Source organism: Euphorbia lathyris, chromosome 7, assembly GCF_963576675.1.
Source record: "Euphorbia lathyris chromosome 7, ddEupLath1.1, whole genome shotgun sequence".
Lineage (NCBI taxonomy): Eukaryota > Viridiplantae > Streptophyta > Magnoliopsida > Malpighiales > Euphorbiaceae > Euphorbia > Euphorbia lathyris.
Window position 1 is genome coordinate 3,895,658 of NC_088916.1, and position 72,089 is coordinate 3,967,746.

General features: G+C 37.2%; 4 protein-coding genes and 2 long non-coding RNA genes across 8 annotated transcripts; 3 read left to right on the top strand and 3 right to left on the bottom strand.

Moving 5' to 3' along the window:
* Positions 1-952: 952 nt before the first annotated feature.
* On the top strand, positions 953-5,229 carry LOC136235289 (disease resistance protein RPV1-like). Of its 2 annotated transcripts, XM_066024892.1 has the most exons (4): positions 954-1,616; positions 1,736-2,786; positions 2,991-3,317; positions 3,780-5,229. In XM_066024892.1, exons 1-4 carry the CDS (start codon positions 1,129-1,131, stop codon positions 5,079-5,081), a joined length of 3,168 nt encoding a protein of 1,055 aa, XP_065880964.1. In that variant the 5' UTR covers positions 954-1,128; the 3' UTR covers positions 5,082-5,229. The 2 variants fall into 2 exon arrangements, with proteins under 2 accessions (XP_065880965.1, XP_065880964.1); XM_066024893.1 differs by lacking the exon at positions 2,991-3,317 and having other exon boundaries at positions 953-1,616.
* A 307-nt stretch (positions 5,230-5,536) lies between these two features.
* Positions 5,537-13,428, top strand: LOC136235290 (uncharacterized). Its single transcript, XR_010691746.1, has 3 exons — positions 5,537-6,065; positions 12,801-12,926; positions 13,034-13,428. It is a non-coding gene; the product is annotated as an uncharacterized lncRNA (long non-coding RNA).
* An 8,010-nt stretch (positions 13,429-21,438) lies between these two features.
* On the bottom strand, positions 21,439-26,724 carry LOC136201055 (disease resistance protein RPV1-like). The gene is made up of 4 exons (XM_065991605.1): positions 25,965-26,724; positions 24,799-25,849; positions 24,268-24,594; positions 21,439-23,843 (listed from the first exon to the last, which is right to left on the bottom strand). Exons 1-4 carry the CDS (start codon positions 26,462-26,464, stop codon positions 21,525-21,527), a joined length of 4,197 nt encoding a protein of 1,398 aa, XP_065847677.1. The 5' UTR covers positions 26,465-26,724; the 3' UTR covers positions 21,439-21,524.
* A 2,390-nt stretch (positions 26,725-29,114) lies between these two features.
* On the bottom strand, positions 29,115-32,394 carry LOC136201057 (disease resistance protein RUN1-like). Its single transcript, XM_065991607.1, has 2 exons — positions 29,766-32,394; positions 29,115-29,696 (listed from the first exon to the last, which is right to left on the bottom strand). The coding sequence occupies exon 1, from the start codon at positions 32,392-32,394 to the stop codon at positions 31,333-31,335; it is 1,062 nt and encodes a 353-aa protein (XP_065847679.1). The 3' UTR covers positions 29,115-29,696; positions 29,766-31,332.
* A 74-nt stretch (positions 32,395-32,468) lies between these two features.
* LOC136201056 (disease resistance protein RPV1-like) lies at positions 32,469-36,516 on the bottom strand. Its single transcript, XM_065991606.1, has 4 exons — positions 35,777-36,516; positions 34,611-35,661; positions 34,077-34,403; positions 32,469-33,659 (listed from the first exon to the last, which is right to left on the bottom strand). The coding sequence occupies exons 1-4, from the start codon at positions 36,268-36,270 to the stop codon at positions 32,469-32,471; spliced, it is 3,063 nt and encodes a 1,020-aa protein (XP_065847678.1). The 5' UTR covers positions 36,271-36,516.
* A 22,646-nt stretch (positions 36,517-59,162) lies between these two features.
* LOC136200703 (uncharacterized) lies at positions 59,163-61,141 on the top strand. 2 transcript variants are annotated; one of them, XR_010673455.1, is made up of 3 exons: positions 59,163-59,422; positions 59,564-59,630; positions 60,502-61,141. It is a non-coding gene; the product is annotated as an uncharacterized lncRNA (long non-coding RNA). The 2 variants fall into 2 exon arrangements; XR_010673454.1 differs by having other exon boundaries at positions 59,164-59,422; positions 59,584-59,630.
* Positions 61,142-72,089: the final 10,948 nt, after the last annotated feature.

Sequence of the window (72,089 nt, forward strand, 5' to 3'; positions counted from 1 at the left end):
TTTATCCAACTTTTTCCATCACTTGTTCCCTTTCGCCTAATCGACTGGGTGCCCGCATCATTTTAGTTTTAAAGTTTTTGTTTGATGAGATAAGTCTAACTAATAAAGGCAGTAGAAATAAAGTATATATAAATATAAAATGTAATCACATTAACAATAAGAAACTGACTGAACCTAGCGGAAATTATACGAAAGTAATTGAAATGAATGGAAACTAATTGAAATGACAATAAACCTTTCACTTAAATATACAGCAGAAAGAGAATTCCGAGATACAATAAAATCGCCACTAAATTATTGATCTAAACATCATGCGGATTTTTAAAACACCTGTTTTAAGAGAATTTATATAACACATTATTTTAAATTTTTTTAATAAATTTTATTTTATTAAACTATTAAATCTAATGGAAGCATAAATTCTAGAGCAGATTAGGGGTACGCATCGGTACAAAACCGAACCGAAATGATCAAAATAATTCACATCGATACCGAACCGAATAATAGGTAAAATCGAATTAAAACCGAACTGAAATATGCGGTTCGATTCGGTTTAAACCGAACAAACCGAATTAAGTTAAAAATAACAAATAATAAATAAAAATCACTATATTTTCTCATTAAATTTATCTTAACAACAATAAAAAAAAATTGAAATATTTCTATATATATATATATATATTGGGTTATTATCTTAACAATAATAAAAAAAATTAAACTTGTATAATCAAATATATGTGTGTATATGTATATATAAATGTAAAATATGTGTAATTCGGTGCGGTTCGTTTTTTTTACATTTTCTATCAAACCGAAAAAAATCAAACCGAAAAACCAAATTCATCCAGTTCGGTATGCAGTTTAAACCGAACCAATGCAAACCCGAATACCTAACCTTTAAATATTATGCATCCACGGCTACAAAGCTAGTTATACTAAAGTCCAAATTTAGTCGTCATTTTGACCAATCCTCCACCCTCAATTCGAAGAAGCAGATATTTCATGGAAGCTGCAAATATTATCGCTCATTTCCTTTTTCTATTCCAAGCTTCTTCCTGCAAATCCCCCAAAGTATTTTTTCCCCAATAGCTTTGCAGCTAACAAACAGAACAACTCAGACTTCTGCTAATGGCTTCATCTTCATCTTCAATCACTGCCTCCAAAACTAGTTATGATGCTTTTCTAAGTTTTAGAGGTACTGATACCCGCCTTAATTTTACTAGCCATCTATATTCTGCTTTGTGTCGAAAACATGTTAAGACATTCATCGATGAACATGATCTTGAAAGAGGCGAATATATTTCCCCAAATCTCTTGAAAGCAATCGAGGAATCAAAGTATTCCGTCATCATTTTCTCAGAAAATTATGCATCATCGCGATGGTGCCTTGATGAATTGGTGAAGATTATGGAGTGTATGAAGACAATGGATCGAAAGGTTTTACCAATTTTCTATCAGGTTGAACCCACTCATGTCAGGAAGCAGGAAGGGAATTTTGGAGAAGCATTTAAGCAACTGAAGCAGCGGTTCGCGGACAGCGTATACAAGGTGGAGAAATGGAGATCTGCTTTGACAGAAGCAGCCGATCTATCTGGGGAAATTTCCAGCAGTAACAGGTACTCCACTCCACTCCACAGTCCACTCATATATAACTGTAGAAATTAAAATACAAGTATGCTTGCTATCTTTTCTTTGTTTGTGTCGACTATTTATGCTGTTTGTGCATCATATCTAGGCATGAATCCGAATTAATTGAGGAAGTTGCAGAGCATATTATGAAGAAATTGTATCCTATCTCCTTCATCGCTTCTAATCAGTTAGTTGGGATAGATTTACACATTCAGCGGATTCTATCATATTTAGAAATGGGTTCAATTGGTGTTCGATTTGTAGGATTATGGGGAATGAGTGGTATTGGTAAAACAACAATTGCAGAGATTGTTTATGGTCAGATATCTTATCAATTTGAGCATTGTTGCTTTTTTCGCAATATTAGGGAAGAATCAGAGAAGATTGGATTAGTTGCTTTGCGAAACAAATTCTTTTATAAGCTGTTAGGAATTGAAACTCCAGATGTGGACTTGCTTTGTGTGCTACCTGCTTTTCTCGTGGATAAGCTAAGTAGATCGAAGGTTCTTGCTATTCTTGATGATATAACTGATCCAAACCAATTAGAAGCTTTTGGTATAGGTGAAGGTTGGTTTGGTCCAGGAAGTAGGATCATCATAACAAGCAGAGATAAACAAGTCCTCAATGTTGTTGATGAAATATATGAGGTTGAGGGATTAAATCGTAGTGATGCTCTTCGATTGTTGAGTATGAAAGCCTTCAAACAAATGCATCCTCAAAAAGGTTATGAAGAGTTGTCAGAAAAAGTAGTTAATTATGCAGGAGGTATTCCATTAGCTCTTATTGTGTTGGGTTCTCATTTACATAAAAGGTTACTTGACGAATGGGAACTTCAATTGAATAAACTAAAACAATCTCCAGAACCCTCAATCCAAAGAATCTTGAAAATTAGTTATGACGGATTAGAAGAGGATATGTTGAAGGATGTGTTTCTTGATATTGCATGTTTTTTCAAAGGATGTGCTGTGAATTCTGTAACAGATATTCTACATGGCTGGGGAATAATTCGCCTAAGTGAGAAGTGTCTCATAACGATTAGGAACAGTACAATAGAGATGCATGATTTAATACAGGAGATGGGTCGAGATATTGCTCGGAGGAGGGGTAATTTGTTGTGGAATCATGAAGATGTTTTTCATTTATTGACGAAAAATATGGTAATGATATTCCTTTTCTCATAAGTTATCATACGTTATCTCTACAATACATCTATGAAAAGAAACCATTAATTTTTAACTAACAATATCTAGATGGCTAGTTGAAATTTAAGTACATCATTTCTTTTATCCATATGAAATATATCATTTTAATTGTGGAAATAGAGTACTTCTAATCTTGTGTTCTTTCCTGCTGAATGTTAGAGGAATGAAGCAGTTGAAGGCATACTCTTGGATATGTCTAAAGTTGAAAACGTCCCCTTAAGTTCTACAGCCTTGGATATGTCTCATTCAATGCCCAACTTAAGACTTCTAAAATTTTATCGGCATCTATTTTGGCAAAAGAAGCAAGACCCAGTCTTCACTGTTGAATCTTCTCAATCAAATAATCTCTTGCAGCTTCCACACAAGTTAAGGTTGTTGCATTGGGAAGAATTTCCATTCGAGTCTTTGCCATCGAATTTTTTCTTGCAGAACCTTGTTGAACTTGCCTTGTTGAATAGCAATATCATACAACTTTGGGATGGCAAGGTTTGCTCTTGACATATATATCTTAATTATTTACTGTCCCTCATAACTACACACACTCATTGAGAAAACTTGTCCAACTTGTCGACTACAAGTCTGTTGCTCTTCTAATACTCCTAGTCACACTTATTATATGATTGAAAATCTCAATTCTAGTTCTTAAATTATTCAATTCTAGTTCTGAAATTCTTCAATTCTAACTATGTGCGACTTGATAACTAAATTAATACATTATTACTTGTCAACTTAATTTATATAATTTTTAAAATTTGATCCCAACTCTTAACTTAGTTGTCTATAGCCATCAATATGAACCATTTGCAACAGTCTATACGGTTTAAATGTTTCTTTTTAGTGTCAGTTTGTTGTTTATTGCTGAATTGAAAGGAGAGAGCTTTTGATTTGAACATTCCATCTTTGGCATGACAAATAAATTGATAAACTTGTAAATTTTATTACTTGCAGGGTCCTGAAAACCTTAAACGGCTTGATCTTTCTCATTCTGTTCAGCTGAGGAGGCTGCCAGATCTCTCTTCAGCAACAAAAATGGAGAAAATATGTCTTACAGATTGCCAAAGTTTAGTTGAGATTCCCCATTCTATTGAATGCCTCCACAATCTTACTGATCTGTTTCTGCATTGGTGTACGAATTTAATGAGTATTCCAAACATGGCCACATTGATATCTCTTAGGCGACTTAATCTGAGTTATTGCCCAAATTTGAAGATGCTTCCAGAGATTCCAAGGGACATAGAATGGATAGAACTAGAGCATTCAGGGTTTGAAGGGTGGTCATCTGTTCCATTTTGGGACAATGTTACTACTTTAAATATGAAAAACTGCAAAAATCTTGCAAGTCTTCCTAGTCTAGTTCATTTGAAATCCCTCGGTATCCTTAATGTTTCCGGTTGCTCAAATTTGACAATGCTACCTGAGATTCCAAATTGCATAAAAAGGTTGGAGTTACAGAAGTCTTGTATAGTAGAATGGTCACCATGTATTGGGAATCTAGAGAATCTTAGATTTTTAGATATGAGGTTTTGCAAAAACATGAGAAGCTTCCCAAGCCTCATTCATTCAAAATCTCTCCACACCATTTATCTCCAAGGGTGCACAAATTTAAAGGTCCTTCCAGAGATTCCGAGCAGCATAAAGATTTTGGAACTTGAAAACTCTGGATTGGAAGATCTTAGGTGTTGCTGGAATCTAAGCAAATTTCCAGACTTCACAGGAAATTTGGAGAAGTTAATACTGGATGAGCTTGCTATACGAGAACTGCCTTCATCAATCAAATGCTTTTCTTTATCACTTCACGAGTTGAGTATGCGCAGATGTAAAAAACTTGAGATTCTTCCGGACAGCATATGTGAGTTGAAACGCCTTCAAACTCTTGATCTCAGTGATTGCTCAAAACTTGCCAAACTACCTCCTTTGAATGGGTTGAACTCTTTAAAACGGCTAGTTCTAAATGGTTCTGCAATTGTTGAAATCCCTACTGAATTGCCTTGCTCACTTGTTGAGTGGAGCATGGAGAATTGCAAAGATCTTAAGATTCTTCCAGACAGAATTTCTGAGTTGAAATGTCTTCAAACTTTTGTTCTTAATGGTTGCTCAAAACTAACCAAATTGCCTACTTGGAATGGTTTGGAGTCCTTCAAAAGACTAATGTTAAATGGTAATGCAGTGAGATTTTGTTCAACAGCCTTCATTATCTGTTGTATGGAAGGTGGAGAATTTAGAAAATCTCGAGAATCTTCCGGTGCTTGATTCCAAATGCCTTCAATTTCTTGAGATTAAGGATTGCTTCAAACTGATCAAACTGCCTCCTTTAAATGGTTTGAGCTCTTTAAATAAGTTACATCTAACTAGTTGTGGCATTACAGAACTCCCCACCGAACTGCCGTTGTCACTTGTTGGTTTGACACTCGATCGTTGCAGCGATTTCAAGATTCTTCCAGACAACATTTGTGAATTGAAATGCCTTCAAACTCTTTGTCTCGATGGTTGCTTAATCCTGGAAAATCTACCGCCTTTGAATGCTTTAACCTGTTTAACAACACTAGATTTAAGCTCTACTGCAATTGTAGAAATTCCCGTTGAACTGCCTTCATCACTCACGCTTTTGAAAGTACAGAATTGCCAATATTTGAGGGTTCTTCCTCCCAGTTTTTTTGGGTTGAAAATTTCCCAAATTGATCTGAGTGGTTGCTCAAATCTGTTCAAATAACTTCCTTTAGATGATTTACGACGTTTGGCTTTTCTATCCCCCAGCTGTATTGGACATGTACGCAATGAGTTAAACATAAGAGAACCACGGTACAGTGTCGGTGCTGCAATTAGGAAAAGAATTAAGAAGCTACTGAAGCAATAGTTTTTATACCTGTAACTTTGTATATTTTCTGCTTGAAGTTTTGTAATTTTATCAATCTAAAAATGCATGGAGAATTCATTTATATGATTCCTTCCTAACTTAGTCATTGTAGCCATAATACAATATCTCAAGGGCTTCTTGTATTGAAATCTAGTCTTTGCAGCATCGAAACAATGCATATTTGGCCAGTATGCTGTTGATCTGAGCATTCTTTCTTACATTTCTGGAACATTCCTATCTCAATCTTTTGGGTTGGAGCATTTGATGGAGTTGGAGTTCATGAAAAGGGAGAACTGATTAAATGGAGTGGAATGCCTACTGCTCATCCTGTGTTTCCTACTATCTATACTTCCATGAAGAAGAAGCATCAATTATCCATTGTAAGTTACTCTTTGTTTTCAGTATATTGCATCGATGATCACTGAAAAGTTTGGAGTCCGTTTTATAAAGGTTATTGAATTTGATTTTGTCGGAGATTAATATAAGATATATAATTGGGCCTTAACTATCAGCTCGAGCTTTTAGTTCAATCGGTTCCATGACATGGTATCATAGCCGTTAGGACCAAACGGTCGAGGGTTCGAGTCTCGGCAACCTCATTAATTTGCGTGTGGGGGTGTGTCGGAGATTAATATAAGATCTATGATTGGACCTTAATTATCAGTTCGAGCTTTTAGTTCAATCGGATATTAGCATCATGCACCAAATGAATTGGGCGTGCCTTTATTTATATGGTATGAGAGCCTCTAGGACCATTAATTTGTGGAATTAAAAACACATGGCAGGATGGGTTGCGTGTGAGGGTGTGTCGAAGATTAATATAAGATATATAATTGGACCTTAACTATCAGCTCGAGCTTTTAGTTTTTCGGTTCCATGACAGATTTGGTTCCGACGGTCACTGATGTTTGGAATTGGTTTCAAAATGTCACAATTGAAAACGATTAACTTTGAAAATGATTAAAATAATAGTGATATGATGGCAACGTTGAAATTGATTGCCTTTTATGTATGACCAGAGTGTCGGGTGACAGCAAAAAAATAAAATAAAAATTATAGTATTTAAAAATAAAAAACATCACAGGTCCTTAATGATTTTGATTTTGCTGGATTAAGCATTTGATTTTTTTTATTTCAGAACATTCAGCCTCTCATTATTTATTTTTTTAACATATTAAGTTCTTGCTTGCTGAATTAGCTCGGAAAATTTAACTGAGTTAAAAAAAAACGTTATTCATTTCATTTGTGTTTGAACTCGTACTTTTTTACAGTTAGAAATATACACAACTCTCATAAGTCCCATAGCCAAATATGCATTGATGGTTGTTGAACTACGCTTCGAACGATCAATCAACCACACAGAGAAACAAAGTACACAAAGATCACAGATTGGATCTTGAAACAACAATCAAAAGAATACACACAGAATTTACCCTGGTTCGGCTTAACTGTCTACATCCAGCAACTTCACTAATCAATGGAGATTACAACAAGATTGAAACAGTTTCTCCTTTTCCAGAAACTCTCGTGTTTTCCCAATCCCCAATTCAGATTATCACAGTGTACACTTATGACTTAGTCTAAGAATCTCTCGTATGAAACTACTTCCCAACCCAGACCTTTTATAGCCTTTACAAAGTTGTGAAAATATCCAAAATATCCTTACTCAAAAATGTACAAACTCAGCAAGACCTACTGACCAGTGGTAACACAGCAAGACCATGTTGACCTGTATTATCACCTCAGTACCATGCTGACCACAGCCATGCTGACTTGATAACTCAGCATTCCGACTTCTTGATTTTACTCTTGCTGACGGGTTGACTTACAATTATGCTGACTTGATTACCCAGCATCATTCTTGTAATAGAAAACAACAACGACTTACAATCTCCACCTTGTCTTTCTAATCACTCCATCAACTAGTGAAGAAAATACACTCAAGGACCACTGACCATCCTAACCAGTTTCAAGCAATGTTCAAATTTATTACTTGAAACAGATTTGGTCAGCATGTCGGCTGGGTTATCCTCAGTTCCCACTTTCACCACCTGAACAGTACCAGTGCTAATCACATCCCTGACGAAATCCATTCTCACATCTATGTGTTTGGATTGCTCGTGAAAAACTTGATGTTTTGACAGATGTATAGCTCCTTGGCTATCACAGTGAATCTTCAAACCATCAATCTGTGTCACTCCAAGTTCCGTTAAGACTCCTCTCAGCCACATAGCTTCTTTTACTGCCTCTGTAACAGCAATAAACTCAGCTTCGGTTGTTGACAAAGTCACAACTGACTGTAGACTTGCCCTCCAACTTATTGCAGTTCCAAACACAGTGAATACGTACCCAGTTTGGGATTTTCTGGTGTCAATGCTACCAGCATAATCAGAATCAACAAAACCTGCTACATCATCCACTAGGGCTTCAGCTCCACCATAACTCAAACCTTTACTCAGTGAGCCTTTGACATACCTCAGCACCCACTTCACCGCTGACCAATGAGCTCTTCCTGGATTTGCCATGAACCTGCTGATGAGACTCACAGCATGAGCCAAATCTGGACGTGTACAGACCATCGCATACATTAGACAGCCTACAACACTCGAATATGGCATCCTCTCCATGTCTTCCTTTTCCTCATCAGTTTGAGGACTCTGCTTACTGCTCAGCTTGAAGTGACTTGCAAGTGGAGTGAGAACGGCCTTTGAATTCGTCATACCAAAACGTTCTAACACCTTGCTCAGATAAGCTGACTGACTTAGGAACAGCTTCTTTCTTCCTCTGTCTCGAGAAATTTGCATCCCTAAAATTTTCCGTGCTGACCCGAGATCCTTCATCTCAAACCGTGTGTTTAGTTGTGCCTTTAACTGATTTATGGCTGCTTTGTTTTGACAAGCTATAAGCATGTCATCAACATATACAAGAGATAAATCTTAGAGCCATCACTAAGGTCTCTACTATACACACACCAGTCATAACTAGACCTATGAAAGTCCTGACTTATCATAAACTCATCGAACTTCATGTACCACTGTCTAGGGGACTGTTTCAGACCATATAGAGACTTCTTAAGCAAACATACCCGCTGGTCTTTATCTCCTATTTCAAAACCCTCTGGTTGTTGCATATATATGACCTCATCCAGGTTTCCATGAAGAAAAGCTGTTTTGACATCTAACTGTTCTAATTCTAGATCAAAACGAGCTACAAGAGAGAGAATAATCCTGATAGACCTATGTTTAACAACCGGTGAATAGATTTCATTAAAGTCTATACCTTCCTGCTGAGTAAACCCTTTGGCCACCAACCTAGCTTTAAACCTAGGTTCCTCTACACCAGGTATCCCTTCCTTTCTTTTGAACACCCACCTTGAACCGACCAACTTCTTATCAAAAGGTTTATCTACCAAAATCTAAGTTTCATTTTTATCAAGGGATTTTATCTCATCCTTCATAGCGTTAAGCCACTGTTCCTTGTCAACCGAATTCACAGCTTCCCTATAGGTTACAGGTTCAGACTCTTGTACTTCCTTAGCAACACTAAATGCATAAGCTACAAGGTCCTCAAAACCATATCTAACCGGGGCCCTAGGGACTCTTCTTTCACGGTCTCTAACAAGTCTATAGCTTTGACTGGACTCAGTATCATTACCATCACTGACTTCTTGCTCGGTTTTACGGGTGTTTTCACTATTTTCTTCAAGCTCCACCTCATTCTTAACACTCTCAAGGTTTTGAATGGACTTAGGACTACTCGGTTCTAACTGAGTTTTTTCTTGGTTTTTTCGATAAGGAAAATCTATCTCATTGAACACAACATTTCTGCTGACTATGGATTTCTTATAACCAGATTCTAGGCACCACAACTTATAGCCCTTGACTCCTATAGGGTAGCCTATAAAAACACATCTTAGAGCCCGATGTTCTAATTTTCCCTGTCTAACGTGTGCAAAAGCTGAACAACCAAACACTCTAAGTTTTTCATAATCCTCTGGGTAATCAGACCACATTTGCATAGGTGTTTTAAAACCTATAGCAGATGATGGGCACCTATTGATTAGGTAACACGCAGTTTGCACTGCTTCAGCCCAGAAAGACTTAGGGAGACTGGATTGGATTAACATGCACCTAACTCTTTCTAGGATAGTCCTATTATACCTCTCTGCTAGGCCATTCTGCTGTGGAGTTCCAGGAACGGTATGATGTTTAGTTATACCTGACTTCTTGCACAAAGTGATGAAATCTTTGTCAAGAAACTCCAAACCATTGTCGGTTCTCAACCTTTTGATTTTCTTTCCTGTTTGGTTTTCCGCTAACACTTTTCAATCCTTGAACGTTTGCAAAGCCTCATTCTTATGAGCTAGAATATAAACCCATACTCTTCTAGAGTAATCATCAATAAGAGTCATAAAATAGGTCCTCCCACCATGAGACTTAGTTCTTGTTGGCCCCCATAGGTCAGAGTGAATGTACTCAAGAATGTCCTGGGTTCTATGTATTGCTGACTTAGGAAACTTGACTTTACTGGACTTCCCTAAGACACAGTTCTCACAGAAATATATCTTTCCTATGTGATCTTTACCAAGACAACCCTGCTTCCTAAGTTCTTGTAAACCAACTTCACTCACGTGACCTAGTCTAAGGTGCCAAAGATTGGTTCTATCAGTTTTAGACTCGGTGAGATTTGCGGTAGAGACTAACACAGTACTACCTAGGAGTGTGTATAGGCCATTACTCATGGTACCTTTCATAACAACTAAAGGTCCTCTAGATATCCTTATGATACCCCCTTCGGCTCTATAATTGTATCCTTGTTTATCAAGCGTATCACACCGGTCATAATCCTTTCTTGACCATCGAACATCTTCAGCCTAATGGAGCCTTGACCCAGTACCTTGCACAACTTGTTGTTGCCTAGAAGAACCCTCCCACCTTCCTCTTGAAAATCTTCGAACCACGTCCTGTTGGGAGTCATATGGAACGTACATCCGCTGTCCAAGATCCAGTCAGTGTTTGGATCTTTATCAGTGACAGCAAGGACCTCAGCGCTCTCATAACCTTCTTCTACCACAGCGGCTTCGCCTTGATCTTTAGGCTGACCTAGACTCTTGTTCCTCTCAGGACAGTTTTTCCTGAAATGTCCTTCCTTATGGCAGTGAAAACACTTGTAGACCTTGCCTTCTTTATTGCTTGAGGATGTAGTTTTGGACTTTTTCCCGTTCTTGTTCTTTGGCTTGTGAGAGTCCTTTTTCTCAGACCTTCCACGAACAAACAATCCTTCTGCAGCTTCAGTGTTGGTGTTGGCCTCAATCTGTTTTGACTTTAGCGCCATCAGAACTTCTTCCAGACTTAGTGTTTCTCTAGCGTACTTCATGGTTTCAACAAAATGACTGAAAGACTGGGGTAAAGAATTCAAGATCATTATGGCCTGATCTTCATCTTCAATCTTTACCTCTATGTTCTCTAGGTCAATTATGATCTTTGAGAAATCATCAAGATATTCTTCTACTGGCTTGTCCTCGTTCATCTTGAAGCCGAAAAGTTTTCCCTTAAGATAAACCCGATTGGTGAGTGTCTTCGTCATGTACAACTGTTCAAGCTTGAGCCAAACCCCAGCAGCTGAGGTTTCCTTCGAAACTTCTCTTAGCACTTTATCGCCAAGATACAGGACGATCGTACTGTAAGCCAGTTCAAGAAGATCTTCTTTCTCCTCCTTCGTCATTGTCGCCGGAAATTCCTTCTCGCCCTTCAGAGCCTTCGCAACCTTCATTTGAACCAAGATTGCCTTCATCCTCTGTCTCCATAGAGCAAAATCTCCCTTACCATTGAAACGCTCGATCTCGATCTTTGTAAAACCCATTGCTCTGTTCTTGATTAGCTCTGATACCAATTGTTGAACTACGCTTCGAACGATCAATCAACCACACAGAGAAACAAAGTACACAAAGATCACAGATTGGATCTTGAAACAACAATCAAAAGAATACACACAGAATTTACCCTGGTTCGGCTTAACTGCCTACATCCAGCAACTTCACTAATCAATGGAGATTACAACAAGATTGAAACAGTTTCTCCTTTTCCAGAAACTCTCGTGTTTTCCCAATCCCCAATTCAGATTATCACAGTGTACACTTATGACTTAGTCTAAGAATCTCTCGTATGAAACTACTTCCCAACCCAGACCTTTTATAGCCTTTACAAAGTTGTGAAAATACCCAAAATATCCTTACTCAAAAATGTACAAACTCAGCAAGACCTACTGACCAGTGGTAACACAGCAAGACCATGTTGACCTGTATTATCACCTCGGTACCATGCTGACCACAGCCATGCTGACTTGATAACTCAGCATTCCGACTTCTTGATTTTACTCTTGCTGACGGGTTGACTTACAATTATGCTGACTTGATTACCCAGCATCATTCTTGTAATAGAAAACAACAACGACTTACAATGCTGACTTGTTGACTCAGCATCATCATCAGCAAGTGATAGAAAACAACGACTTACAATGGTTAAACCAATTTTGGATACTGCAAAGACTAAGGCTCTGTTTGACAGTTAGCTGTTAGCTGATTACATTAGCTGTTAGCTAATTACCTTTTTGGTTAGCTGATTTGACTAGCGGATTGTGTGAATTTGTTTGGTAAAACTTAGCTTATTGTTAATAGTTGTTTATGTAAAATGATTTTATTTATTTGAGATTAAAGAGTATTAATTAGAGGTAAAGATGTCCATAAAAAGAGATGGAGCAATAAACTAATTGAAAAAGCTCGTAAAATGAGTTTTTTAAAAATTAGCTTTTTGGACCCAATAAGCTCTTTTAAACCTATCTCACCAAACACCACTATTAGAGGTTTGATTAGTCAAAACCTGTAATATGACTCAAACCTATCTTCTCCAAAAAGCTTTTTACCAAATAGGGTCTAAGTTTCAATACAAGAAGCCTTTAAGCATGATAGTTAGTACTACATTGTTAATTGTTCAGTGACTGTACCTCTTTCTCTTCTTTTCTTTGGTGATCTAATATTCTTGGTTCGAGCATTCTTACGTCTCACAGGTTCAATTATAATTCCATGTTTGTGAATTGAAATGCCTTGAAACTCTCAGGTGCGGGATGAAATCGCAGACAACCACAAGAGCAGGAAACAAAATCGCAGGAGAATCACAAAATAATCCAGGAGAATCGTAGGAGAAAAAAGGAACCCTAAAAGTTTAGAATCGCAATAACATCAGGTGAGAATTAGATGTATTTTAGGTTTTTTTTTTTTTTATCAAATTTTGCAATTGAACCATATGTTTAAAAAAAAAAAACCTAAACTTTTACATTTTTTCACCGTTAGCCATGTCACTGCCGAGTCCCGCATGCCCCCGGCGACTCCGACACTGCCACGGCAACCCCGGAGAAGAGTCCGTGCTTCATACCTTCATCACTTATTTCCTCGAGCATAAATCTCAAGATTCTTCCGGCAAACATTTTTTAATTGAAAAGCCTTGAAGCTCTTCATCTCTATGGTTGCTTAATCCTGGAAATACAAAGAGAGATAACCATAAAAAATCGACTGTACTTGGTGCAATTAGGAAAAGAATTAAGAGGCTACAGAAACACTAGTTTTTATACCTGTAACTGTGTACATTTTCTGCTTCAAGTTTTGTAATTTTATCAATCTAAAAATGCATGGAGAATTCATTTATATGCTTCCTAACTTAGACCCTGTTTGGTAAAGAGCTTTTTGAAGTAAAATTAGAGGTTTGAAACACTTTAGAGAAACCTCTAATAAGAGTTTATTGGATCCAAAAAGCTCATTTTACGAGTTTTTTCAATTAGCTTATTGCTCCATCTCTTTTTATGGACATTTTTACGCTAATTAATACTCTTTAATTTCAAATAAATGTTTTATCATGTCGTTATTTGTCATTTTACATAAACAGCTATTAGTAACCAACTAAGTTTTATCAAACAAGTTCATACAATCCGTTAGTCAAATTAGCTAACCAAAAAGATAAGTAATCACTTATAGCTAATTGCGAAACAGGGCCTTAGTCATTGCAGCCATAATAAAATATCTGATTCTCAATTTATGACGACTTGAAGTGGTCTCTGTACAAATAACGAAATAGAATATCCAATTGCACACACCAGATTGCATTGCAATCAATATCTCAACAGTTCACGTAGATTTAGAAATGCTCTAGGATTTGCAAAAATGGAAGTGTAAGTACCAAGTATTACAACCATAACAACTATGACTATAATTTTACCAACTAGTACCAATTCAAATGTAAATCTCTTGTAAGTTCCTGGGATTCTAATTGAGGTCCTAGTGATATGCTGTCTAGGTCATCCATAGGACTGCGTAGACGTAGTCTTCTTGGTACGTAGTTTTAAAGGTCCTTTCAGACTATTGAACAGATATTCTATTACTTTTTAGGTTAATTTCAAATAAAACTCGTGCGGTTTCACGTTCGGTATCTATGGTTTTTTTTGTTACAAAACAAACCATGTGATTGATATCATTAGCTATTTCGGGTTGATTTTGCGAAATTTGACCGATAACGACCTCAAAATGAAAATTTTCAAGAATTAAAATTGTTTAGTATCATATTTACTATGTAATCACATTTTTTTTTATTTTTCAAAAGCTATCATTTTAGAGTTTTCCGTCTTTAAACATTAACTTTATTTCATAAAAAAAACACCACCTAAATAACTTGAAGAATTAAAGTTGTTTAAAATTATTATTTAATTCTTGAAATTTTCATTTTGAAATCGTTATCAGTCAAATTTGGCAAAATCAACTCAAAATGGCTAACAATGTCGCTACATATCACTCTGTAAAAACCTGAAACCATATGGATTTTATTTAAAATAACCCTACTTTTTATACACAATTTTACCTTTTCATACATTAGAAGTATATTTGGACTTCTCCAAACATATTCCGAGCAATTTTGAACCTTATCCTATCAACTTATAAATTAATTTATAACAAAAAAAAAAAAAAATAAATTAAAGATTGATACTTTATTTGTACAATGAACAAATTAGACTTGCACACACCGTATTCCAATTTATATCTCAACAATTAATCAGATAAGATTTAGAAAGACAAAAAGTATAATTAAGTCCCTGAACTACCTGTTTTAAGGATCAAGCGCCTGGTCAATTATTTTTCCACATTGAGTCCCTGATTATATGATGGTTCATTTTAGCCGACCCTGAACCATTTCGGGACTAAGGCTTTGTTGTTGTTGTTGTTGAATCCATGATCATTTATTCTGTTCTAATGATGTGTGACGGTCCAAACTCAATGGAAAAGTTAAATAAGGGTCAATCCATAACAGAATCAACGATCAGAGACTTGATCCTTAAAACAAATAAAATTCAAGGGCTTAATTATGTTTTTTTATTTAGAAATGCCTATAACTATTACAACCATAATAAATATAATTATAATCCCTCCCTCCGACTTCTGCAAATTCAAATGTAAATCTTTTATAAGTTCATGAGATTTTAAGGTAACATAAACATAAACATGGAATTATAATTGAACATGCAAGACTGAAGAATGCTCCAACCAACGACATTAAAACACCAAAGAAAGGAAGACACACAGCTACAGTCATTGAACTGATTAACAATGTAGTACTTGTTAACATGCTCAAAGGCTTCTTGTATTGAAATTTAATCTTTGCAGTATTCAAAATTGGTTTAACCATCAATGCATATTTAGCTATGGGATTTATGAGAGTTGTGTATGCTGCTATTTTTTATCACCCTCCGACGCAACCTCTTTCCTCTCCCTCTGCCTCACTCTACTTGTATCAATGAGGGTTGAATCCTTGAGTTCATCGCCTAACAGTCCTACTTTCTTCCCACTTGCTTCATCATACATACTCAGCGGACAGTCAAACCCCATCCACCGGAAAGTAGGCGTAAAATCCCAAATTTTAAGAGAAAAGAAAAGGAGAAGGGACTAATCTCACTCTCCTAGCGATCATATGCATGATTCTCACCTTTCTTTTCCTCTCAGCTTTCTTTTCCACAAGATTCAAGATATGATTGAAGAAGATTGCCACGATAACTTAGATCTCCCGAGGAAGTGATCTCGGCTTCCCTGAAAGACCGAAATCCTCTTCTTATTCCCTCTAGTGCTAAATAAAAAGATCTTTGAGCAAGGGCTAACTTTTCAACAGACGAAGATAGGCCTCACCAAACACTTCATGCCCAAAGGAAGAAGCAAATGCAACTAAGGACGATGACGACACTCTGAGCAACGATGCTGCAATGATATGGGCTCTACTTGCTACTTTTGGGGTTTTTTTTGCTCTCAGGAAAGTTCAAAACAAGCGGCAAATTCAACCCCTCTTATAGACAAAAGGGCGAGAAAATAAAGAGTTATGCTATTTATTGCCAATAATACCGTCCTCGACCCACGTGTCACTCTAAGACAACACTTATTATGTCCCTTAATGATGCATGTTCTTTTACAAGCATGACTCATTTCTAGGTCACCAAGGACTACCGCCTCCGAATGACACGTGGCGCTCACATAAACAAGCACTATTTGGGCACCACACTAAGCCCCCGCTAACAACATCAGCCAATATACTCTGCATTCCTTGTCGGGATCCTATATCAAATGGTTAGGTCACAACCAAAGGGACGGACTAATTGATAAAGAATATGAGTCCATAGGCCTAGCCCACCTAATCAGCCTCCTTTGCCTATCTAAGACCGGATCCAATAGAGAACAGGCCCACTTGGCCAACTAGCCCAAAGCCCAAGGGCACAGGAGACATTTGACCAAATGCTTTATGGTAAAGTGACTTAAAATCCCCTCTCACTGAATATTACTCTATTGTGATCTCTGTGTGAAACTAACTTAACCATCAGAATGCATTCAGGGAACCGATCCCAGCACACATGAGGAGACTAGACTGCTGAACAGTGAGCAGAAATCTCATATCTCCGTTAGTTCTTATACATAATTTTACCATTTCATATATTTGAACTTCTCCAAACATATTCCAAGCAAATTTGAACCTCATCCTATCAACTTATAAATTGATATATAACCAAAAAAGTTAAAAAATCAAAACTTTATTTGTGCAATTAATAAATTAGACTTCCACACACCATATCCCAATCAAAATCTCAACAATTAATTACATAAGATTTAGAAATGCCCTAGGATTTTAGAAACAGCAGTGTAAGTACGAAGTATTACAACTATAAGTATAATCCCTCCAACTACTACAAATTCAAATGTAAATCTCTTACAAGTTCCTGAGATTTTAAAGTAACATAAACATGGAATTATAATGGAAGAATGCTCCAACCAAGGACATTAACGTGGAATTATAATTGAACCTGTAAGACTGAAGAATTTCAACAAAAACATTAACATGGAATTATAATTAAACCTGTAAGACTGAAGAATGCTCCACTTAGTAACCATGTGGCAACAAAAAAAAATTACATTTTCTGTTATACGAAATTGCTTTGAGCAATTGGATTTAATAAAAAAAAAATAGTTTTTTTATTATTATACCATAAGTAAAAATTAGTTTTTTTTTCAAGTGGCTGCCACGTCATTATTCTGATGACATTTTTCTATTGGCCATAAATAGTTTACTAAAATAAAAAGGAAATATCAATGATTTATTGAAAAGGTAAATTACACCAATGATCACTGAAGTTTAGAGTCAATTTCAAAAAAGCCATCCGAACTTCATTTTGTTTCAATAAAGTCATTCAAATTTGCTTTTTATTTCAATAAAGTCATTCTTACCAATTCAGATAGAAGAAATCACTAGAATAGTGACCTAACAACCACATCGGAAAGAATTCTTCTACGTATAACATAACAGTCACTGAGCTAGGTGGCAACCACATGTCGTTTCGGTCAGCGGTGAAAGTTGACTATTGCTAACGTGGAAGCCACGTCATATTTTCTCTGTCTTTTTACTTTTAAAGTCGCCGGGGTGACTTCATTTAGACAATTTAACATTTAATGATTGTATTGAGACAAATTGAAGTTCAGTGACCATTTTGAGACAATCATAAAGTTTACTGACCAATGGTGCATTTAACCCACCATCAGTGCAATTAACTTTGTAAAACAGACTCTAAACTTCAGTAATCATCCATGTAACATACTGAAACAGAGATATTTATAAGAGCAACTTACAATGGAGAATTGATGCTTCTTCTTCATGGAAGTATAGATAGTAGGAAACACAGGATGAGCACAGATTGATCCAAGAATTGATGTTCTCCCTTTTCATGAAATCCAACTCCATCAAATGCTCCAACCAAAAAAATTGATCCAAGAATCACAAAAGAAGCTAAAACATCAGTTACAGATATGTAAGAAAGTAGTTGCAGATATGTAAGAAAGTATGCTCAGATCATCTAACCAAACAGTTAGGGCTGTAAATGAGCCGAGCCGCTCATGAGCGGCTCGGTGATCGGCTCGATAAAAGCTCGGCTCGATTTGTAAACGAGTCGCTCGTAAACATGATTTACTGGCTCGGTTCGTAAACGAGCCGAGGTTGAGCAGGCCAAAGCTCGGCTCGAAAGCTCGCGAGCAGACTCGATTAGAACATTTATGAACAAATTTTAGTTTTGTAGAAAACTATATAGTTTTGTGTTAGTTCACAAATATCTAAACTTAATATTATTTCATTTGCTATTAGATGAGTTCGTTCACAAACATAATAAATGAATAATAGACGAACTATTTGTAAGCATCTTGTTTATTTATAAACGAACTTTGCTTGTTAGCTTGTTTATGTACACATTTAAAGAGTTATTTGCGAGCAAATTTCACAAATATAATTAACAATTTACTCACAAACAATTCATGGTTAGATAATTTTCTTAATGAACCAAGTCCAAAAGAGGATTTTAGGCTCGATACAAGCTCGAAGCTCGGCTCAAGCTCGTTGAGCAAGCCAAAGCTCGGCTCGGGCTCGGCTCGTTAATTTTATAGCAAGCTTGGCTCGTTACCTGTAAAAGAAGTAACTATAAATAGAAATTATTGCTTAAACATGATCTATATTTAAATAGGATTTTGGAAGGTACCAAAATGGGGGTTAAATGCATCGCTGGTCACTCGAGTTTTAGGCTCATCACCCTCTTTGATGCGTACCAGATGAATTTTACAATCCTTTTGCCTGATTTTATTATTCAAATAATAGGTTAAATGGGTTTCATGTGTTATTTTGTTTCACTTATTTTTTTATTCATTTAGTTAAATGGGTTAAATGAGTCAACTCGTGTCAACGCGTTTAATAAATAGGTCGTGTCAGAGTTGACCCTTAACAAGTCAACAGAGTAGATCGACATGACCTGTCAACCCATTTAGCTTATATAGCTTATGGAATTGGATTTAGAGATTATTGTCTAAATAGGATTTTGTGATAAGGAACCAAAATCCAATTCCATAAGCTATATAAGCTAACAACAGTAGGCATTCCACTCCATTTAATCAGCTCTCCTTTTTCATGAAATCCAATTCCATCGAAAGCTCCAACCCAAAAGATTGAGATAGGAATGATAAAAGAAGCTAAAACAGCGGTTCCAGAAATGTAAGGAAGAATACTTAGATCATCTAACCAAATAGTAGGTAAGCTTATAAGTGCTGAAATAAGAACAAAGCTTTTTGTTCCACTTATACTTAAACCAGCAAGTTTGATGTTCACATTTGAGAATAAGTTGTGTATTTTATCTCCTTCAACTATTGAGAAACCTATTGCTACTAAATATAGTTACACATGATTATGTTGATCCAAATTCTTCCTCTATTACCTGTAAACGAAGTAATGATAAATAGAAATTATTATCTAAATACGATTGGCTAAACCGTAATTAAGCTCCGGAACTTTCATGATCTTGATGATCGAGTCTCTGATTATTTATATTTCAAGATTAAGCTCATGAACTTTAGTTTTCACACCCATTGAGTCCCTTGTTAACGGTTCCCTTGGGTAACCGTTAGTAAACGGCTCAATGCGTGTAAAAATTAAAGGTCAGGAGCTTAATCAATAAAAGTTATAAAGATTAGGGATCCAATCTGTCATGGAACCATTTGAACTAAAAGCTCAAACTTATTGTTAAGGGTCTACTAATAGGTGAAACACCTCCACACGCGAATGTCCACTGGGCTTGAAGCGTGCACAAACACAGGCCCATATTACCATGTCCTGCAAATAACTCAAAAAATGGAGCTGCCAGGAATCGAACCCTCCACTTGGTCACACTGGCTCTGATACCATGTCATGAAACCGTTTTAACCAAAAAGTAGTTAAGGGTCCATTTCATATTAATAGTTTTTAGTTAAGCGTCCACTTCATATTAATAGCTGACACACTCCCACACGCGAATGCCCACTGGACTTGAAGTGTGCACAACAAACACAGGCCCAAATTACCATGCCCTACAAATAACTCAACAAATGGGGCTGCCATTGCTAGGAATCGAATCCTGGATCACTTGGTCACACTGGCTTTGATACCATGTGATGGAACCATTTGAACTAAAAGCTCGAGCTTTTAGTTTAATTGGTTCCATCACACAATCAATAAAAGTTATAATACATAAAATAGAGTCGTAAAGGGACTCAATCAATAAAAGTTATAAAAAGAATCTTTTGTTACAGTACCAATCAATATCTCAACAATTAATTGCATAAGATTTAGAAATGCCCTAGGATTTTAGAAATAGCAGTGTAGGTACAAAGTGTTACAACCGTAAGAGCATCTCCAACAGCCTCTTAGTGCACTCTCTAAAAATAATATAAATAATTGACTCTTAGTCATTTAAGAGTGACTAAGATATTTCATCTCCAACAACACTCTTTATATTCACTCCTTATTTATTATTTTATTATTAAAAGTATTAATTGTTGTTATATTTACCAATAGTGTAAGGAGAGAGACTCCTCAATTATAAATTATTAATAAAAAATGACTTAAGAGGCACTAAGAGGTGGAGAGAGACTCTCTATTAATAGAGAGGATGGAGAGGCTCTTGGTAATTTAAGGAGCCACTAAGAGGCTGTTGGAGATGATTTTTCATTCTCCCTCCTCAAATTTTAACTTAAGAGCCAATTTAAGAGGCTGTTGGAGATGCTCTAACAACTATAACTATATTGCCTCCAACTATTACAAATTCAAATGTAACTCTCTTATAAGTTCCTAATATAAGATCCTAAGATATTAAGGTAACCTAAACATGGAATGCTCCAACCAAGGACATTAGATCACCAAAAAATGTCCCATCTCTTGACCGCATTACGCATTCTAGTGGACGTGTATCCTCGCGCGTTTAAGACCGCATATATGCGGTCCTGATTGTGTACGTGACTGCATATATGGGGTCCTATACATGTCCACATTCAGACGGAATCTGGACCGTGTATATGCGGTCTGGGTCATCCATAGGACTGCATAGACGTAGTCCCCTGGACGAATCCTCTTGGGCCAATCCGGACCTCTAACACACAATTCGAGGTCCTAGTGATAGGTTCATAGTGATATCCTTCTTCACATATGCATCAACAGCTATACTAGGCTACTGGCTATTTAATGTTTGTTTCAGATGCTGAATCTCAGATAACCTTAGACCTTCCAACATCAAAGTTAAGTTCAAAAATAGCAATATACAAAACAAGAAGCCAAATATTCAATACAAGAAGCCCTTGAGATATTGTATTATGGCTGCAATGACTAAGTTAGGAAGAATATAAATGAATTCTCCATGCATTTTTAGATTGATAAAATTACAAAACTTGAAACAGAAAATGTACATAGTTACAGGTATAAAAACTAGTGCTTCTGTAGCCTCTTAATTCTTTTCCTAATTGCAGCATTGACACGGTACACAAGTCGGTTTTTTATGGTTATCTCCTTTTGTATTTCTGTAATACAGTTGGGGCATAGAATAAGCAAACGTCGTAAAACATCTAAAGGAAGCGATTTGAACAGCTTTGAGCAACCAAAGAGATGAATTTCAAAATTATTCAACCCAAAAATACTGCGAGGAAGAACCCTCAGATAGTGGCAATTCTCTAATCTCAAAATCTTGAGCGATGAAGGCAGTTCAGCGGGAATTTCTACAATTGTACTAGAGCTTAAATCTAGTTTTGCTAAACAGGTTAAAGCATTCAAAGGTGGTAGCTTTTCCTGGATGAAGCAACCATAGAGACGAAGAGTTTGAAGGCTTTTCAACTCAAAAATGTTTGCAGGAAGAATGCTGCAACGATCTAGTGTCAAATCAACAAGTGATGAAGGCAGTTCAAAGGGGATTTCTATGAAACTAAAGCTAATTATTTCTAGCAGTTTTAAAGAGTTCAAACCATTCAAAGGAGGTAGTTTTTCCAGATTTGAGCAATACCTGAGAATAAGAGTTTCAAGGCATTTCAATTCACAAATGTTGTCTGGAAGAATCTTGAAACTGCTGCAATGGTCGAGTGTCAAATCAACAAGTGACATCGACAGTTGGGTGGGGAGTTCTGTAATGCCACAACTAGTTAGATGTAACTTTTTTAAAGAGCTCAATCCATTTAAAGGAGGCAATTTGGCTAGTTTTAAGCAACTATTCAGAACAAAAGTTTGAAGGTATTTCAACTCGCATATGCTGTCTGGAAGAATCTTAAGATCTTTGCAATTCTCTATGCTCCACTCAATAAGTGAGCAAGGCAATTCAGTAGGGATTTCAACAATTGCAGAACCATTTAGAACTAGCCTTTTTAAAGAGTTCAAACCATTCAACGGAGGTAGCTTGTCAAGTTTTGAGCAATCACTGAGATCAAGAGTTTGAAGGCATTTCAACTCACATATGCTGTCTGGAAGAATCTTAAGATCTTTGCAATTCTCCATGGTAAACTCAATAAGTGAGCAAGGCAATTCAGTAGGGATTTCAACAATTGCAGAACCATTTAGAACTAGCCTTTTTAAAGAGTTCAAACCATTCAACGGAGGTAGTTTGGCAAGTCTTGAGCAATGACTGAGATTAACAATTTGAAGGCATTTCAACTCACATATGCTGTCTGGAAGAATCTTAAGATCTTTGCAATTCTCCATGCTAAACTCAATAAGTGAGCAAGGCAATTCAGTAGGGATTTCAACAATTGCAGAACCATTTAGAACTAGCCTTTTTAAAGAGTTCAAACCATTCAACGGAGGTAGTTTGGCAAGTCTTGAGCAATCCCCGAGATCAAGAGTTTGAAGGCATTTCAACTCACATATGCTGTCTGGAAGAATCTCAAGTTTTTTACATCTGCGCATTCTCAACTCGTGAAGTGATGAAGAAAAGCATTTGATTGATGAAGGCAGTTCTCGTATAGCAAGCTCATCCAGTATTAACTTCTCCAAATTCCCTGTGAAGTCTGGTAATTTGCTTAGATTCCAGCAGCCCCTAAGATCTTCCAATCCAGAGTTTTCAAGTTCCAAAATCTTTATGCTACTCGGAATCTCTGGAAGGATCTTTAAATTTGTGCACCCTTGGAGATAAATGGTGTGGAGAGATTTTGAATGAATGAGGCTTGGGAAGCTTCTCATGTTTTTGCAAAACCTCATATCTAAAAATCTAAGATTCTCTAGATTCCCAATACATGGTGACCATTCTACTATAGAAGACTTCTGTAACTCCAACCTTTTTATGCAATTTGGGATCTCAGGTAGCATTGTCAAATTTGAGCAACCGGAAAGATTAAGGATACCGAGGGATTTCAAATGAACTAGACTAGGAAGACTTGCAAGATTTTTGCAGTTTTTCATATTTAAAGCAGTAACATTTTCCCAAAATGGAACAGATGACCACCCTTCAAATCCTGAATGCTCTAGTTCTATCCATTGTATGTCCCTTGGAATCTCTGGAAGCATCTTCAAATTTGGGCAATAACTCAGATTAAGTCGCCTAAGAGATACCAACGTGGCCATGTTTGGAATACTCCTCAAATTTGTACACCAATGCAGGAAAAGATCAGTAAGATTGTGGAGGCATTGAATAGAATGGGGAATCTCAACTACACTTTGGCAATCTGCAAGACATATTTTCTCTAATTTTGTTGCTGAAGAGAGATCCGGTAGCCTCCTCAGTTGAACAGAATGAGAAAGATCAAGCCGTTTAAGGTTTTCAGGACCCTGGAAGAAATAAAATGTAACTAGTTCACCAATTTGTTTATTTATTTATCATGCCAAAGATGGAATATTCAAATCAGCAAGAAAAAAAACTGACACTAAAAAGAAACATGTACACGGTATACTGTTGCAAACGGTTCATATTGATGCGTATAGACAACTAATTTAAGAGTTGAGATCAAATTTTAATAATTATATAAATTAAGTTGACAAATAGTAATGTACTAATTTAGATTTCAAGTAGCGCATACGTACAATTGAAGAATTTCAGAACTAGAATTGAGATTTAAATCATAACATAAGTGCGACTAGGAGTATGAGAATAGCAACAGACTTGTAAATAAGATTGGACAAGTTTTCTCAATGAGATTGTGTGTGTGGTTATGAGAGACAGTAAATAAGTAAGATATATATGTCAAGAGCAAACCTTGCCATCCCAAAGTTGTATGATATTGCTATCCAACAAGGCAAGTTCAACAAGATTCTGCATGAAATAATTTGACGGCAAAGAATCGAATGGATATTCTTCCCAGTGCAGCAATCTTAACTTGTGCGGAAGCTGCAAGAGATTACTTGATTGAGAAGATTCAACAGTGAAGACTGGGTCTTGCTTCTTTTGCCAAAATAGATGACGATAAAATTTTAGAAGTCTTAAGTTGGGCATTGAATGAGACATATCCAACGCTGTAGAACTTAAGGGGATGTTTTCAACTTTAGACATATCCAAGAGTATGCCTTCAATTGCTTCGTTCCTCTAACATTCAGCAGGAAAGAATACAAGATTAAAAGTACTCTATTTCCACAATTAAAATGATATATTTCATATGGATAAAAGAAATGATATACTTTAATTTCAACTAGCCATGTAGACATTGTTAGTTATATACTAATGGTTTCTGTTCATAGATGTATTGTAGAGATAACATATGATAGCTTATGAGAGAAGGAATATCATTACCATATTTGTCGTCAATAGATGAAAAATATCCTCATGATTCCACAACAAATTACCCCTCGTCCGAGCAATATCTCGACCCATCTCCTGTATTAAATCATGCATCTCTATTGTATTGTCCCTAATCCTTATGAGACACTTCTCACTTAGGCGAATTATTCCCCAGCCATCTAAAATATCTGCTACAGAATTCACAGCACATCCTTTGAAAAAACATGCAATATCAAGAAAGATATCCTTCGACATATCCTCTTCTAATCCGTCATAACTTATTTTCAAGATTCTTTGGATGGAGGGTTCTGGAGATTGTTTTAGTTTATTCAATAGAAGTTCCCATTCGTCAAGTAACCTTTTGTGTAGATGAGAACCCAACAAGATAAGAGCTAATGGAATACCTCCTGCATAATTAACTACTTTTTCTGACAACTCTTCGTAACCCTTTTGAGGATGCATTTGTTTGAAGGCTTTCATACTCAACAGTCGAAGAGCATCACTATCATTTAATCCCTCAACCTCATATATTTCATCAACAACATTGAGGACTTGTTTATCTCTGCTTGTTATGATGATCCTACTTCCTGGACCAAACCAACCTTCACCTATACCAAAAGCTTCTAATTGGTTTAGATCACTTGTGTCATCAAGAATAGCAAGAACCTTCGATCTACTTAGCTTATCCACGAGAAAAGCAGGTAGCACACAAAGCAAGTCTACATCTAGAGTTTCAATTCCTAGCAGCTTATAAAAGAATTTGCTTCGCAAAGCAACTAATCCAATCTTCTCTGATTCTTCCCTAATATTGCGAAAAAAGCAACAATGCTCAAATTGATGAGATATCTGACCATAAACAATCTCTGCAATTGTCGTTTTACCAATACCACTCATTCCCCATAATCCTACAAAACGAACACCAATTGAACCCATTTCTAAACATGATAGAATCCGCTGAATGTGTAAATCTATCCCAACTAACTGATTAGAAGCAATGAAGGAGATAGGATACAATTTCTTCATAATATGCTCTGAAACCTCCTCAATTAATTCGGATTCATGCCTAGATATAATGAACAAACAGCATAAATAGTCGACACAACCAAAGAAAAGATAGCACACTTGTATTTTAATTTCAACAGTTATAAATAAGTGGACTGTGGAGTGGAGTGGAGTACCTGTTACTGCTGGAAATTTCACCAGATAGATCGGCTGCTTCTGTCAAAGCAGATCTCCATTTCTCCACCTTGTATACGCAGTCCGCGAACTGCTGCTTCAGTTGCTTAAATGCTTTGCCAAAATTCCCTTCCTGCTTCCTGACATGAGTGGGTTCAACCTGATAGAAAATTGGTAAAACCTTTCGATCCATTGTCTTCATACACTCCATAATCTTCACCAATTCATCGAGGCACCATCGCGATGATGCATAATTTTCTGAGAAAATGACGACGGAATACTTCGATTCTTCGATCGCTTTCAAGAGATTTGGGGAAATGTATTCTCCTCTTTCAAGATCATGTTCATCGATGAATGTCTTAACATGTTTTCGACACAAAGCAGAGTATAGATGGCTAGTAAAATTAAGGCGGGTATCAGTACCTCTAAAACTTAGAAAAACATCATAACTAGTTTTAGAGGCAGTTATTGAAGATGAAGGTGAAGATGAAGAAGAAGCCATTTGCAGAAATCTCAGTTGTTCTGTTTGTTAGCTACAAAGCGATTGGGGAAAAAACTTTGGAGGATTTACAGGAAGAAGCTTGGCGGAGGCAGGAATAGAAAAAGGAAGTGAGCGATAGCAGCAGCTCTGTCCTTATCTGCAGCCTCCATGAAATTTCTTCCAACTTCAGAAATTGCACAAATATTTCTAGTGTGTAGGAACATCCTATCTCCTTCTTCGAATTGACTAGTGATTGTGGGAGAATTATTCGCAAAAAAGTTTGAGATATTTTCCTCTTACTTCACTCCTAACTCTTAGCGTGTTTGGAGTTTGGAGGTTAGTGGAGGTGAGTGTTAATAAAGGTAATGGAAAGAGAAGGGAAGTGATGGAAAGGAAAGTTAAAAATTAATTTTGTTTGAGGATTTATAGGATGTAAATGAGGTTAAATGTTTAATTTCGTTTGGGAGTTTAAATCTGGAGGGTAATGAAGGTTAAATTTATTCTGCAGAGACAAAAAAAATTTAAAAAAAGTTTACGTTACTTCCATTAACCCCCAATTTGGAGGTTAGGGTCTGCTTGGATTGAGGTTAGTGGAGGTTAATTAAAGGGAGATTATTTGTGTAACCTTGTTTGGGAAGGAGTTTAAATGGAGGTTATTTTTCTAACCTTGCTTAACCTTGTTTGGGAATGAGTTTAAGTTTAAATGAGGGTTAAATGGAGGTTCAAAAACCTCCAATTTCAGTCCCACCAAATTGGTGGGATCCGGAGGTTCTCTAATCTCCCCTCCCTTCCCTTTCCCTCCCTTTAATTAACCTTCCCTCCCTTTAATGAACCTTGCGAAACTTTCATCCAAGCAGACCCTTTAGAGTTTGGAGGTTAGAGGAAGTAAAGATTTAACCTCATTAACTCTCAAAAAATAACTCCCAAACAAGGTTAACTTAATACTTAACCTTCCGTTACTTCCATTTACTCTCATTAACCTCCTCACAAACAAGGACTTACGCCATGTTTATTCCTTGAAGACAATGTAATGTTAGAACTCCGTAAAGGGACTATTTCGAAAACGATGTAAATTTCTTAAAAAAAATTTGACACTTTTATGTTAGGTGGTCATAAAAACCGTCGTACCAATGGCCAGTCGGCCAGTTTCTCTGGCCGACTGTTGGCCGACTGTTCAATGGTCAAGCGTTATTTCTGACCGCCGGAGTATATAGGCATATATATTTGCATCCGTTTTTTTTTTATTATTTAACTATAAAACTGGGTCGAAGTGAATTTTTAACAATTATTATGATTTTTATTTATGTTCAGGTGCCATTAGAAGATTTTAGTGGTGACGAGATCGATTACAATAATCGTTTAATTATTAACATGATTTTTCAGACAAGTTCAGAAGCGGTGCAAAAAAGTTGCAATTCAACATAGTTTCGAACTGATTATTGCTTCGCATAAACGGAGGAAAGCAGAAGCTCTTGAGATGTTGTCGTGAATAAACTTGTCAATTAATGAGTAAAATTACTCTTATCTGCTGACATTAGAGATAAACTTGAATTATTTTAAACCTTACGAGTAAAATTATTCCTAGATATCAATATATAGTAGTGTATTTGTACACCTTATCTATTAATAGAATATTAACAAAGAGTTAATTTAACTTATATATTATGCTTTTTTAAAATATTATTTTTAGATATCAAACTTGTACTTTTAATTTTAATTTTGTATTTGAAGTAAAATCAGTCCCAACAAAAATAACACATATCATATATTTAGTATTTCTCTAACTCGTCAATTTCTCCGATTGAAAAGTTTCATGATGACCGGATATAATAAACTCGATCAATAAAAGTAAAATACATAAATGATTGGTTTAAAGAATAAAATTATACAGTTATCATCTTTTCATTGGAAAAGTTCACTACACCGGGATCATAGTAGAATTTCTCCGTTTATGATATTCTTATATATGTTATGTTAGACTAATTTGAATAAGGCTTAATACATCATTTGCCCCCTGAACTTGTATAAAATATTCAGTTAGTCTCCTGAACTTGCATAAATTATAATCAATTGATTACTTGGTTGCAAAAAAATAAGTTAAATGCAAAAGATGTATTGCACGAGTCTTAAAAAAAAATAAAACGACCAAAATCGAGATATACGGTTCTAATATTAGAGAAGACAAGTTTGTAATTGAATAAGTAATAACTTCATTTTTAATCTATTTATGAATTACGTAATAACATTTTAAAATGCGTGGAATGCATCTTTTACATTTAATTTACTTTTTTCGACCGAGTGATCAATTGATTACATTTTTTGCAAGTTCAGGGGGCTAACTGAACATTTTATGCAAGTTCAAGGGGCTATCAGGACACTTTGAAAGTTCAGGGGCCAATCAATTTTTTGGACAAGTTCAGAAAGCAAATGATGTATTAAGCCTTTGAATAATATTCTCATTAGTTGTGGCACTCAAAAATAATTTTACCCAAACATTATAACAAATATATAATTATATCCTTAACATTTTCAAATGACCAATTTTATCCTTTATTACAATTATATTATACGCAGTCACGAATCTCATTATCTCCACTTTATCTACTTGTCATGTTGTCGAACTTCAATAATTGATTAAAGACACATGTATACACATAATAAAAAAAAAAGAAGTGAAAGAACAAAATTATTGACTACAAAAATGTTCGGTTAGTAATGATTGAAAATTAACTCAACTTTCAAAGATAACATGTGAACCAAAAAAAGTGGTTCGGCAGTTGGATATAGCTAACTAGCATCAAGTAAATGTTTGAGTTCCTTCCTCAATTCTTCTATTTCAAAAGGGGCCACACGATACGTAATTCCAGTTCAATTTCTTGGTCCACTTCACGCCTTGGCGGAAGTTTCTTTGGAAACTCATCGGACATTAAGGGTGTACATCAGTTCAAAATCGAACCAAACCAAACCAAAAAAAGCAAATACCAAAATTATCAAAATAATCGATACCGACACCAGATCGAATAGTATGTAAAACAAAAATATAACCGAACCAAAATATTTGGTTCGGTTTGGTTTTAAACCAAACAAACCAAATTAATTAAAAAACAACTCCCACAATTTGCTTTGCTAGTTTTAAATGTTCCACTTCTAGCCTTGTTGTAGATATTGGAGCCAAAGTCCCAATAATAAAAACTTCATATCGGTCACTACGTAAGTCCGAACTCCAAACTTCAAAGACCATCAATGCAATTAACTTCGCAAAAACAGACTCCAAAATTCAGTAACCATCGATGCAATATATCAAAAACAAAGAGTAACTTACAATGGAGAATTGATGCTCTTCTTCATGGAATAGATAGTACGAAACACAGGATGAGCACAGATTGATCCAAGAATTGCTACTCCCTTTTCATGAAATCCAACTCCATCAAATGCTCCAACCCAAAAAATTGATCGAAGAATCACAAAAGAAGCTAAAACATCAGTTGCAGATATGTAAGAAAGTATGCTTAGATCATCTAACCAGATAGTAGGTAAGATTATAAGTGCAGAAATAAGAAGAAAGCTTTGTGTTTCACCAAAACATAAACCAGCAACTTCAATGTTCACATTTGGGAATAAGTTGTGTAAGTTATCTCCTAAGAAACCTGTTGCTGCTAAATACAACTCCAAACACATTATGATGTTGATCCAAATTCTTACTTTGTTACCTGTAAAAAAGTAATGATAAATAGAAATACAATATCTAAATAGGATTTTGAGATAACGTACCAAAATGGGGGTTAAATACATCGTTGATCACTCAAGTTTCAAGCTCATCGCCCTCTTTGATGCGTAGCTAATGAATTTTACAATCCTTTTGGTTGATTTTATTATATAATAGCTTAAATGAGTTTCATGCTATTTTTTACCCATTTTTTATTCATTTAGTTAAAATGGGTTAAACGAGTCAACCCGTTTAATAAATGGCTTGTGTCATGTTAACTCATTTATTAAACGGGTCGTATCAGAGTGGACCCTTAACGAGCCATCAGAGTAGATCGACATGACCAATTAATGACCCGCCAACCCATTTTAACATGCCTAATTTGGGCTAGCTTTCTCCTTGTGTTTTAAGTGGATCACATGAGGACGTTGATTGTTGATGATTACAAGATAAGTAGTGTTAGGGACCGGAAAAGTGTGGGCTTTAAAAAAGAAAGACACCAAGTACAACTTTGAAATCATCCATAGGTATTACAGAAAAGTACAACATTGCCAATCACTTGCCAGCGAGTTTACTGCTTTAAATGTGCAACTTCTAGCCTTGTTATAGAAACTGGATCGAAGTTCCAATGATGAATCAGACTCTCATTTGGCAGATACACTTCTTGATAGCTCCGTGGGTACATAACCCATCTCTTGACCGCGTATATGCATACTTGTGGATGTGTATCATGGCGTGATCAAGACCACATAAACGCGGTCCTGATCGTGTACGTTACTGCATATACAGGGTCTTATACACGTCCACGTTCAGACAGATCTGGACCACTTACATGAGGTCTGGGTCATCCATAGGACTGCGTAGACGTAGTCACATGGACGTGTCCTCTTGGGCCAATCCGGACCTCGTATACGCAAATCGAGGTCATGGTGATATGCTTCATCTTGTGCACCTTCACATATGCATCAACAGCTATACTAGGCTACTTAATGTTTGTTTCAGATGTTCAATCTCAAATAGCAATTGACAAAACTCTCATTAATCAGAAAATGAAGTATGAGATATTGTATTATGGCTGCAATGACCAAGTTAGGAAGCATATAAATGAATTCTCCATGCATTTTTAGATTGATAAAATTACAAAACTTGAAGCAGAAAATGTACACAGTTACAGGTATAAAAACTAGTGCTTCTGTAGCCTCTTAATTCTTTTCCTAATTGCAGCAGCGACACGGTATGACAGTCGGTTTCTTATGGTTATCTCTTTTTGTATTTCTATCCTAGAGCTGGGGGATAGAAACATCAAACGTCGTAAAACATTTAAAGGAAGTGATTTGAACAGATTTGAGCAATCGGGGAGATGAATTTCTAAAAATTTCAACCCAAAAATACTGCGAGGAAGAACCCTCAGATATTGGCAATTCTCTAATCTCAAATTCTTCAGTGATGAAGGCAGTTCAGCAGGAATCTCTACAATTGCAGTAGAGCTTAAATCTAGTGTTGCTAAACAGGTTAAAGCATTCAAAGGCGGTAGCTTTTTCAGGATTGTGCAACCACTGAGACAAAGAGTTTGAAGGCTTTTCAATTCAAAAATGTTTGCCGGAAGAATCTTGAGGTTTCTGCAATCTGTTATGCTCAGGTGAACAAGTGATGAAGGCAGTTCAGAAGGGATTTCTACAATTGTACTAGAGCTAAAACCTAGTGATGTTAAACAGGTTAAAGCATTCAAAGACGGTAGCTTTTCCAGGATCAAGCAACCATTGAGACGAAGAGTTTGAAGGCTTTTCAATTCAAAAATGTTTGTCGGAAAATTTTTGAGATTTCTGCAACACATTATGCTCAAGTGAACAAGTGATGAAGGCAGTTCAGAGGGGATTCCTATGATACTAGTGCTAATTATTTCTAGCAATTTTAACGAGTTCAAACCATTCAAAGGAGGTATTTGTTCCAGATTTGAGCAATACCTGAGAGCAAGAGTTTCAAGGCATTTCAATTCACAAATGTTGTCTCGAAGAATCTTGAAATCGCTGCAATGGTCGAGTGTCAAATCAACAAGTGACAACGACAGTTGGGTGGGGAGTTCTATAATGCCACAACTAATTAGATGTAACTTTTTTAAAGACTTCAAACCATTCAACGGAGGTAATTTGGCAAGTTTTGAGCAATCACTGAGATTAAGAGTTTGAAGGCATTTCAACTCGCATATGCTGTCTGGAAGAATCTTAAGATCTTTGCAATTCTCCATGCTCCACTCAATAAGTGAGCAAGGCAATTCAGTAGGGATTTCAACAATTGCAGAACCATTTAGAACTAGCCTTTTTAAAGAGTTATACCATTCAAAGGAGGTACTTTGGCAAGTTTTGAGCAATCGCTGAGATCAAGAGTTTGAATGCATTTCAACTCACCTATACTGTCTGGAAGAATCTTAAGATCTTTGAAATTCTCCATGCTCCACTCAATAAGTGAGCAAGGCAATTCAGTAGGGATTTCAACAATTTCAGAACCATTTAGAACTAGCCTTTTTAAAGAGTTCAAACCATTCAACGCAGGTAGTTTGGCAAGTTTTGAGCAATCACTGAGATCAAGAGTTTGAAGGCATTTCAACTCACATATGCTGTCTGGAAGAATCTCAAGTTTTTTACATCTGCGCATACTCAACTCGTGAAGTGATGAAGAAAAGCATTTGATTGATGAAGGTAGTTCTCGTATAGCAAGCTCATCCAGTATTAACTTCTCCAAATTTCCTGTGAAGTCTGGAAATTTGCTTAGATTCCAGCAGCACCTAAGATCTTCCAATCCAGAGTTTTCAAGTTCCAAAATCTTTATGCTACTCGGAATCTCTGGAAGGATCTTTAAATTTGTGCAACCTTGGAGATAAATGGTGTGGAGAGATTTTGAATGAATGAGGCTTGGGAAGCTTCTCATGTTTTTGCAAAACCTCATATCTAAAACTCTAAGATTCTCTAGATTCCCAATACCTGGTGACCATTCTACTATACAAGAATTCTGTAACTCCAACCTCTTTATGCAATTTGGAATCTCAGGTAGCATTGTCAAATTTGAGCAACCGGAAAGATTAAGGATACCGAGGGATTTCAAATGAACTAGACTAGGAAGACTTGCAAGATTTTTGCAGTTTTTCATATTTAAAGTAGTAACATTGTCCCAAAATGGAACAGATGACCACCCTTCAAATCCTGAATGCTCTAGTTCTATCCACTCTATGTCCCTTGGAATCTCTGGAAGCATCTTCAAATTTGGGCAATAACTCAGATTAAGTCGCTTGAGAGATATCAATGTGGCCATGTTTGGAATACTCCTCAAATTCGTACACCAATGCAGGAACAGATCAGTAAGCTTGTGGAGGCATTGAATAGAATGGGGAATCTCAACTAAACTTTGGCAATCTGTAAGACATATTTTCTCCATTTTTGTTGCTGAAGAGAGATCTGGTAGCCTCCTCAGTTGAACAGCATGAGAAAGATCAAGCCGTTTAAGATTTTCAGGACCCTGCAAGAAATAAAATATAACAAGCTTATCAATTTATTTATTTATTTATTGTCATGCCAAAGATGGAATATTCAAATCTCCTTTCAAATCAGCAAAAAAAAAAGAAAACTGACACTAAAAAGAAACATTTAAACAGTATAGACTGTTGCAAATGGTTCATATTGATGGGTATAGACAACAAAACTAAGAGTTGGGATCAAATTTTAATAGTTATATAAATTAATTTGACAAGTAATAATGTACTAATTTAGTTTTCAAGTTGCACATAGTTGAGATTTTCAAACATAACATAAGTGCGACTAGGAGTATGAGTAGAGCAACAGACTTGGAATCGCTTACAAGTTGGACAGGTTTTTTCAATGAGTGTGTGTGGTTATGAGAGAGTAAATAATTAAGATATATATGTCAAGAGCAAACCTTGCCATCCCAAAGTTGTATGATATTGCTTTCCAACAAGGCAAGTTCAACAAGATTCTCCAAGAAATAATTCGACGGCAAAAAATCGAATGGATATTCTTCCCAATGCAGCAATCTTAACTTGTGCGGAAGCTGCAAGAGATTATTTGATTGAGAAGATTCAACAGTGAAGACTGGCTCTTGCTTCTTTTGCCAAAATAGATGACGATAAAATTTTAGAAGTCTTAAGTTGGGCATTGAATGAGACATATCCAACGCTGTAGAACTTAAGGGGACGTTTTCAACTTTAGACATATCCAAGAGTATGCCTTCCACTGCTTCGTTCCTCTAACATTCAGCAGCAGGAAACAATACAAGATTAGAAGTACTCTATTTCCACAATTAAAATGATATATTTCATATGGATAAAAGAAATGATGTACTTTAATTTCAACTAGTCATGTAGATATTGTTAGTTAAAATTAATGGTTTCTGTTCCTAGATGTATTGTAGAGATAACATATGATAGCTTATGAGAAAAAGGAATATCATTACCATATTTGTCGTCAATAAATGAAAAACATCCTCATGATTCCACAACAAATTACCCCTCCTCCGAGCAATATCTCGACCCATCTCCTCTATTAAATCATGCATCTCTATTGTATTGTCCCTAATAGTTATGAGACACTTCTCACTTAGGCGAATTATTCCCCAGCCATCTAGAATACCTGTTACAGAATTCATAGCACATCCTTTGAAAAAACATGCAATATCAAGAAAGATATCCTTCAACATATCCTCTTCTAATCCGTCGTAACTTATTTTCAAGATTCTTTGGATGGAGGGTTCTGGAGATTGTTTTAGTTTATTCAATAGAAGTTCCCATTCGTCAAGTAACCTTTTGTGTAGATGAGAACCCAACACGATAAGAGCTAATGGAATACCTCCTGCATAATTAACGACTTTTTCTGATAACTCTTCATAGCCATTTTGAGGATGCATTTGTTTGAAGGCTTTCATACTCAACAGTCGAAGAGCATCACTTGGATTTAATCCCTCAACCTCATATATTTCATCAACAACATTGAGGACTTGTTTATCTCTGCTTGTTATGATGATCCTACTTCCTGGACCAAACCAACCTTCACCTATACCAAAAGCTTCTAATTGGTTTAGATCAGTTATATCATCAAGAATAGCAAGAACCTTCGATCTACTTAGCTTATCCACAAGAAAAGCAGATAGCATACAAAGCAAGTCTACATCTGGAGTTTCAATTCCTAACAACTTATAAAAGAATTTGTTTCGCAAAGCAACTAATCCAATCTTCTCCGATTCTTCCCTAATATTGCGAAAAAAGCAACAATGCTCAAATTGATGAGATATCTGACCATAAACAATCTCTGCAAGTGTTGTTTTACCAATACCACTCATTCCCCATAGTCCTACAAAACGAACACCAATTGAACCCGTTCCTAAACATGATAGAATCCGCTGAATGTGTAAATCTATCCCAACTAACTGATTAGAAGCAATGAAGGAGGTAGGATACAATTTCTTCATAATATGCTCTGCAACTTCCTCAATTAATTCGGATTCATGCCTAGATATGATGAACAAACAGCATAAATAGTCGAGACAAACAAAGAAAAGATAGCACACTTGTATTTTAATTTCAACAGTTATATATGAGTGGACTGTAGAGTGGAGTGGAGTACCTGTTACTGCTGGAAATTTCCCCAGATAGATCGGCTGCTTCTCTCAAAGCAGATCTCCATTTCTCCACCTTGTATACGCGGTCCTTGAATCGCTGCTTCAGTTGCTTAAATGCTTCTCCGAAATTCCCTTCCTGCTTCCTGACATGAGTAGGCTCAACCTGATAGAAAATTGGTAAAACCTTTCGATCCATTGTCTTCATACACTCCATAATCTTCACCAATTCATCGAGGCACCATGCCGATGATGCATAATTTTCTGAGAAAATGATGACGGAATACTTCGACTCTTCGATCGCTTTCAAGAGATTTGGGGAAATGTATTCTCCTCTTTCAAGATCATGTTCATCGATGAATGTCTTAACATGTTTTCGACACAAAGCAGAATATAGATGGCTAGTAAAATTAAGGCGGGTATCAGTACCTCTAAAACTTAGAAAAACATCATAACTAGTTTTAGAGGCAGTGATTGAAGACGAAGATGAAGATGAAGCCATTTGCAGAAGTCTCAGTTGTTCTGTTTGTTAGCTACAAAGCGATTGGGGAAATGTTTTTGGAGGATTTGCTGGAAGAAGCTTGGCGGAGGCAGGAATGGAAAAAGGAAGTGAGCGAAAGCGGCTGCTATGTCCTTTATCTGCAGCTTCCATGAAATTTCTTCCAACTTCAGAAATTGTACAAATATCCTATCTCCTTCTTCGAATTGAGGGTGGAGGACAGGGAAGTTACTTGACTGAGAATTGGTCAAAATGACGACTGAATTTGGACTTTAATGTAATTAAAAATAGTTGTTGAAGACCAGTGATTGTGGGAGAGTCGTTATTCGCCAGTTTGGAATTAGCGGTTAGCCGAGCTGTTAACTGATTTGATTAACTGATTTGATTAACTATTTGTGTAGATTTATTTGGTAAAAATTAGCTAATTGATAATAGCGGTTTGTACAAAAAAGACGAATAAGGGCATTTCTTTTTTTAATACATAAAAATATATTTAAAATAATTAAAAGTATTTTCATATCTTTATTAATGCATACACATTAAAGAAAAACATATGTTTATTTATACAAATGAAAACAAATGTTTAAGAAGTATGTTGGTATCGTCTACTCCTCATCAAACTATGAGTAATGTCAGTACGAACTCTTGTCATTTCATTAGTACTCATACGTTGAACTTCTTGTGTGGAACTAAATTCCATATTCGAAAATACTTCTGGAGGAATAAAAGTAGGATCTTCATCTATGATCCTAAATGCTGGATCAGAAACTTTGCTTAATCTTATATAGTTATGCAATGCAAATGCAGCACAAACGATTCTATTTTGATATTACAATGAGTATTTGGGTACTTTCTCTAATATTGTTCATCGTGCCTTCAAAATGCCAAATGCCCTTTCAATACAACTTTTTAAGGAAGAATGAGCGCGATTGAAAATTTCTTGAGACCCTTTTGGATTCGCGCCACGAAATTCCGATTGATGATATCTTATCTTGTGGTAGGGCGTCAAATATCCTTCCCTTTCAGGATACCCTTTATCTACCAAGTAATATTTACCTAAACATGAAAATATAAACTCACATTACTAATATATACATTAATAATTGTTAAAAGTAAAATGAATAAGATTAATGAAAGAGGCTAATTACCAGGAGGAGGTTTTGGAAAGTTTAAACTTGGATTACTAATAGTATCTTGAAAAATATGAGAATCATGAGCCGATCCTTCCCAACAAGTTAGCACATAGGTAAAAAGCAAATCGAAATCACATGCCGCCATAACATTGAGAGTGGGTGTTCCTTTCCTTCCTCTATATCACAATTGATCCTCCTCAACAATTATAACATTGATATGAGTACCATCAATGGCTCCAATGCAATTCTAATAAGGTCATTAAGGTTATAATATGATATAATTAAGGAACAATAGAACTACAAATAATTACCTTAAAATGTGGCATATATCGATTGTCATTGGCAATTTGAGGAGGAATTTCCTTGAACTCAGGATCCCTCGGTCTTAATATATCTCTTGACAAGCCATCTATGGCATCCAAAACTTCCTTAAAAATTATACTAACAGTTTCACCAGAATGTTGAAACCGCTCTTGGACATCACGATTTGAGGCTCCCTTGCTAAGAACCCATACAAATAAACCTACTTTTTCCAAAGTTGACATTCTATCCGAAGGAAATAACTCATACTTACATTCTAGATCCATGCATAATCGTTGAAATGTGCTTTGTGTCATTCTGAACATATTAAAACAACGTTTTTCATGGCCATTTAATATTTCTTGCATCCATTTTTCTCCCGTTTGAAATGAAGTCATGCATGGCTCCTTATGTAGGTATGTTACATAATAAAGACTAACATAACCTAATAAAGAAGCCATGGAGTCCCAAAATGCACTATCCCGACGTCTCTTCCGTATCCAATTACGTAAAACATGCAAATCCATACCTACAAACATTAAAGAAGGTTAGGAATCAAAAATTTAATTAGTAAAACAAGGTAGGACAAATAAACTGGTTTGCAGCAACAAATTGGTGTCCAGTTTGCAGCAGCAAACTATGCAAACTGGACACTAGTTTGCAAACTACGCAAACTATGCAAACAAGGTAGGACAAATAACCCAGTTTGCAGCAAGTTTGCAACTGCAAACTAACCTAGTTTGCAAGTGCAAACTGAGCCTGTTTGCAGTTGCAAACTGAGTCAGTTTGCTGCTGCAAACCGGGCACCAATTTGTCCCAGTTTACAGCAGCAAACTCTGCAAACTAGTGTCCAATTTGACACCAGTTTTTTTTCTTCTGCAAAATGGAAACCAAACTAATTGTATTCCAAAAAGCATAATATATGAAAATACAAAAAAAAAATATTTGAAATATAACAACCCATCAATTTGAAAAGTAGAAATAATCCAAATGAACATAAAAACCAAAACCAAAGCATTGTCATAAATAAAAATCATGCATTACTAAAAAAGACATAAAACAATTGTTTCATAAATAATCCAAACCAGGTTACATAGTCTCATAAATAATCCAAAACAGATCCCCTACAATCCGAACAAACAATATATTGTCTCATGAAAGATTCAAAGCATATCAAAATTCAAAACAAATTACCTAGTAATCTAAATATGTTTTACATTCCAATAATGAAAACTAATATTGCATACTAGACTAATTTGATACATTCTTATCATTCTCGAACAAGTAATTTATCCATTTAATCCTTGTGTCGTCATCGGGCATGCAATTGAAAATTGTTCTCTTTTCGTGGTTTTCCATCAAGCAACAAGAAAAATAGAATTCGGGGCTGCCATGCATTAAGCCAGACATGTTAATCAACTTGCCAATGAATCAGCAAGTGTATGTGAAGAGTCATCAAGTGCACGTGCTTCAAGGCTCATCAACTCCATATCGTTGACATTCCTCTTGGTAACGACTTTCACCATAGCATCTATTTTTTCCATCACAGCTCCTCCCTTTCTTCCATTTTCTATCTTACGACTCTTAGAGCTCTCCGTAACATCGTGCTCAAAACTTCTCTTGCTTCCGATATTATCATGTTCAATTGGAGAAGGAGAATGAGAGGGGATTTGGGTATAATCATTCCAAACGTCTTGCCAATCCCTAATAACTTGGTTATGGCTAAAACTAACATTCTCACTCATTTCAGCATCACAGTCATTTATACCAATAATATTTGATGGTGGTGTAGGGATATAGACGGATGGAGAAGGACCCATGGGTAAAGAAGGGACATTGGTTGTTTCTTTTGCTCGTTCAACTGGAGTAAACTTAAGCGCCCCTTGAGCAACTGAAACTCCAAAAAGTTGGTCCATCTTGGACTCAAGATCAGGCTCAATACCTTCATCTTGAAAAGCTTTAAAACGAATATTTTCCTATAAAATAAGATAAATGAAAATCAGCTTGAAATTAACAAAGTTGATTTAATTTTGTATATTGTGAGTTAAAACAAGTGTAAGTAAATAAGGTAACCTCAATCTTTTTCTTCCACCACTCCTCACTAGCGCTTATTGTTCCTTTTACATGATCCCAGCCTAATCCGGTCTCTTTTCCTTTAAATGCTCTCCAAAGGCTCCATATTCTTCTCATCCAATCCCATTTGTTTTTCAATTGGTTCTTCTCGTATGCTAAGTTTGTTTTTTTTAACTCCACCTCGAGCACTTTCCATGGCATTCTTTGAGAGGTCGTTGCACCACGTTTCCCCTTACTCTTTTCAGCAAATTAGATACACAAATCACAGAATATGTGTAAAGTTTCTTTAGACCAAGTAGCTCGACTAACATCTCCTTTCCCACCTTCACTTTCCTCATTCACCATCTTGTCGTTTGGTGTCGTCATCCTTATACAAATAAAACATAATTATACATCTGCTGAGCAATATAATTTAGATTTTATATTCTCAAGCATCTCTTTTCTAGCTTTTCTTGTTATCAGTTACTTGCCATGTTTCATTTTTTTTGTTATTGTGTTTGCCAGGAACATACCATGTTTCATTTAGATTAATTAATTACATCAATTGTATGGATCATAAAGTTTATGCATATTAGTTCCAACTATGCAAAAAGTAGCTTCAATATTTCACTTTCGTAGCTTGTGAATTAATAGTATTCATAATGCATTATAGTAGCTACTGTCATTTTTTTTATCAAGAAAGAATTTTATAGCACAAACAACTGTACAAACAAACATCAAGGTAAAACCTATACACAATGAAAAGAACAGCTAAACCCAACTATGTCAAACTAAAGCATTCTTGTTAGCCTCAGTGCACAGCCTAAGACGAATATAAAAAGAAATCTGCCTAAGAACATGATCACTATTAAAAGATCATAATTTTTATTGTATTACTATTCATAATTTGTGTCCTAACAATTCTAATTTTGTCCTTATGCTATCATTATAGCATTAGAACACTTTGGTGTGCACATATTTTTCTATTACTGTTCTATTAATAAAATATGCCCTACATCGAACAAAAATATGTGTTTTACTTTGATTAGTAGATACAAGTGTTCTACAGGATAATTTTAGATTTCTACTAAACAAAAATTATGACATATAGTGTTCTATGTATTGAAATTTAAAATTTTTATCATTACACCATATGATCAATAAGAAGAGAATCAACTAAACAAAAATTAATCAACTAACCTCTTTGATGAAAAGCTTCTTAAAAAAAAAATTCTTCTGCAACAAACAGATTCCCAGATTTCTTCCTAAGGTCGCAAGAAGCAAAAAAATTGAAGAAAAGCGCAGGAGAAGATGAGAGGATCGAATGAAACGTTTATTTGGCTGGAGGAGGAGTCTATCTATTAGGGTTAAAGAAGTCCATTAATTTTAATATTGCAAAACGCTAATTGAAAAAGCTCCTAAAATGAGCTTTTTCTAAATTAGCGCTTTCATCCCAAAACTCTCTCCCAAACCTCTCTCCACCAAACACTCCAATCAGAGGTTTCAGTGGTCAAACCGCTAAAGTTGGTCAAAACCGCTCTTTTTATCCCAAAACGCTCTTTACCAAACAGGGCCATTGGCAAAAGCATCTTTTCCTCTTGCAATTCATTATTAGCGAGCTTATGATTTATGAATGTAAAGAAATAAGATTTAAGGAGGTGGTACGTCAGTCTAATCGGCTCTGATGTCTAATTCAGTATGAAAGGACGGTAAGATGATCACAATTATTAAATAAAACATATAATATAAGTTTAATAAAATGAAAGAAGTAGTATACCTAAGCTAAACTTACTCTATTTATACTATTGTCGAGCTGTTCAAGACGAATATGAGTTGAGGAACGGGTGGGCCATATGTCTCGTGTTGATAGGAGGACGTGCGCTAAGATATCAGAGCCTCATATTCCTCAAGCCCACTAGGCCCGTGATTCTCGAACATGATCATGGTAACCACTGGATCCTTGACTAGGTCTAGTGAGACTTTCCAAAAAGGTATCTAATATGCAGCCTTACTACTCTATTTTGCTAAGGAGGCGCCACATGTTCTCTTTTTTCATGTGTTGGTTGGGGTTTCTTAAGCGTCGCGTGACAGAATTATATTCGTCGAATATCATATGTTCCCTCGGGTCTAGTTTATCATTTTTAGGATGAGAAAAACATTTACTTCAAAAAAAATGTGTGGTTTTGATTCATTGAGAATTGGTCAAAATAACTAGTGAATTTGAACTTCAATGTAAGCAGGTTTGTACCTGTGGATGCATAATTTTTTTTAATAAAATTATCAATGTTTAAATGTTATCTATCAATTACTATATTTAAAACAACTTACACCCAAGCCGACATGTCATTTCAAGAAAAATGACCCGACCATCATATCAACATTAATTTTACAATTGATCAAACAAATACGTATCAGTTAGGTGTTATCCACATATCATTTCAATCAATTAAGAAGAAACTATGTCTTTTTGGTCAACAGTGAAAATTGACTACTGCTTATGTGGCAGTCACGCCACTTTTTCTATGTCTTTTTGCTCTTGAAATTGTCGATTGGAGTAATTTAATCGAGATAAAATTCACAGTTAAATGATTTGATTGGAACAAATTAAAATTGAGTGAACAAAAGAAAAGTTAAAGATGAATACTTTATTTATGTAATGAACAAATTAAACTTGAACACACCGTATACAATTTGGAGACATCAAAAGTTGTTATTATCAGAGATGTTCTTTCAGTTGAGTACTAATCCAGAAATAGGTTCAACCGTAAAAGGATCCACGCCAGGATTCAAGTTCAGATTCAAGTGATGATGATTATGATTATCCAAACAATTCAGAATCATCCCCAAATTACTTAAGAAGCGGTGATTCCTCATCCTCAGAATCTCCACCAAGAATGACAAGACTCTTAACTGGTCTCTATGACAAAACCAGCGAAGTTGTAGAATCTTATAATTAATTCCACTTGAACCAAAATGTTATGATGAAGTAGCTCACCATAATGAATGAAGACTAGTAGTAAAGTGGAGATCGAGAAGAATTAGACTTGGAAGCTTATTGAAAAACCATTACACAAAGACATTATTGGTGTTAAATTTCAAAACCAAATTAAACCTTGATGGTTCAATCCAAAAGCACAAGGCAAGATTGGTCACAAAAGGGTACTCACAACAATTTAGAGTCGACTACAACAAAACATCCGCTCTTGTTTTGAGGCAAGATCTAGTTTGCACGATTCTTGCACTTACAGCACAAAAAACTTGGAAGGTTTATCAACTAGATATGAAGTTAGCTTTCCTACATGGATTTCTCAAAGAAGAAATCTAAGTCGAGCAACCACCGGGTTTTGTTGTTGAGAAAGAAGAACGCAAAGTACCAAGGCTAAAAAATCCTTGTACAGTCTCAAATAAGCCCTGAGAGCCTGGTACAGTCGAATTGATGCCTACTTCAGCGAACAAGGCTTTAAGAAAAGTTCGAGTGAGTATACTCTTTACATAAAGACTGATAAAAATTCAAATATCATCATTATTTCTCTTTATGTTGATGATTTGACCGTGATGGCCAACAATCCATCCTTAATCTCCAATTCAAAGACGATATGAAAAAGAATTTCGAGATGAAAGATTTTGGCTTAATGAATTATTTCTTTAGCATAGAAATTATTCAAAGTGTTGAAGGAATTTTTATCTATCAGAAGAAGTATGCAAGCAATCTTCTAAAAAAAACTCAAGATGGAAAATTCCAAAGTTGTAACTACACCGCTAGTCTGATCTTTAGCTTGATGTACATTACATCTACCAAACCAGATATTTTGTTCACTACAAACATATTATCACGTTTTATGCAGAGTCCAAGTCAAATTCATTTAATAACAACAAAACGATTGCTAAGATACATCAGGCACTGTTGACTTTGGAATCTGGTACAAACCAATGGCAGTTTTTTAACTAATTGGTTTTTCAGACACTGATTAGGTAGGTTCAGAAGATGACATGAAAAGTACATTAAGTTACAATTTCAGTCTCGGTAGTGGAGTATTTTTATGGATTTCACTGAAGCAAGAAACAGTCACACAGTCAACTGTAGAAGATGAATATATTGCAGAATGTTCAACTATCAATCAAACGATATGGCTAAGAAGAATTTAAATGGACATGGGCGGCAGTTACCACCAACCAACTAAGATATTTTACGATAGCAAGTCTGCAATTACTATTACGAAAAATCCAAAGTCCAACATCGAAAAATGAAACATATAAAGATTAAGTTTAATTTTGTTCGTGGAGCTAAAAATGAAGACGAAGTTAATATGATTCATTGCATTAGTGAAAAATCAGATTGCAGATATTTTCACGAATGCACTACTGGCACAGTAAAATGACACTCGTCACCATTGAATATTGCTCGTTTATATAATATGACCATTGAACTTTAAAAACAAAAAAAAAATCTTGCAGAAATTGCTATGCTCTAATACCATAACAAAATGAAAGAATGAAACAAAATATAGTTAACTAACTGATAACATTGAGATATTATCCCGAGGACCAAAAGGGATATTCACCTAAAGAACACCGCGTATTGATCCTCCAAAGAGATCCGACTGGCGGATCACCAAGGTCCCATCAAAAGAGACCCGCCAGCGAACCTATGAGGCGAATCTCCTTGAACACTCATTCGCCATTAGAACGGCTGGGCCGACCCGACCATAAAGACCATTAATGAGCTATCAATTGACTAACCGCCGGCTTAAAGGTAACTTGTAACCGCCATTAATGGAACATTGATGGAGACTTTCTAGTTTCTGAAAGTTACAAGTTTCTAGCTATATATAGCCTACGTCTCAGACTATCAAGGTACACATTCATTCTTACCCTTTGTCAATTCAGTTTGCCCTCTTGTTCTTCCTTACTGACTTTGGCATCGGAGCTTTCCCCCGTCGAACCCAACGACGCCCCCACAGGGACGGAAGTTAATCAGAATTTCTCCGCGTGTCATCAATTGGTGCGGTGAACGTGGAATCTTAATCAAATAAAGGGTTTCCATTCACGTTAGAAAGAATATGACAAACGAAGAGCAGAACCCCTCCCCAGGGGTTGAAACACCATTAATAACACCATCGAGTCAACCAGTAACTAGTGCTGGGCGCGCTGATTCAAATGCTCCCACAACGCAAGCTAAAAGTAGTATGCCCCCGGATGCTTTCATCAACATGTGTGCAGAAGCAATAGGAGAGAAGTTTGGCTCTGAGACAGGTAATCGCCTACGATCATTCATGACCATTCCTCCGTTTTGGAGCATGGTGCCCACATCTACGATATCTTCTTGGTCCCAGGTGACTCTAGGACCAAACGCCCTCAATTCTTCATTTCTCCAAGCTCATAATACAGAATCCATGGTAACTACCACGGCGGCGTTTGGAGAACGACCGATCAATCGGGAATTATTCCCTGCTGGCGCAGGAGGAAGTCAAAGGAGCGATCAGCCTCTTCCTGGCGGATCTGTAAGCCATGGGATCAATCTAGGCGGATCAAATATCCCAAGGCGACCACGGTCGAATCTCTCCTTGGGTGGATCAGAAGGGCGAAAACACAAAAAGCGTAGAAAAGAGAAAAGTAGGAGGTCCGAATCACCTTTGCCCCGCAGACCGAGATCCTCCCGCAAAGGCAGATCACCCCCGTCTACTGGACGTAGACAGAGCAAAAGGCCCGTGGAGACACCACGTTCAAATGGGCCACCGCCACCACCACACCAAGGGAGTGATGGGCACATTCCTTCAGGAGGCTCTGGAGGGGGTAACGGTCAAGCTCCCCCGGGCGGACAGGGTGGAGGAGGTGGAGGTGGAGGAGGAGGTGGACGTGGAAACGGAGGCGGACGTGGAAGCGGGGGCGGACGATCACCCTCAGATCCGTCTTCAGGATCCAGCTCTTCATCTTCTCCAAGCAGATCTCCACGGAGGGGCCGCCCAAGAGCGGGTCCGGAGAATTTTGACGACAGAGTTCGAGCTGCGGTGCTCCGCATGAATGAGGAGAATGCCAGGCATAACCCATTCACCAATAGAGATTCGCCCTTCACGGCTTGGATCGAGGCAGAGGAAACGGATAGGCATTTTAAAATACCTAATCTCCCTATATACACAGGTGCTGACAACCCAGAAGCCCACGTCAGAAAGTACCGAATACTGCTTCGCCTCAACCGTGCAACTGAACCAGTGCTATGCAAAATGTTTGTCACCACGTTAGGAGGTCCCGCTTATGGCTGGTTCCAATCTCTACCTCTCGGCTCGATAGACAGTTGGGACCAACTAAGCAGAGAATTTTGTGCTAAATTCGCCGGCTGTATCCCTCCAGTGGTCAAGTCAAGGAAGCTTTTTGAATTAAAGCAGAAGGTGAACGAATCCCTTCGAGAGTATGTAAACTCTTTCAACAAATTGTGTATACAAATTGTTGATGTGGATATCTCCATGGCAGTGGAATCTCTGGTAAAAAACACCACTTGTAAGAGTTTACAGGAGGATCTAATTCGAAAGAAGCCCAGCAGCATGGCAGAATTGATGGAGCGCTGCAAAGACTTTATGGAGGTAGATGACATTCGCCGTGAATCATCATCTCCGCCTAGAAGAGACAAAAGTGACTCTCGCCATCGGGATAGAGAAAAGGACAAGCACTAGGATTCCTCCTCTAGAAGCCGGCGAAGGGGTTCTAAGAACAAATCGGCATTTGTCACTTCTTCACACCTCTCAATGCTTCTAAAAGTGAAGTGCTTATGTGGATCGAGAACAGTCAACACAAACGGAGCATTTCATACCCCGAACCAAAAGGGGGGAGTACACCAACACTGGTAAAAATCCTAAAAATTATTGTAAATATCACAGGAAAAATGGTCACGACACAGATGCATGCTGGGAGTTAGCTCGGGAAATAGAGCGTCTCATTGAGAGGGGCAAATTGGATCGGTTCATCCAAAATGATGGCAAGAAGGGAGATGGTGATAGACCCAGAGATGACCCAAAGAAGAAAGGAAAGGGGACCATCAATGTCATAGCAGGCGGACCTGGGTACCAACCAGTACTGAAAAAGGCAAAGACCACTGCTCTTGACAAGGCATCGTTGAATCGCCCCTTTGCAGACGTAGGTCCAGAGATCTCTCCTCATGCAGATGCTTTGGTCATTACTATGATGGTTGAAGGTTGGGAGATGAAAAGAGTGATGATCGATACTGGGAGCTCGTGTAATGTCATCACAAGAGGAGCTTTCGCTAAACTCATGGTTGATCCAATCCAAGTGGAACCAACCGTAGTGGATATCCTGGGACTGACAGGATATACCGTCCAGACAAAAGGCCAAGTAACATTGGATTGTGAGTTAGCAGACGAGGATCAGGTCTGGAAAGGCGATCTGGAATTTTCTATCTTGGATGGTCAGTTGGCCTACAATATTATCCTTGGACGGCCCTTTATCTCCAAAGCAGCAGCCCTTATCTCTATACGCCACTTAACTTTTTACATCCCCACGGCCAAGGGAGGTGTAATGATCAGAGGGAGCCAAAAGGTGGCTCAGAAGACGTATTCCGCATCACTAATGATTCGCCCCCATTCTAAAGACGAAGACGAAGAGGAGCTCGTCATAATGGCCTTGGGCAAGACAGAAATGTACCTCATGGCGGATGAGAAGCATGTGCGAATGGCTAAAGGGCTCAAAGGTGAAGTTAAAGAAGCAATCACCAAGGTTCTCCATGAAGAGGAAGACGTCTTTGCATGGAAAGATGAGATCCTCCCAGGGATCAGTCCAGACGTGATCACTCACAAACTTAACATTGACAAAGATGCAGTTCCCGTAGCTCAGAAACGGAGAAACCATGGCCTTGAAAGGCAGAAGGTGATAGAGGAAGAGATCACCAAGCTCCAACGGGCGGACGCCATTGAAGAGGTACTTCATACACAATGGTTGGCGAACGTCGTTCTGGTGAAAAAGGCAGGCGGATAATACCGCATGTGTATTGACTTTATGGATCTCAACAAGGCTTGTCCCAAAGACAACTATCCTTTGCCCTGTATTGACATACTCGTAGATGGAACCACCGGACATGCTATGTACTCCTTTACAGACGTAAAGTCGAGTTATCATCAAATCCCCATGGAGCCTTCAGATAGAATCAAGACCTCGTTCGTGACTCACCAAGCCACTTATTGCTTCAAGGTCATGCCCTTTGGGCTTAAGAACGCAGGTGCCACATATCAACGGATGATGAACAAAATATTCACGGAAAGCAAAGGTGATAACTATTCTGTCTATGTGGATGATATGATCATCAAAAGCACCACTGTGGAAAAACATGCAGATGATGTAAGGGAGGTATTGGCCGTACTCCGACGCCACAATATTAAGTTGAATCCAGAAAAATATACATTTGGTGCGACATATGGAAAGTTCTTGGGATTCATGATTAGCGAGAAAGGAGTGAGCCCGAATCCTGACAAGGTTAAGGCTGTTCTGGAAATGCAAGCACCACGGAACATCAGGGAAGTGCAACGCCTTAACGGGCGGATCGTGGCCTTGGGCAGGTTTATCTCCTGTTCAGCTCGTAGGTGTCAGCCCTTTTATGAAGTCATCAAGAAGCAAAAGGCATTCGAGTGGAATGAGGACTGTAAAAAGGCTTTCGAAGGAATTAAACGGTTTCTCTCAGAACCGCCCATGATGAGCCGACCCCTAAAAGGTGAGAATCTCTACATGTATGTCTCGGTCACAGATAAAGTTGTATGCACAGTCATGATAAGAGAAGAGGATGGCCAGCAGTATCCAATCTATTACGTGAGCAAAGTATTGAAGGATGCTGAAACCAGGTATTCTAAACTTGATAAAATGGCTCTGGCCGTGGTCACCACGGCAATCCGCCTTAGGTCATACTTCCATGCCCACACAGTCATAGTTCGCACAAATATACCTATGAGAAAAGTATTGCAAAAGCCGGACACTTCGGGGAGATTGATGGAATGGGCAATTCACCTGGGAGAGTTTGATGTGCGATATGAAAGCAGGTCCGCCTTGAAGAGTCAGGTCTTGGCAGACTTTGTGAATGAATTAACCGAAGAAGGGGTGAATCTCCCTAAATCTCCAGTAGAGGAGTGGACGATGTACACGGATGGAGCTTCCTCAGTAGATGGAGCTGGTATAGGTATCGTGATCAAGGGCCCCCAATACATAAAACTACGGTACGCAGCAAAGTTGGATTTCCATGCAACCAACAATGCCGCAGAATATGAGGCTCTAATATTGGGGTTGCGCCTGCTAAAATAAATCACTCCCAAGCGGATCGTGATCTATAGTGACTCCAAGTTGATGGTCAATCAAGTGATAAAAAATTACGAGGTAAAGGATGATGTTTTGGCCAAATACGTGGCTGAGGTTAAAAAATTGATGGATCACCTCGAAGCTAAAGAAACTAAATGGGAATTGATCCATGTGCCCCGAGGATCAAACACCGAAGCAGATCACCTAGCAAAAATGGCTTCCAGCGAAGAGAACTGGACAGATCCGCAATGTCCATTCGAGGTTAAAGCTGCTCCGGCCTTCGCCTCCGAAGAAGTATCCCTACTCACAACAGTAGAGGATGATTGGCGGACAGTCATTTGCCAGTATTTGTCAGATGGAGCTCTACCCATCGATAAAGAGGAGGCTCGGCGGATCGTCAGGAAAGCGGCCTATTTCTCCATAATCAACGATTGCCTCTACAGAAAGTCTTTTAGCCATCCTTGGTTAAAATGTATTCTACCAGAAGAGGGACAACAAGTCCTCAAGGAACTGCACGAGGGATCATGTGGGGCCCATGAGGCATCCGCCTCCATCTTAAAGAAATCCAGGTTAGCAGGATTTTATTGGCCCACTGCCAGGCTTGATGCACAAAAATTGGTGGAATCTTGCCATAGTTGTCAGATTCATGCAAATGAATCACACACTGCCAAACATCTCCAGAGGCCCATCATTGAAGGGCGACCCTTTGCCCTCTGGGGAATTGACATCGTTGGACCATTTCCTCCTACTCATAGACAAAGAAGGTATGTGGTAGTGGCAGTAGATCACTTCACCAAGTGGGTAGAAGCCGAAGCTGTCTCCTCCATCACTGCTGAACGAATGGTGGAATTTGTTAAAGACAATATCGTGGGAAGATATGGCGTACCTCACACAATCATCACTGATAATGGAACGCAGTTCAATTGCGGCGAGTTCAAAACTTTCTGTGAGAAATTGGGCATTTTGAACAGATTCGCCTCCGTTTATTATCCTCAATCCAACGGTATGACTGAAGTTACGAATCGGACGATCGTAAAAGGAATAAAGAAGAGATTGGGGGAGCATGATAAGAAGTGGGCGGATCAGTTGACGAGCGTCTTATGGGCGTATCGCACCACTCCTAGAACGGCCACAGGAGAAACACCATTCGCCCTCTCTCATGGTGTAGAAGCTGTAATCCCAGTTGAAATACTGGTCCCAAGTGATAGAGTTGCATTCTATTGCAAGGAGGACAACAGCCGCAGATTAAAAGAAAGTCTTGATCAAGTGGAAGATCGAAGAGACAAGGCTTATGTACGTATGGCGGCATACAAGCAGCGGATCGCCGCATATCATGACAAAAATGCCAAACTTGTAGAATTGAATGTGGGAGATCTCGTGCTCCGCAAAGCCGACAAAATCCAGTCTCGAGAAGGGAAGGGCAAGCTAGGGCTCACCTGGACGGGTCCATACCAAATAGTGGACAAGATTGGGTTCGCCACATTTAAGATTCAAGACATGGAGGGGAACACCTTGCCACGCACGTGGAACCTCCAAAATCTCCGCAAATATTTTGTTAGAAAATAAAGTGTACATACGGTCTTGAGTACTCTTTTTCCTTTAGTAAGCTTTTTTCCCATGTGGTTTTTCTTATTAAAGGTTTTAACGAGGCTCACATGTAAGACCTGCTTGCTGTAATAAAGCATTTCTCCTATCAATAAACATCAATTGTTCTATTATCTATGTTCTTTTTAAAGTTTTTATTGCAGCAATATCAATATTCCAGTCTTAAAAAGAAGGGGGGCATCCAACGCTCTCCACATTAAAAAAGTACTGCTATCTCATAGCTACTTTTTCTCCTCAAAGATAGGAGAACAAATCTCATGGGCGGATCCATCTCTAGAGGATCCCCATTCGAGATAGAGTTAAAACGATCCTTGGACGCAAGGTCTTTACACTCTCTTACTCCCTTCCCGAAGAAGGGTCCACAAAGTCCTCTAGGCGAATCACTTCACCTCAAAGATAGGTCGCAAGATGATCCCTAAAGGCAGCTTTACTTCCTCTAAGGGAATAAAACAGCTTCAAACCTTCACAAAGGATCGCACAATGGAGTATGGCTGGCCACCTACTCCAAAATAAATCCTAGACGCTTATATATCTACTTACGCAAACGTAAAGGTAAAATAAATAGCTACCATAAGGATTAAACAAATTGTACTTAAAAAAGTTTTACAAACAAAATAAAACATCAAGTAACCATAAGAGCATCCTCCTTAACATTCTTCTCGCCAGAAGCACCTGCTTGAGAAGCACCTGCTTGAGAAGCTTCCTTCTTGACAGCCTCGGATACGCCCGCTAAGGAGACTTCCTTTTCCACGGAAGGTGTTTCCCCATGAAGAAAGGTGCCATCGGTTATTAGCTCCTCACCAGATTTCGGAGGCACTTCCTCGAGATCCACTAGCTAGACATTGGTGGCAGGTTTGCTTTCTTCAACAGGTCCCTTCATCCATTCCCGAACGCGATCCCGAATGTAGTCCTTGACATTTGGAGTTTCGCGATATTTAACAACTACATTCGGATCGGGAACAGCGAATTCCGGATCCGTAAAATCGATCTCAGGATATTCCAATTGGAAGTATGCCATAAGCCATTCACCATAGAAGAAGGCTTGCTCTCCAGCCATAAATTCGGCATCCGCTAAGGCTTCTTCATGCTCCTTAGCATCCGCTTCAATCTTCTCCCTCAACTGTCGAATCTCAGCATCCTTGCGGGCGGATTCAGCATCTTTAAGAGCAAGAGCTGATTCGGCATTCGCCTTCGCCTCCGCAGCTTCTTTTTCCAACCTTTCTATGGTGGCCTTATCCGCCACCCCTTGAAGAAGCTCAACCTCTGCAACTCGTAAGCGAGTATATGCCTACGAAAGCAAACAAAAGCTTAGTCGATATTTATCCCCAAAAGAAATTGCCTAAAAATCAAACGTATGGTTGAGAAAGCACTTACGGACAGAAGCTCCTTTTTCCCAAGTTGGATGTTGGCAGCTCCTGAGATTAGAGTTTGACTCTCTCGAACCCTGCCTAATTGCCCAAGAGCTTCATCCAGATCGTTGATTACCGACTCATTCTCCAGGGATCCCTCATCTCCATATTTAGTGGCCCAATAACCGCCCAAACCAGGTCTCGCCATCTACACCATAATCACCAGGTCAAAACCTAAAATTAAAATGTAGAAAGGAAAAACAAGTAGAGCAATTTACCTGTTCCTTGTTCGACGAAGGTATGGCGGATCTCAATGCATCGGCCATCAACTTTTGCCCGGCCGGAGCAGTGTATCTCTTCTTCTTTTGCGGCGGATCAATTACTGGATCCGCAACACGTTTTCCTACATTCTTTTGAGGCTCCATCGCATGTGCCTTCCTACGGGCCTCCTCCTCCTTCATCTTCTTATGCATCTCTACAAGAGCGTGATTGGCCTTAGATACACCCCTGTCCAAGAAGAACAATCAAATAATCAAGGTTTAAAGAAAATTAAAGTTACCTTGATCAAATTGAGCAATCTTGGAGTAAGTAAACTTGTCTCCATCTCGGCGGATCAAGGGAATGTTGTTCATCATAAAGTCTAAAGCATCGGCGTATGTCCAAGCATTCGCCTTAACGCTCTTCATGAGATCCGCCACAGCCTCATCGCTATCCGTCATTATTCGCATGTCACCCGCCATGTGTAGAGGTCTGGCATTCCAATATGATGGAAAGCCTAACGGCTCATTCTCCTTGATCTTCACATAAAAGAACCTCTCGTCCCAGGAGTGGACATTCGACATCTTGCCACTAAATGGCGAATAAACTCCAAATTTAGCAAAGGTAAGAAACGACTCAGACTTTCGTTTAGAGGGTTTATGAAAGGTTCGGAAGACGCGAGGTGTACACATTATACCTAGATTTGAAGCTAAGTAGCAATCCAGAGCCAGATCTAACCAGCCATTAGGGTGCAACTGACAGGCGGTGATATCAAAATAAGCAAGGATATCTGCCATCATCTTTGGGAGAGGTAGACGAAATCCCCTCTCTACATGACTATAATACACGGATAGATATCCGCGTGGCGGACAGGCTGGTCGCTGATGGGAATCCGCCAATTGAGTTTCATAATTTTTAATCCACGGAAAGCGATCCACCAGGCTCGCTAGATCCGCAGAGCTCATACGAGATGAGGTGGACTCGGCACGAGGTCTCTTTTTCCTAGGAGGAACTGACGAAGAAGCCTGCATCCCTAAGTATGACCTAAAACCGATGGCCGGAATACAGCGGGTAATGACGACGAGATGGTTTTGAACCTCGCCGGAATGAGTTCGACGTTTATTACACGCCGAGTCACGCAACTCAGCTAAATTACAACTAACGGAATCCTCAGAAGAAGAGGAATTCTCTGAGGAAGAAGAAGTCCAGCTAAAAATGGGTTCGGAAGATGAGGTTAAATCAAATAGCTCGGACGTAGATTCAGAAGAGGAAGAAGAACTCCTAAACATTCAGAAAAAATAGAATGGGAAAAGATGAACTTACATGTAAGCGAAAGCTTTGAAGGAACTCTGAAACTCCCAGAAAAAGCTTCGAGCAACGAAAAAGTAAATGAAGACGAAATGGGGAAGAGAGAGAAAGAGAAGGAAGAAGAAGGTGTCTTCTCTTTCCTTGGACAGTGCGCCCGTTACACGTGTCACTCTGCGATTGGCATCGAACAGAGTGCTCATTAATGCAGGTAGTCATGACGGCGCGCAGAAGCTCAAAAGCCCTAAAGGACTTTAAGGGAAATTTGGGGGGGGGGGGGCTTCTGATAACATTGAGATATTATCCCGAGGACCAAAAGGGATATTCACCTAAAGAACGCCGCGTATTGATCCTCCAAAGAGATCCGACTGGCGGATCACCAAGGTCCCATCAAAAGAGACCCGCCAGCGAACCTATGAGGCGAATCTCCTTGAACACTCATTCGCCATTAGAACGGCTGGGCCGACCCGACCATAAAGACCATTAATGAGCTATCAATTGACTAACCGTCGGCTTAAAGGTAACTTGTAACCGCCATTAATGGAACATTGATGGAGACTTTCTAGTTTCTGAAAGTTACAAGTTTCTAGCTATATATAGCCTACGTCTCAGGCTATCAAGGTACACATTCATTCTTACCCTTTGTCAATTCAGTTTGCCCTCTTGTTCTTCCTTACTGACTTTGGCATCGGAGCTTCCCCCCGTCGAACCCAACGACGCCCCCACAGGGACGGAAGTTAATCAGAATTTCTCCGCGTGTCATCACTAACTTAACCTTTATTCTACTTAATCCTAGCTAATCTTAATAACTAACTATCCTAACAATCAAAATCTAGTTAATTTCTTAATGTAGTGATCATTTTGTAATTTTTGTCAAGTTTTTGTTTTTAGATTTTAACGTTTTCAGACTCTACTTTCATAGGAAACATGCCAACGATCAAAAGTCATGATTTTATAATGAGCATATGCTGTTTCCGTCAAATTCAGATGATTAGATCTTTAAATTCGTAATTTAGTGTTATTTTCGAATTAATTTGCATTTTCATTTTTTATTTTCCTTTTTTAATTAGGTTTTTATTTTCCTTTTAATTTAGTATTTTGGCTATTCAAAAGCATTCTTTTGGATGTAAGAAGTAGTTTTTTATATCTAGATTAATATAACAATTTTCTATTTTTCAAAATTCTCTGAATTTTAAAAGTTACTAATAAACAATTGTGCACGATTCAATGATAAGTCTGAAATTTACCTATTTTCGTATGCATTTTCACATTCATATTCATGAATTTAGTTTACTTTATTAAATGTTTTGGAAAGATTTCACTTGTTTGTTTATGATTTGAGCAGAAACATGTTAAACACGGATGAAAATTCACATTTAGAGAATATCGGCATAAAACGAGCAAAAGACGGGTAAATAAGGAACAAAATAAGATAATACAAGAAAAGTATATGCCGCGATCGTGACCCCTATCGCGGTCGTGATAGATACTTTTCCTGCATAAAATTGGCTTCCTCATGTCACGAACGTGACACTCTTGTCTCGTTCGTGACAGACATTTCTTCAACAGAAAGACATAATTTTTCATGTTTGAAACACATCCTTTCACCTGAATCAACATTTCTCTTCGCCATTAGCCACATCCATTCATCACATCTATATGGAGGGATGTCTTCTAAGGGACACAACTCTTCCTCATTTATATAAAGAAGATTCTTCCATCATTTCCATAGTGGTTCAGATTGTTCACAAGTTCGAATCATCATGTAGATATACATAGAGATACAAATATATTTCATAATCAGAGATACAACTCTAAGTTTGAGATATTGAAGTATCTTACTTAGAGATTTAGTCTTATGCACCGAAAGAAGTGAGGTCGAGAGATAAGCTTTCTCGAGATGCAAGAAGAAGATACATAAGAGAAGACGACCCTGAGGCTTGACAAACCTTAAAAGGATAAGTAAAAGGATTGACAACCCTTATACTGTTGTAGTCTTTTTCATGTATTCTTTACCTTCAATTCATGTTTAACAATATCAATACATTTATGCCAGACACCAATCAATCAAATGCAAATTATTCTATGTTCGATATTTTATTCTTTATTGCTTTATGTCTATTCTAAGGAAGTTCATACAAGCAAAACATAGGAATAGTTATCAGTTCATAAATCTAGAAGAGATTCAGTTTATGAGATGATAATCATACTGTATATCTAAAGTTGTTTTCTTAGTTTAAAAATCCTAATTCACTACGATAGGTTGAGGAGTTAGTATTATTAATCTAATTAAACTTAAGTTTCTTAATCCTAGACCGAGAGATTGGACTAAGAGCAATTCTCCAGTATGACTGCAGAAGATTGACAGTATTGATAATTGTTCATTCTGTTTAAATTACTATCAACTTGTATGCATGGAAATAAATCATAGGATTAGTTTAGATTAGAATATATAACTTATTTAAATTCAATTACCAAATTAATGATCTTCTATAAACCTCGAGAAAACGAATAAAGAAATAATATAATTTAAGTATCAATTGTGTTCTCTGTGGGATCGATATCTTTTATTACTGCAAGCGAAATCGTGCACTTGCGGAATTCGCCTAACATTCAACTATTAGCAACGACTTGTTTTATTCCGATGCGTTACTTCTTATAGAGGTTAAATGCATCATTGGTTACTGAACTTTTATAGTTGTCTCAAAATGGCCACTCCACTTGAATTTGTCTCAATAAAATCATTAAACTTTGAATTTTGTCTCAATTAAGTCACTACGGTGATTTTAGGAGCAAAAAGACACTAGAAAAAAGACGTGACTGCCACATCAGTAGTAGTCAACTTTCACCACTAATCATAACAACACATGGCTTCCACCTAGACAACACATGATTTCCACCTAGCTGATCAAAATGACATATGTTAGCTAAGTGGAAGACATGTGTCATTCTAGTCATATAGGTGGCAGTTACATGTCTTTTCATTAATGGTGGAAGTTGGCTACTGCTGATGTGACAGTTACGTCACCTTTTCGGTGTCTCTTTGCTATTGAAGTCGTCGAAGCGACTTAATCTAGACAAAATTCAAAATTATATGATTTTATTGAGACAAATAACCAAAACAAAATTTAAAGATGAATATTTTATTTGTGCAATGAACAAATTAGACTTGTACATACCATATTCCAATCAATATCTCAATAATTAATTACATAAGATTTAGAAATGCCCTATGATTTTAGAAACAACAGTGTAAGTACAAAGTACTATAACCATAACAATTATAACAAATATTCCTCCTACTATTACAAATTCAAATGTAAATCTCTTATAATTTCTTGAGATTTTAAGGTAACATAAACATGGAATTATAATTGAACCTGTGAGACTGAAGAATGCTCCAACCAATGACATTAAATCACCAAAGAAAGGAAGAGAAAGAGCTACAATCACTGAACTGATTAACAATGAAGTACTTGTTAATATGCTCAAAGGCTTATTGTATTGAAACTTAGTCGTTGTCGTATCCATTATTGGTTTAACCATCAATTTATATTTTCCTATAGGACAGATGTGAGTTGTGTATATTGCTATTTTTTTTATCACCCTCCAACGCAATCTCTTTCATCTTCCTCTACCTCACTCTACTAGTATCAATAACGATCGAATCCTTGAGGTCAATGCCTAACTGTTCTACTTTCTTCCCACTTCACCAAACAAACTCAACAGATAACCAAACCCCGCCCACGCAAAAGTAGGCGTAAAAACCTAAATTTTAAGAGAAAACAAAATAAGAAGGGACAAACCTCACTTTCCTAGCGATCACTTACTGCAACCAAGGACGGCGATGACACTCTAAGTAACAGACTCTTACCACTAACGACACTGCAACGATCTAGGCTCTCCTTACTACTTTTGGGTTTTTCCTTGCCATAAGGGAAAGTTCAAAATAAGTGAAAACTTGTTCCCGGGAAAATTCAACCCCTCTTATAGGCAAAAGGGTGGGAAGATGAAGAGTTATGCTATTTATTGCCAATAACAGTAACCTTGACCCACATGTCAGTCTAACAATGCACTTATTATACCCTTTAATGACGCATGTTCTTTTACAATGCCTCATTTTCAGGTGATTAAGGACTAACGCCTCAGAATGACACGTTGCTCTCTCACAAAAGAGCACTAACTGGGCATCACATTAGGCCCCTGCTAGCAACATCAATCACTGCACTCCTTTCATTGTCCAAACCTCACATCAAATGGTTCGATCGCAACCAAAATGGAGGAACTAATTGATGAAGAATATGAGTCCATGGGCCAAGCCCACCTAATTAGCATCCTTTTCCCTTCTAAGAGCAGGCCCAATAGATAGCAGGCCCACTTAACCAACTAGCCTAGAGCCTTAGGGCACATGACACATTATACCAAATGACCAACCTCTATAAATAAAAAGCCTCCTTTATGGTAAAGGGACTTGAAATATCTCTCTCTCACTCCCCTATGAATATTAATCTATTCTGGTCTTTTTCTAGGACTAACTTGACCGTCGGAGTGCATTCAGGGGACCGGTCCCAATGCAGGAGAAGACTAGACTATTGAATAATGAGCAGAAATCCCATATCTTTATTACGTTTTATACATAATTTTACCATTTCATACATTAGAAGTTGTCGCAACCGGAATTTTTCCGGGCGCGAACGCCGAACGTTGAAAATCGAACTAGTAAATTAATAGTTTTTTATGTTTTTTAAACTATTTTTTAGAGTCGCCACCAATCAAAATTAAGGTGTGATTGGACACCGAAATTGGGTAAATTTTAATTGATAAGAAGGTCTGCGAAATAGAGATTTTAAGTTCGTTTGTCGGTTACGTGTAGGGAAGAAAACTTTGAATAATCAATCTACCCCGCCCAAAATTGGTACTAAAAGATGTGATTTTTATATTTAAACTTACTTGGTTTATCTGATTCATTTCTCTTTATTTTATATTTTTTTATAACAAAGGCGTATAATTTTGGACTGTTTAAGTCGATCGATTTGATACCCCTATAACATAGGCGTATAAATTGGAGCCATTTCATTAATTTTAATTTTGTTTTGACTGGTTCCATACCCCTATAACATAGACGTATGGATTGAGCCGTTTTATTTAGATTAATTTATTTTATTTTGACCGCTTTCATACCCCTATAGCATAGACGTATGAATTGAGCCGTTTCATTTCGATTATTTTTATTTTGACCGCTTTTCACACCTCTATGACATAGGCGTATGAATTGAGTCGTTTTATTTCGATTTATTTTATTTTGACCGCCTTCATACCTCTATAGCATAGGCGTATAAAGTGAGTCGTTTTATTTCGATTAGTTTATTCTTTAGATTTTTATCATTTTTTTATGATTCGTATTTTAATCATTAAATTCAACCATATTAAAAGGTTTTTTCTTTAATTCTTAACCTTACTAATTTTACAAAGAAAAAAAAAATCAATTAAAAAGGTGGAAAGCAATAAACCTAAACAAGTTTACGGGCCAAGCTTAATTCAACCCTTTAATTTGACCACAAGCCCATTTTGCCAAAATTCTCTCATACAAATTTAGCTTAACCTTCTAAACCTAGCTCCCAACCTAAAATTCTAATTTTTGCAGCCACTCTCATCTTTCTCGAAGAAACCCAGAGGCTTAGGTTCCTCCCATGGCGGATGACTCTAAAGCTTCTCCGGTGTCGTCTCTCAGCTCCGACAACTACCTCTTTCCTTTACTGTTAATGGCGACGACAACCGACTTAATAGTGGCTACTCTCGACGGTGGTGTCCCTCTAACGGCACCGTTCTCTCCTGGTTATCGCCGATCTACTCTTTCTCTCTCTGGTAGGTTTTATTTTTGCTCGGATTATTTCCTTTTCTGCTTTCCGATTTCGTGGTTTAACATTTTCAATTTTTTCGTTCTCTCTTTTCTAATTCTTAGTATAGAGTAGACACCAAGACTGATATTTGTTTCAAAATTGACAGATTCTACCATATGTAATCAGTGAATGGACTCAAAGAGATGAAGGATGGGGGAGAAGTCCGTTAACATGTAATTTCGATCTCTTTATCTGATTTTTCTTTGTTTTTCCTAATTTCTCCTGTTTTGTTTAAGAAATCAGTAGCATGTTCGATCAAAATTAATCAATCGCATGTTTCGACTGTTTGAGTTTCTCTGAGTTTTTATGGTTTTACTTTTTGGGTTGATTTATTGCTAGTTTTGTTGAACAAGGTTTGGGAATTAACGAGTTGGAGTTGATGTGGTTCACTGAATCTGATTGGGTTTTATTTTTGGTTTATGAACTTGGGAAATTTGAGCTCTTGTTTGTTTGCTAAAGCAAATCGACAGCAATATGAAACTTAAACAGAAAAATTTGTGTTTATCATTATGATAGTTTTTTAGGCTTGTGATCTATGAGTGAGTAATCTTAATTTTTCTAGATTCTTCCTGATGTAGTTTTGAGGAACCTAGCTAGGTGCTGTCATTCTTGTGCAATGGAAATAGCCAAATGTTTTCATTTATTCATGCTTTCATTACAAATGCATAGAAGACACAGTTGGAGGACTTTAAATGATGTGAAAGAATATAACATAGCCTTCCATTCATTTACAGTCCTCCTAAAAGAGAAAATTTAGTTTGTCCCTATAGCATAGGAACTCCCCAAAATCCTCTAATACTGTGTCCTCTTGAAGATAGGTGGTGAACAAATGTTACAGAGACTTGAAAATAGAGTTGTATATTAGAAAGAAATTCTACCTGAGGAGACGTTTTCCTGTGCTTTCAACCTTCTTTTCTATTCTTTGTCTGTACCCTAGGTTGTTTCTATCTATTTGTTTTCTGTTTGATGGATCTGCTTGGATTTCTCCGTTTTGCTATTGCTGAACTTGTTTGTTGATGTTGACAAATGGTTTTCTTTGACCAGATGAAGTTTAGTGAAGTTACTAACAACTTTGATGAAAGGAGGAAATTTGAGGAGAGGGAAGAAGAAAGGTGTTCCAACTTCATCTATGATTGGTAATCTTGAGTCTCTGCTCCTCAAAACCATAACATGGCCTGAAGAACAAAAGACCAAAACCTCCTCAAAACCATAACATGGCATGAAGAAGTCATAGATGAAGAATCAGTGATAGGAAAGTTGAAGGAAAGAGGAGAGTGGGACTGTTTTACTCCGCTGGCTCCTGTTTTCAGTTTTTTTAGAAGTGAAGAGGGTGAAGATGAAAGGTGAGAGGGGGTCTACATTGGAGAAGCCAAAAATCCTTCCCCCCTGTTGTCTGCTTTTTGGGCTCTCTAAATAGAGTGCCAACCCCCTGGGCTGCAATGGCGTGGCTCTCTAAATCGAGAGCCAACAAAGCTGCTACTTGGTGGCCAAGCAGTGCGATGTGGCCACTACCTTGGCCACCAGGAAATTATTTCTTTCCTTTTTTTTATATATTTTTTTTTGTATTTTATATTAAGTTTGTGTTGTATTGCTGTATTTTTCTTTGGTGGGCTTGCTGGAATTCTGAATCACCTGAACCTTTTGTAGTTCTATAATTAATAAAAAAAATCGATTTTTTGTTTTCCTTTTTTGTTTAGTTAAATTTTTTTATCTTAATAACTTAAATCAAACTAATTAAATGCTTATCACAAAGATTACTTATTAACAATGTCTTTATTGTTTGCGATTATCCGTTTAAATGTAAACATACGTATTTAAAATATATAAAAAAATATAAGTAACATTTTTTAAATTAATAATTAATATCCGATTCAATATAAATATTCAACTAACTTTATGAACCATATGAATGTATTTTTCTTTTTGTAAGATGTAATTAAGAATAGTCTATAACAAAATATAAGTATGTCTACTAAATATAGCAAAATATCGATATATCTAGTAAACATCGGTAATGTAAGTATTTTATGAAATAAATTGGCTAAAAAGGTAAAATTATTAAAAAATAAAAATTTACCCCGGACAAAATGGATATCTACAGAAGTATATTTGGACTTCTCCAAACATATTCCGAGCAAATCTGAACCTTATCCCATCAACTTATAATTGATATATAACTTAAAAAATGTTAAAAATGGATACTTTATTTATGCAATGAAAAATTAGACTTGCATACACCATATTCCAATCAAAATCTCAATAATTAATTACACAAAATTTATAAATGCCCTAGGATTTTAGAAACAACAGTTTAAGTACAAAGTATTACAACCATAACAACTATACCTATAATTCCTCCAACTACTGCAAATTCAAATGTAAATCTCTTATAATTTCCTGAGATTTTAAGTTAACATAAACATGGAGTTATAATTGAACTTATGAGATTGAAGAATGCTCCCACTAAGGACATTAGATCATGGAAGACACAAACCTACAATCACTGAACTGATTACCAATGCAGTACTTGTTAACATGCTCAAAACCTTCTTGTAGTGAAACTTATGCCATGTTCTTTGTCACTTCAGTATCAGTATTATCAATTCAGTTAAGTTTAGTTCAGCATTGAGTTAAGCATTCAGTAATTTATCATTATTTATTATAATTATAATTATTTATATATAATTTATTATTTATTTGTTATAATATATATATATATATATATATATATATATATATATATATATATAATTTATAATTTAATATTATTTATAGATAATTCATTATTACAGTCAAACCTCTATATAGGAATACACTTGGGACCAGACTATTTGTATAACAATTGGGAGGTTATTACTGTTGAAACACCTTTCTACATGATTTTGATTTGACAAAATTATTTAAGTTAATCCCATGATTAAGGCAATTAAATTTAAGTGCTTTGATTTAATTGTACTACTGTGTTTGTTCAATGTTGAGTATATTTATAAATGAGAACAGAAATAAAAAGTAAGATAGAATGAAATCAGCATGAGCCACAGAAGCTGAGTAGAACACAACTCAGCATCATAGAAGAAAAGTCTTCTTAAGAACAAACGCTTGAAGACGAAGCTGACCGAAGAAGCTGAGTGGAACGTAACTCAGCCTCGTCAAAGATAAAGATCGAAGGCAACGTCAATTAAGTCAAGCTGAATGTTCGATAGGACAACACCAATGATCCGTTAACTAGAAGACAAAGCCCGACAAAGGTCTGCACCAATTCAGAAGCCTCAGAATTGCGCCAAGAGACTTTTCGAGACGCATGGATCAGCTGGCATGTTGCAAGAAGACAAAACTGGCGCTAGAAGACGAAACCTGGCGCAAGAAGATGAAACTGGCAAGCCTGGAAACTGCTAATTTCAGACGACAGGATTGGCCTGCAAATCTGTATGCTGACCAATGAATGACGCAAGAAGACCGTTTGAATTCAACGGATATGTCCGAATTCAAATGATTGAAGCATCAGATTCTACTATAAAAGGACAAGTTCATCACTTGGATCCTTTGCCGATTTACAAAAAGAAAAACCAAGTACAGACAGAAAAGAAAATCATCACAAGAGTGAAAATCCAAAAGAGAAGCTGTCTGATTAGAAAAAGAAATTTCTTACACCAAAATCCAATCTCTGTGTAAAAGTCTAGAGTGAATTTGTATTCATCTAAAGTGTTCTTCATCTAGAAAGAGCAAATTTGTATCAATTGTAAAGATTGAGAGAGTGGTGCTGAGTACTTGGTCTTAGTACTCAGCGGTAGAGAAAATCTGAGTGTTCGGTGTTAGCGCTCAATAGTAGGGCTGGGCGTGGATCCTGGAGATACTGGACCGGACCGAATATCCGAGGAAAAAACTTCGGAATTGGACCGGGCCGTTGACTTTTTTTGAAGAACCGAACTGGATTGGACCGTTGACTTTTTTGTCAAAGAACTGGACCGAAATTTATCCAGAACCGGACCGATAACCGGATTGGATTGGATTGGATTGGACCGAACTGAAATAACCGAAAGTTTAACAATAATAAATTTATATTTCACACATTAACTTTATATAAAGAGAAATATTATATAGTATATAGTTATATATTTTGTAAGGTTTGGTAAACTAATTACAATAATATAAATTTATAATTTATTAATAAGGTATAACATTATTATATAGTCATAATCCCGATTAATTCCCGTTTATAAAATGAAATAAAAAATATTTACCTAAAATGTAGACATGGAGAATCAAACACCTAACCAAATGGAACATTGTTAATCGCCTTAACCATCCAAACCAATTCTACTTCTTGTTAACCATTTAATTAAGTAACAAATATTAGAAGTTTTAAATATTAAAATTTTTAAACATTTTACAAAATAGAATATCGTGCTTCTTTTACCCATTCTCTCTGCTTCAAGGAGAACTATTACTAGGGATTGTTTTGCTTTGTTCAACACAGAAAAAATGAAATTGAAAGCTTTAATCAATTCTCAATGTCAAAGAGTGTCATTCACTACAGATACTTGGACAAGTATTCAAAATTTGTCATATATGTGTTTAACTGCTCACTTTGTTGATAGTGATTGATGTGTACAAAAGAAAATTCTGAATTTTTGTGTGATAGAGAGTCATAAAGGGGTTCATCTTGCTAATTCTATTAGTTCTTGCATGGATGAGTGGGGGTTGACTAGGGTCATGTGCATTACTGTTGACAATGCTTCAGCAAATGATGTAATGAAAATTCTCAGGTTCATCATATCCTACCTCTAGCCTTTATTTTCCTGAGGTAATGAAAATTCTCAAGGATATTACATTATGTCAAAACAGTAAAAATCCTTCCTTAAAATACATGGGAACTCAAATGAGGAAAAAATTTGATAAGTATTGGGGTTCTGTTGACACAATGAATGTGATGCTTTTTGACCTAAGGTATAAAATTAAGTACTTGATGGCTAAGTACACTGAATTTTACAGTGAGAACGATGCTAATGAGTTGGTGGTACAATTCACAAAGATTATTATTGCATTGTTAGCTGGGTATATAGTGCAAAATGTGCAAGAAAATGTGAATCTTGGAGCACATTCTTCTAGTTTGGATGAAGAGGATGATGAGATTGATGATTATTTTTTGAATATTGATAAAGATATGTCAATTGAGGGAGAATGAGAAAGATATGTCAATGAGGCACCTGAAAAATATGTAATTGAGTTTGACCTTCTATTGTGGTGGAAGGTTAATGCTATGCGATATCCTGATTATCCAAAGTTGTAAAAAATGTTTTTGCAATTCAATGCTCAACTGTGGCTTCTAAATCTACGTTTAGCACAAGTGGTAGAACTTTGAATCAATTTAGGAGTTCTTTAACTCCTGCTACATCTGCGGTTTTGATTTGTTGTCAAGATTTGTTGAAAACTTCAACTCAAGCTTTCAAGAATGAAGAAGAAGTTGAAGATTTTGAAGCTATTGAAGAAGGTAATATTTACTTAGCAATTATATTTCATAGTTTTATTTTAATTAAATGTTTATGAATACTAACTATATAAATGTTATTTAATTTGTAGAAATTAGTTCTGATCCTGAAATTGCATCATCTCTTTTATCCATATTTCAATTGGATATCTAAGGTTTTTTTTAACCGAATCAAATGCACTTTGGTAAGCATATTTTTTCCTTTTACTTTTTGCTAGTGTGTTGATTAATTTTATTGAAGTGAAAGCTAATTAATTTAACATTTGTTGATTCACTAATATGGTAAATTTTATATGTTTAGGTTGATGTTTGACTTTTACTGTCTTTGCTTTGGCAAACAAGGAATTTGTTGTGTTAAGAATATTCAATTACAAATTGGGATGATGATTGTAGAGATTTTGCTAATGAAGTGTTGTCTTTTTTGAATTAAAGGTTATTTGTTTTTATGGATTTGTTATTTTGTAACTTTGATTTTGTGGGTTTTTTTAGCCTTGTTGTCTACCGTAACTTTTAATACTTTGATTTTGTGGGTTTTTTTTTGCCTTGTTGTCTACTGTAACCTTTAATGAATGTTGTTTACTTCCTAAAAAATATAATTTATTTTAAATTATGTAAGATAATAAAATTTTATATTTTATTATCTTGTAAATTAAATTTTTAATTTATTTTTTAGGACTTAAATTATTAGATATTTATCCGAATCACCGAAAAATTATATTGGATTGGACCGGAACCGAATCTCCGAATCCCCGAACTGGACTGGACTGAAATTATGGGGCAATTCAATTCTGGAGATTTATTCTTTCAATCCAATCTTGGAGATTTCCTTTTATTAATCTCCGAATTTCAATCCAATACTGGAGATTCATGAATCCCCGACTTGGACCGAACTGTGCCCAGCCCTACTCAATAGGATTGAGTAGACGAATAGAGGACGGTACTCTTGCATACTCAATTGCTTTGTAAACGGTTTGTGCTCTACCTTTAAAGAGCTCAGTAGTGGATTGAAAAAGCCCAGAAGGTTTCTGGGGACTGGACGTAGGCGGTGAGGCCGAACCAGGATAAGACTGCTGAGTAATCTCTAACCCTTTTCTCGATATATATATGCATGTGTTGCTTGCTTAAATTACTCAGTATATAATTTGTATCAGCCGACGCTGAGTAATTAGAGTGTTGAGTTGGAAGCTGACCTTAAGTGGTATTTTCCAACTCACAAGTGAAACAGTTCTAGTCAGCCTCTGACTAAAGCTGTCTTGCATCGCGCTCAGCCTTGAGGACCTAAGCTGAGTGAAGTTTTGTTTAAAGAACTAAATTAAGTCAGCATAATTAAGCGAAAAAGTTACATTAGTTCCTAACCCCCCCTTGGAACTAATCCTATTACATTACACGGGACCAACAAGTGGTATCAGAGCACAGTAGCTCACTACTCAAAGATAAAACTATCTTGAGCTGATCCCTGTAAATGGCTGAGAACAGCACTCGTTTCCTTCCAGGAAATCAAACAACAGAGATACTCCCTGAGGGATTATCTATTAGTCGGCCTCCCTTGTTCTTCGGGTCAAATTATACATTTTGGAAGAACATGATGAAAATTTTTATTCAGGCAACAAACATGAGTGCATGGCTTGAGATAGTCCAAGGTCCGTTTGTTCCTTACAAAATGGTAAACGAGAAAGTTGTTAAAAGTGAAACTGAGTGGTCAGAAGATGACCTTAAAAAATTACAGAATAATGCTTCGGCTATCAATATGCTTCACTGTGCTTTAGATGCTGCAGAGTACAACAAAATTTCAGGTTGTGAGTCAGCACAGGAAATATGGAAGAAGCTGGAGGTGACCTATGAAGGCACAAGCAAGGTCAAGGAGTCCAAGGTGAACCAACACATGAGACTATACGAGCTATTCGAGATGAATGAAAATGAAGACATCTCTGAAATGAACTCAAGGTTCACCAATATCATAAATGAGCTTAAGAGACTCGGCAAGAACTTCACAGAAGAAGAACAGGTGAAGAAAATCTTGAGGAGTCTCCCCAAGAGCTGGCAAGCTAAGAAGACAGCTGTGGAAGAAGCTCAGGACCTGACCACATATAAATATGATGAGCTCATAAGATCTCTGCTGACCCACGAGATCTCCATGAAGAATTTTGAAGCTAAGGAAAAGTCAGAAGACAAGAAGCAAAAATCTTTTGTCATGAAAGCTGACTCAACAGAAGCTGACTCAATAGAAGCTGACTCATCAGATGATAAGGAGATGGCCATGTTCATAAGAAAGATGAAGAAGCTGTTCAGAAAGAATGACAAGAACAGCAAAAGGCCATTCAGAAGAAGCGATAAATACAAAGCTGAGTCCAGCGACAACAGACACAAGAAGGACAGCTCGAAGCCAGTCACTTGCTTTGAATGCCATCAAACTGGGCACATTAAATCAAGCTATCCCACACTGAAGAAAGAAAAGAAAGGTAGCAGAAAAGCTATGGTGGCAACATGGAGCGATAATGATGAGTCAACCTCATCAGAAGCTGATGCCACTGAGTCAGCAAACATATGTTTCATGGCTGACGAATCTGCTGACCATTGCCAGTCTGAGCAAGCTGACCTCTCAGATGGAACTGACCAAGAGGAACACTCCAATGAGGTAACATCTCTTCTTCTGCTCAGAAATGAAATGGTTAATGCCCTAAGTGATCTCTATACACTGACCAAAAAGTGTAATAAGAAAATAGGAGCACTCAGCAGGCGATGTGATGAGATTGAAGAGGTCAAACTAAGTGACCTCCGACATCTGCTTCAAGACAACACCAGGCAAGATGAAAATCTAAAAATCATGCATCGGTTTGTCTCGGAAGTCCAATCAGACTCTAAGAAGCTGAGAAAGGACATCACATCTATACAGAACCAGCTGAGTACATCGGCTAAGAAAAGGTTTTATCCAAATATTGAGTATCAAGGTACTGGTCAGCATAGACAGTACACTCAGCAGAACAGTCAGTATGACTATTGTGGAAAGAGAGGACACACTATAAATGTGTGTTGGTATGCTCAGCACCATCGTGCTGACAAAAAGAGGAAATACCCTCAAAGGGTAATTTTGTGTGACTATTGTGGTAAAGATGGCCACACCATAAATGTATATCGTCACAAAGCAAAATATGATGTTTCACCTGTTCATGCTAACCAAAGAGGACCCAAAAAGAATTGGGTACCTAAAGATGAATAGTTTAAATTGCAGGTGAGCCTGAGGTGCGCGGAGAAGTCAAAGCTATGGTACATTGACAGCGCATACTCGAGGCATATGACTGGTGATGAAACTCAGTTCATCACACTTGTGCATAAACGAGGTGGAAATGTAAGTTTTGGAGACAATAAAAGGGGTAAGATAGTAGGATCAGGTACTATCGGAGGAAATCCCACTATTGAGTCAGTCTCCTTAGTCAGGGGTCTCAAATATAACCTATTGAGCGTGGCTCAGCTGTGTGACAGCGGTAGAAAGGTTGTATTTGATGCCACTGAGTGTCGGATACTCGAGGGAAGAATAAATGAATTAATTTTAACTGCCCCTCGTGTGGACAATGTTTTCATGTTGAGTTTAGAAAAGAAGTTTTCAAAAAACATATGCTTAGTGTCAAAGGAAGATAATTCCTGGCTATGACATATGAGACTTGGTCATGTAAGCATGGACCTCCTTGCCAAACTAGCAAGAAAGCAATTAGTTGAGGGTTTGTCCAAACTTAGATTTGAGAAAGATCAATTATGCAATGCTTGTCAGCAAGGTAAACAAACCAAAAAGTCTTTTCAAAGTAAAAATATTGTCTCAACCAAGTGTCCATTGGAATTACTACACTTGGATCTCTTCGGACCTGTCCAGCCACTCAGCTTGGGCAGTAAGAGAATTTCCTTGGTCATTGTAGATGATTTCTCTCGGTATACTTAGGTCATCTTGCTGAGTAGCAAGGATGAAGCTTTTGAGATGTTTTCAACACTGATCAGAAAACTTGAAAATGGCAAAGATTTAAAATTAGCTCACATCCGAAGTGATAATGGCAGAGAATTCAAAAACCAACAGTTTGATGAATTTTGTGAAGTCAGCGGCATTGACCATAACTTTTCTGCTTCTAGAACTCCTCAACAAAATGGGGTAGTTGAGAGGAAGAATAGAACCTTAGTTGAAATAGCTAGGACAATGCTAAGTGAGAATAGGCTTTCAAAGTATTTCTGGGGTGAAGCTGTCAACACAGCTTGCTATATACTCACTAGGGCTTTAGTTAGACCTATACTTAAGAAAACCCCCTACGAACTTTGGAAAGGACGAAAACCCAATATTGGATATTTTCGTGCCTTTGGTTGCAAATGTTTTATCTCAATACGAGAGACAACCTTGCCAAATTTGACTCTAAAGCTGACGAAGCGATCTTTCTAGGGTACTCAACTAACAGTAAAGCATATAGGGTGTTTAATAAACGAACTCAGGTCGTAGAAGAGTCTGTACATGTTGAGTTCGATGAAACTGACCCTGCAGGAAAGTCAAGTCAGTCTGCCGAAGATGACCCATGCTCAGCTTCCGCTGACCAAGATGGAGCCGCTGAGTCATTACCACACGGGCTGACCAAAGGTAAAAACGAACATGAAATTACCTTTGCGTACCAATCTAAAACTGCAGAGATTGTTAAAACACCTGCTCCTGAAAACTCAACATTACCCAAAGAGATCAAAATCCCAAGAGGACACTCGGAGAAGTCCATTCTTGATGCTGCTGAGAACAACCTGATGACAAGAAATCAGCTCAGGAGATATCTCAGCAATGTTGCGTTCGTCTCAGTTCATGAACCAAAGAACTTCACCGAAGCTGAGCACGATGAATTCTAGATCAATGCGATGCAAGAAGATCCTGATCAATTCAAGAGAAATGAGGTATGGGATTTAATGCCAAAACCTAGGAATCAAAAGACCATAGGGACTAAGTGGGTCTTTCGAGATAAGCTAGATGAACAAGGCAATGTAGTCAGGAACAAAGCCAGACTTCTAACTCAGGGCTACAGTCAGCAAGAAGGCATTGACTATGGTGAGACCTTTGCACCCGTAGCTAGGTTAGAGGCTATAAGAATATTGTGTGCATATGCTAGCTTCATGAATTTTAAACTATTCCAAATGGATGTCAAGAGTGCATTTCTTAATGGAGTTATAAATGAAGAGGTATATGTTAGTCAGCCTTCGGGGTTTGAAGATCCAAAATTTCCAAACCACGTTTACAAACTCAAGAAGGCCTTGTACGGCCTGAAATAAGCACCATGTGCTTGGTACGAAAGGTTGACCAGTTTCCTGCTGACCAGGAACTATGTCAGAGGAAAAGCTGACACAACCTTATTCATTAAGAAAAAGGGTAAAGATACCCTGCTGGCACAAATTTACGTAGATGATATTATCTTTGGTGCTACTAATGAATCTATGTGCAAGGAATTTAGCAAACAGATGCAAACTGAGTTCGAGATGTCAATGATGGGCGAACTCAACTTCTTCCTTGGACTTCAAATTAAGCAAGGGAAGAACGACATCTTCATTAGTGAGTCTAAGTATGCCAAAGAAATATTAAAGAAATTCGATATGGAAGAATGTAAGCCCATATCTACCCCAATGGGTACTGACACTGTGCTTTGCGCTGACGAGAAAGGTAAGTCAGTAGACAGCAAGTTATATCGAGGTATGATTGGCTCTCTACTTTATCTAACTGCTAGTAGGCCTGACATTCAGTACTCAGTATGTTATTGCGCAAGATATCAAGCTGGCCCTAGAGAATCTCACTATATAGCTGTCAAAAGAATTTTTAGATATTTGCAGAGCTCAGTTAATGCATGTTTATGGTATCCAAATACAAATGACTTCACACTCATTGGATACACTGACGCTGACTATGGACGAGATAAGCTAGAGCGTAAGAGTACTTCAGGAGGATGTCACTTCCTTGGAAGATGTCTAGTGTCTTGGTTCAGTAAGAAGCAATCGTCAGTGGCCCTGTCAACAACTGAAGCTGAGTACATTGCTGCTGGAAGCTGTATGGCACAAGTCCTATGTATTAAGCAACAGCTAGAGGATTATGGAGTACAAACAGAAACAATCGAAGTCAAATGTGACAACAAGAGTGCCATTGACTTATCCAAAAATCCAATCCAACACAGCAAGATGAAGCATGTCAGCATTAGGCATCACTTCATCAGAGACCATGTACTCAAGGGTGAGATCAAGCTGGCCTATGTCCCAACAGATGAGCAGCTTGCAGATATCTTTATGAAGCCTTTGGCTCGTGAGCAATTTAACATACTAAGGGAAGTTATTGGTATGTCTAATCCTCTCCAATAAATTTCTGAGCTTAAATGAATGTTGAGTGATTATTACATGCTGAGTGATTAGTGCTTAATGAGTAACTATTGCATGCTGAGCTAATATGAACAACATAAAATCAACTTATGCTGAGTAGACATACAAACTGTGTGATTACTATGAGCTGAGTTACTAAGCATGGTAAAATCCCTTCTACGTAAAACTGTGCACTCAGAACTTCAAAAACGTTTAGTATTCTAGATATTGAGTGAATCCACTTGCACAATTAAAGCTAGCACGCGCATTTAAGTAGCCACCTAAGATGACATAAGCATAATAAATAGAGAACACATGCGCCGAATGTGTCATAAATGACAGAGATAACGGTCGATTGATCAACTCTAGGTGAAACCGCCATTCTGACCTATCAGATTAACCCAAAACGACTATAAATAGTGGACGATTTCCCACTAAACTCTCTTTACACTTGAAATCTTTGGCATTCGATTTCTCTCTCTTAAAGTCCAAATCCTCTAAACTCTCTCAAGAATCCTCAAGAACATCATGTCTGACGATTCCCAGAACAACTCCGGCCTTGATTACGACGACAATCACTCCGACCTAAACCCTCCATCTCCTGCTCAGCAGGACTATAAAGAGACTTCCACTGAGTCTCAAGGACAAGGTCAGCATGACCAATCCAAGGTTAGCACTCCCAGCAAAAACCCCAAAGCTGACCAAGCAACTCCGTCAAGAAAGAAAAAGGAGAAAAAGAACAAGCAACCCCAGGAAAGGGTTTTTCTTCCAGTCTTCAAGAGCGTGCAAAAATGTA

Excerpts from the sequence above, each read along its gene's own strand:
- LOC136201057 (XM_065991607.1), bottom strand. The coding sequence starts at position 32,394 with ATGGAGAATTGCAAAGATCTTAAGATTCTTCCAGACAGCATATGCGAG.
- LOC136201055 (XM_065991605.1), bottom strand. The coding sequence starts at position 26,464 with ATGGCTTCTTCTTCATCTTCACCTTCATCTTCAATAACTGCCTCTAAA. Across the intron at positions 25,850-25,964 it reads GAAATTTCCAGCAGTAACAG|GCATGAATCCGAATTAATTG; the intron begins GTACTCCACTCC and ends CATTATATCTAG. Across the intron at positions 24,595-24,798 it reads ATCTATTGACGACAAATATG|AGGAACGAAGCAATTGAAGG; the intron begins GTAATGATATTC and ends GCTGAATGTTAG.
- LOC136201056 (XM_065991606.1), bottom strand. The coding sequence starts at position 36,270 with ATGGCTTCATCTTCATCTTCGTCTTCAATCACTGCCTCTAAAACTAGT. Across the intron at positions 34,404-34,610 it reads ATTTATTGACGACAAATATG|AGGAACGAAGCAGTGGAAGG; the intron begins GTAATGATATTC and ends GCTGAATGTTAG. Across the intron at positions 33,660-34,076 it reads TACAACTTTGGGATGGCAAG|GGTCCTGAAAATCTTAAACG; the intron begins GTTTGCTCTTGA and ends TATTTCTTGCAG.
- LOC136235289 (XM_066024892.1), top strand. The coding sequence starts at position 1,129 with ATGGCTTCATCTTCATCTTCAATCACTGCCTCCAAAACTAGTTATGAT. Across the intron at positions 1,617-1,735 it reads GAAATTTCCAGCAGTAACAG|GCATGAATCCGAATTAATTG; the intron begins GTACTCCACTCC and ends CATCATATCTAG. Across the intron at positions 2,787-2,990 it reads ATTTATTGACGAAAAATATG|AGGAATGAAGCAGTTGAAGG; the intron begins GTAATGATATTC and ends GCTGAATGTTAG.